At 34.4% G+C, this 72,089-nt stretch overlaps 2 protein-coding genes, 1 long non-coding RNA gene and 1 other non-coding gene across 17 annotated transcripts in view; 3 read left to right on the top strand and 1 right to left on the bottom strand.

Annotated features, from left to right (window-relative positions):
* LOC113720825 (uncharacterized) overlaps nt 1-4,966 on the bottom strand; it is an 8,319-nt gene extending 3,353 nt beyond the window's left edge. For 4 of the 14 annotated variants that reach the window (XM_027245489.2, XM_027245487.2, XM_072070424.1 and 1 more), the window contains exons 1-2: nt 4,823-4,966; nt 4,625-4,725 (exon numbers count right to left, since the gene is read on the bottom strand). The gene's annotated coding sequence lies outside the window, so the exon portion shown is untranslated. Of the gene's footprint in view, nt 1,404-4,624; nt 4,729-4,822 lie in introns of those variants that run through there. The other 10 variants (XM_072070434.1, XM_072070426.1, XM_072070430.1 and 7 more) reach the window with 5 other exon arrangements.
* Nucleotides 4,967-9,287: 4,321 nt separating this feature from the next.
* On the top strand, nt 9,288-13,371 carry LOC113720824 (receptor-like protein 14). Its single transcript, XM_072070007.1, has 5 exons — nt 9,288-9,715; nt 11,045-11,203; nt 11,689-11,763; nt 12,303-12,440; nt 12,662-13,371. The coding sequence occupies exons 1-5, from the start codon at nt 9,328-9,330 to the stop codon at nt 13,369-13,371; spliced, it is 1,470 nt and encodes a 489-aa protein (XP_071926108.1). The 5' UTR covers nt 9,288-9,327.
* Nucleotides 13,372-37,244: 23,873 nt separating this feature from the next.
* On the top strand, nt 37,245-37,351 carry LOC140020789 (small nucleolar RNA R71). Its single transcript, XR_011824759.1, has one exon. It is a non-coding gene; the product is annotated as a small nucleolar RNA R71 (small nucleolar RNA).
* Nucleotides 37,352-39,720: 2,369 nt separating this feature from the next.
* Nucleotides 39,721-41,156, top strand: LOC140016960 (uncharacterized). Its single transcript, XR_011823245.1, has 2 exons — nt 39,721-40,276; nt 40,793-41,156. It is a non-coding gene; the product is annotated as an uncharacterized lncRNA (long non-coding RNA).
* The last annotated feature ends 30,933 nt before the right edge of the window (nt 41,157-72,089 follow it).

Here is a 72,089-nt window from a genome sequence, read left to right on the forward strand (position 1 = left end):
TGCTAAACAGAAGAAAAAGCCAGGAGTGAATTTATTAAAACAGCCCCAGGATATGATATGAAAGGTCATAACCTACACTTTTCTTTCTTTAAGATTGCTTTTAACAGAATATATGATACTTTCTGATCACAGTGCTGCTTTTGCACATGGATGATTAGGAATACAAAGTACAAACTTCGCAACACAGATAGAACATTCCACCTCTAAGCCATTAAGCAGCAAGGTTAATTTTGATTACCAAAAGAAGAGAGATTCAATAAATTTTTTTCTTTTTTTTTAAAAAAAAGAAAGATCATAATATAGTTATTAGCTTGACCCAAAGAGACTAGAAGTTATGAAATTTGCCTTGGATGTTCAATTTGCGTTCTGGCATAGCAAACTCAAATGGGTCTTTACCTATTAATCCACTCAAACATGCACAATCCCACCTCATTAAACAATTAGAAACACATTAATTTAATTTCTATCATCTCTAACTGCAATCCGTTTACCAATTGATAAACTTTCAAACTTTCCCAATAACAGAAAACCAACTAAAGCAAACCTTATAAACTTGGAAAAAATGTTTTGATTGAAGTAAGCTACTAATTGTCTCCACTAACTCCTGTTGCTTACTCTCTAGCAACTCATTTTCACTCTCTAGCAGTGGAGGCTTGAAGTTGGCATCCAAAAATTACACCAAAGGAGCAGGGCAATCAGAGATGGTGAAGTCCGGAGGAGGTGCACAAGCCTGGTGGTAGCGGCGCTACGGCGGCGGTGGACTGGTAGAGGAGCTAGGGTTACGAAAACAAACGGGAAGACAGAATATATCGTTTGGTCGAGTTTGCTATTTTCCCAGATTTTTTTTTTGCCTCTTTTTCGCTTATTTAGTTGGTCAAATGGAAGACAAAGTCAAGGAAGCTGTAAAAAAAAATTAGGCAAAAATAGAAAAATCGGGTTTAATAAATTATACCGGTTCACCTGTCAGACCTTAGTTTTGACTGGATTTTACCGAATATATTCCTTTCGTGTTTTTAATCTGAATTGGACCGGCTATCTGGCCAGTTCCCAGTTCGATCGATCCGTCCGGTCCAAGTCTAAAACACAGCCTACTTCACCAACTCCCGTGTCGACTGTGGTCCTAGGTGGTTGTCATTTGTATTCTGTTTCCATTTCTTATTGGGATAATTTCACAAACCTCCCGTGAGGTTTTAACAATTACATTAAGCTCCTCTTAGATTTTAAAGATTACACAAACCTCTCTTATTTTTACTATTTAGTAACAACGAAGGTCCAACAAGATAGATTTTCTCACAAAATTCCTAAATTGCCATTTGTTCAAAACTAAGAAATAACAATATAGTATACTCAATCATTGTCTTTCACACTTTGCATAAATTAACAAATATAATCCTTAACAACCATCAAAACATAAACTCTAAAATCAAGTAGCCATTCAAAAAATTTCAAATTGCATATACAGTATCAATACTTGCTATGCAAAAAAGAAAAAAACACACACACAAACCCCATTGACAACCAATTATACTCCAAAATTAAATATCAATGCTCAAATACCTTTTTAACACAAGCTAATCTGGCTTAGAACCGCGATTACAACCCTCCTATGGTGTTAAAAATATTAATATCTCAAAAGTAGAAAATAAATTCTACTTTCATAGTAAAATCATAATAAAAATTTCTAATCAATGAAAGAAATCCTCATGTAATTATTGGCATTTTATTAAAGTTTTTCTTGACAATAAACAAAATATGACAAATTCCACAATTTTAGTTCTTCTTCATATTTCAATCATCTATTTTATTATTTATTTCTCTATCATTATGGGTCTCTTCATTTCCTTCTGATTTCATACATAATCTGCTCTCTCTGTTGATTTTGTAATTTCAATTCACTAATATCTACAAAATTGAAGATAATAAAAAGAGGTTATATTAATTAGAAACGAGAGGAGCGAAATAGACAAGAGACAAAAGAATAGATTTTCTTGTGGATTTTGTAAATTTATTGCCTTATTGTTTGCTAAGTGGAGGGCATTATAGGTATTTTACTATACCAAGAGAGGCAAGTGTAATTTTTTAAACCTAAGGGGAGCCGAGTGAAATTGTTCAAAACCTCAAGGGAGGTTTCTGAAATTATCCCTTTTTCATTTTGGAATAATTTCACAAAGCTACCCTGCTGTTTGGCTTAATATCACTTAGCATCGCTATAGGTTACTAACTTGATAGAGCTAACACAAGTGCAGTCCCACCCCCACCTGTCTTATGTTTACCATAGACAAATTATCCACTTCTTTTCTTCACTTTTGCTTTGCTTTTTCTTTATTTAAAGCAAAGCCAGACTAACCAGCCATGCACTTTGTTACTAACTTGATAGAGTTGCTGGCTATCAACTCCCGAACTCAAGTAAGTTTTCAAGTTGTAATTTCTGTCAATTATTTTGGTTATATGCAACACTAACAACTTATAATTCAACATGTTTTTTTGCTTTGCTTTAAGTTAAAGAAAAAAGAAGACAAAAATGGAGGGAGAAGTGATACATAAAAAGAATTTGAAGGTGGAAATTCCAGGAGAAAGTGAAATGGCTTTTCCGGCGGTGGACAAGCTATGGAATCTTCCAGTAGTTTAAAGATACATCATGTACCCATAACAGAATATTTGTCACTTTCTACCACTTTCATTCCCTTATTTTGTATGCACACAAGGCTTAAATCACCTCATTCATGCCAATCTTCTACAAATATTTCTGTTTTTTGGTTCACAAGTAATGCCATGAACTAATAGTCACTCTCCCGTAAGAGAGTCAGACAATATCAGTACTCCTTCCATGATGTAAGAATATTAGCTATCTAACTGGGCAAAGAGACCATGGTGTACTTTTCTGATACCTTGTACTTCAATATTTTCGACAGGTGTCAGGCATAAAAATAAATGATTTTGAAGAAGATTTTGAAGAAGAGGGAGTACAGAATGTGACAATAAAAAGTGTTACATTCAGGAATACACAGAATGGTGCAAGGATTAAATCATGGGGTAGGCGGTTTTGTTAAGGATGTTTTGTTCCAGCATGCCACTATGATTAATGTCCAAAACCCCATCATTATTGACCAGAACTATTGCCCAGATAACATCAACTGTCCTGGTCAGGTAAACTTCTACATATATAAATTATTTACTAGGCATTATTGATATTGAATGTATTTGACATTTCTATCCAAGGAATAATTATTGATATTGAATGTATTTGACATTGCCCAGATAACATCAACTATCCTGGTCAGGTAAACTTCTGCATTTATAAATTATTTACCAAGCATTATTGATATTGAATGTATTTGACATTTCTATCCAAGGAATAATTAAAGTAAACATAGAAAGCTTGAAAGTCTGTCTAGTTTTATTTCCTAGCTAAAGATAATGAAGAATTTGTGTTAACATTTTTTCCATTTGAACAAAAGAAAGCAAAGCATGAAGATGGACAATTAAGTAAAAATCCCTTTCTGCATATTTCAAAATACACAAAATTTTCTGATAACTTGTACTTCAATATATTTGACAGGTGTCTAAGTCTGTATTGAAGATTCGACTTGCATTTTGGAGGATTTGGTGGTGACGTTAAGTTTAGGGTCTGGATTTGATTTGGTCTTAAGTGCAGGTTGATGAAATTGGAACTTGAAATCATGGAATTCCATTATTTGCACACATATGCAACTAATAATCAGGGCCTAATCAGTCGAAGCCTCATAATATGTTCTCCTCTATATCTTGCTGTAGATTCTCACACACACACACAAAGAAAACAGCTATGATCTAAAGCCCCAATCTATTGCCAACTCTCAGTTTCTTTAGTGTGTGGAATCTTACTCTAGGAAGCAACAGGCAACTGCATGGCACTAAATACTAGTTACAGCAGCAACTACACCTACAGTTGAGGTTTCAGATGCTGAAAAATACACTTGTTCCTTGCCTGCCAAAGAAAGTAGATTGTTATAGGAAAAGCAAGCCTTTTAACTATGTGACCAAAGGAGTTTGTGCTGCAATGTTTGCACCACCACTGAACCTCCTCTGTCCAAGTGATTGTGCCTAAATAAAGTAAACAAAGATTCTGAACCTTATCCAACACTGCTCTAGAAAATTTGCAGTCTAAAAACCTCAAGGAACCTCTAGGAATCCGAAAAATAGAACAAAGGTCGCTTCTTAACTCCTCATAGACACAGCAAGAAACACATTATATTCTTGAAAATTAGGTCAAATACCAAATAAACTTTTAAACTCTAAGATAGTGTCCTTAAGTACCCCAAAAGAATGTGAAGTTGACATACAAAAATCAACCAGCCAAATCATCTTGTACCAATGCTGCTGGAACTACATCAGAATCCATCCCTCGCAGCTTGCGCATATTAATTTGTCAGTCAAGAATGGTAAAACCCCCAAAACTCAGCAGCCAAATTAATTCATTAGCGTCAATCAAATCAAATGTAACCCTAATCAGGTAAGAACAAACTAAAACAAAAGCAACTCACAAAAATTCATTCCAACCCAACTTCAAGAATCTACACCAGTAATTCTAGACAATTTTTCAAAGGAAAAGGGAGGGAAAAAAACTAATAAGTGACCATCATACCTCTGGAAATACTTAAGGAGTTTTCGACCTTGTTGGAGATGCTGTTGCAGGAATGGGGACGAGATGTCACTGCCAGAGTGGGGAAGAGCCGTTGATATTGGCTGCTTTTAAAGGAAAAAAAATTAGAGAGAGAGAGAGGGAGATGATAATTTAGATGATTTTTAAAAAGAGAATAACCTAATTGAAAGAGTAGCCTACCTCTGAAAGTGAGTCTTCGCCGGAGTTGGATATGCTGCCGGTGATGAAGGGCTCGGTTTGCCAATGGATCTTCAACCGTTTGAAGGCCGTGAAAAGAAGAGGCCGTGATTTTAAGAAAGGTAAATAACTTCAGAATGATAGAATATTATTCCAAATACTCTAGCACTTTTTCCCTGTAGCATTTTATTTTGAAATAATTACTGTAACACTTTTTATGATGCATTATATATGAGATAAAAGAATAATTAAAAATATTTAAAAATAGATTGAAAATATGTTTATGATATAAATTAAAAATTATTTTGAAAAAATTTTCTATCCAAACTTCTCGTGTAAGTTATTTTCCGTTAGAAATTATTTTTTCAAATTAAATTGTGTCCAAACAGTAGAATAGAAAAACATTTAATGTTTTCCGTCCAACCAAACAGACTTAAAAAAATATTGGATTTTTTTTTTGACAAACAAAAGGACCTGACCCTACTTCAGGCCTAACCCTTATTCGAGTTGTTGGGTTAAAAAAATGTTGGATTTGGTTCGATAACAATTGTAACAATTATACAAATAATGAATGTAATTCAATAATAGAGAAAATGCACAATACACAAAATGCCAAAAACAAAACCAAAACTACAAAAATGAGAGCTCTAAGTGTGCTTGAAAAAATAACCACATCAAAGGAAAAAAATTATTCAGATCCCACGTGAATGCACACTAAATTGGAAGAAGAATAGGGTGAGCATGCAAGGGCATAATAGAAATTTCACCATGATTATAAGCTTCTTCTACTAGTAGCTGTTACCAAACAATGATTATCTTCATTTAAAGCAAATAGAGTGATTAAGCTGTAACAAAATCTTCCACCGCATAAAAGTATAAAGTTGTCGATTCATTCACATTTATAACTTCACCTGCTTGTGCAACTTGCACAAATATATCCACCCACAAATCAAAATACCTATATAGCCCCAAAGACACTTGCCCCAAAACAAAGACAGAATAAGTCCACACAGCAGAGCAAATAAGTAAATTTATCCCAACCCTCAAAATTAACAACTTGCACCACATGCAACGTTTATTTCCTGCCAAAATTTCAAAGACAAATAACTCCAAAATCAAGCAGTCGAAAGAGCCTAAATTCACAACACAAATGACCCCAAACTCAATCTTATATGAGCATGTGATATTCACACGAAGCTGACCAACTGGTTCCAAGAAATCGATTTCATTTTGGCATACTGTCAAAGACTCAAGCAATTCGCCATATGAGATCTGATCATCTAGTGAAACATAAGTTGCAAGTTTGACTACAAGTCCGAGATTCAAACCTATATACTTGTAGTAAAATTCAAAGGGTGTGTAATAGTACACCCCTTTAGTCAATAGATGGGATCCTCTACCTCTAGCCTCCCATGGCCAAGCTGAGTCGTTTTCAAGCGTTAGTTAGATTAGGAATAATAATGTAGAATAAAATCCAAGTATGTAATAATGCACTCCTTCGATCAAAAGATGGAATTCTCTACCTCTAACCACCCCTCATTGCCTGGTTGAGTCCCCCCTTAGTGTCTGTTATAGTAGGAATAATGTAGCTATTGCCTATTATAAAAATATAAAAATAAAAATTTATATAGTCAAGACGAACTCAAATTCTTAGTCAAATGTTGCCAAAAAATCATTAATTGGGAAAAAGGGTAAATTTGGATTTAAGAAGCCTAAAACAGTTACCTGTCGGCTGCTATGTTATAGTAGTTAGCTGTTTTTGTGTTTGGGGGTTGTGCCCCCACTCCCCTTGGGGGAAGGGGAGGCGAGATTCAAATTCTAATGGCATTTGATAGGAAAATTAGACAAATTCTCAAGGGTTTGGGTAACAAAAATGTACCTCAATTATAGTGCGTAATTTTATTGTAAACTTGAAAATAACCTTTGGTTTTTCATGAGCAAAACTTGAAACACACACACACACACACATCTGATGACCCAAAACTTTAGAAATGCTTCAACCTGCTATCACCATTGTTTTCCCCATTCTCTCATTTTTCTAAAATACTACCAAGACTATCAACAAATACGTGCATGGTGCAATATCTGTCAAAGATGCCAAATCAAAAATTGTTCACGAAAATCCTCTAGAGACAGAGGTTGGATTACACAGATAAATGCATGTATAGTAAGTCATGATTGTTTCCACCACCATTTCCGTTAAATTTAACGGTTCCGTCACCTTTATAATTTAGTTCAAAGCATGAGGTGTCATGTTGTATATTTTGAAACCATAAGGGGCTTTTCTGTGTATTAGGCTTATCACAGGGGGTTTTTTTGTTTTTTACCCTTTTAGTAATAAGCAAAAAGAAATTTTTTGCTTCACTTTTAGAAAATAATTAAACAAGATTAGGAAATAAGGGGGAGGGTTGGGTGGTAAGACAAATGGATTGTAAGTAGGAGGTTCTGAATTCAAACTTTTGCATTTCCAAAAGACAAAAAAAGATTTGGAAATGAAATTCTCAATTCAAGGGTGAAAGGTAATTTTCTTGGAAAACTAAATAAATAATGCTTTGTTAACAATGCCTGATGAATCTTGATTCTATACCATTATGAATAGATTTTGAGTATTTCGTATTTGAGATTAGACAAATCAATCATTCTATTTTTTTGCTTGTGCATATTCCTAAAACTAAAGTCGAAAAGCCCTAAATCGGTGGCAAACTTTCACTTAATCTATTGGGGTGTTTGTAGCTTCTTAATTAGGACGTTCGATTCCATGTTTGTTTTTTTTCCCCTAATGATCAATTCTCAAAATATTAGGAACGCATTCAACAATAGAACTTTTCGTTATATAAAAACGTAAATTAATTTACATTTGTGTCAGAAATTATAGTTGTTTAGAAATTTTCGTGTTATGTGTTCTTACCTCTCTAACTTTTGGATTTTACTTGTGTTCTTCTATTTGTTGTATTTAATTATTGTTCACTTTGTGCTTTGTTTTTTCAAGCAGGAGAGGGGCAGGACTTAAAAAAGCAAGAGGAAAAAAGAGAGAATGGAACCCCTCCCAAAATCTTTAAATCTTGAAATCTCAACCTTAACTAGTAGATCAAAATCTATAATTCATTTTGTGCTTACAGTCATAAATCACATAATTAATTTTAGAGTAAAATTTCACTTAGCCTATTGAACTATTTTTGTTCTCATTAACCCACTAGACTCTTTATGATTAATTATGAGGCTAACTCCGTCAACTTCAACTGTTAACATTATTACATAAATATGGTCACTTACCTTGATCAGATAAGGTATATATCAATTTGAGTTAGTTATTGAACTTAATATATTATTGCTTACCGGAGGCTGATTTTACAGGTTGGAACAACTTGGTCAGGATCAGCAAAGGTGTACAATAATTTAGTGGCTGATTTTGCAGCTTCCAGTTCCACAAGAGGAAGAACCAATAAAAAGACCAACAAGCTTCCAGTTCCATTAGTCAAGCATTTCCTTCTAAGGTAGGGTTGGTAGATGTTTACGCGTTCTTCAGTCCTCTGAAAGACCAACAAGACTTTCGAGTCATAATTTCTTCCAAAATAGGGAGTACAATACATTACTGTGCTACCAACATTCTTTTGATTCTTGGTCCCCGTAATCTGCACTCCAATTTTGAGAACTTTGCACTTCATTTCATTTTCTGCCCGCCAGATTGACGGACCGAAGTAGAAATTTCTTATCAAAAACATGAAAAACAACAACAATAAATGCGCTCAAAATAATAACTCAATTATGGGCTTTGATAATATAACGAGTTGCTTAGAAGAATGTAAGAAACCTCTAATATAATGAGTTTAACTAGGCTTGATCGCATACTTGACGTTTTGCACCAGTGGTGGAGCCAGAAAAAATTTTTCAGTGGGGGCAAAAGCAACTCTAAAATTTTTTACCTACTCTTTTTTCAGTTTTTTAAGGAAAAAAATATTCATCAACAAGTACAAATGATACATATATTTCATGAAAAAATCAAAAGACAAACTCAAAATTATTAATGTAATAATAATTTTATTTCAAAACAAACTAAACCATTTATAATTGCTCATAGCGAGTTTTCATATTTTAATAACAGTTTATAACCTTTTTATTTTGAACTTCACGAAGTATATTTTTCTCAATAAAAGTAACTAATAGATACACAAAACTCCAGGGGGCACACTTGAAATTACATCAAATTTTTATAGGTATTATAGAAATTTAAAAGGGGCAGTGGGAGCCTATAAACCAATAGATACACAAAACTCTAAGAGACACAGTTGAAATTACACCAAATTATTATAAGTATCATAGAAATTTAAGGGGATGAGTGGGGCCGTGCCCCCAGTGTCCCAGTGTGAATCCGCCACTGTTTTACACCTGAGTTGACTTGTCTCCGGTCTCCGGCCCTGCGTTCCAGTACATTGATAAGCGATTATAAATTATCCTGCCTTCCATTTTCATTACAACACTTTCCTTCACTAATTCTCCATACTGAAATCATGCGCGGTCATTCCATTCTGATTGCCTCATGGGCTCTCGTTGTATCAATAATACTCAATGGAGGACTACTTTGCTCAGGTTGCTTTTTAGAAGAAAAACATGCTCTCTTGGACTTCAAAGCTTCCTTAAATGTGACTACAAATGCTCATCTTATCCTTTCTTCGTGGACTGGAAAAGAAGGTGACGGAGCAAATGCTGATTGCTGCACCTGGGAAGGGGTCAAGTGTAGTAATATTACTGGGAGAATTGTTGAAGCCGACCTTAGTTTTTTGCGAGAGAATATGGATGAGGATTGGTATGTAAATATAAACATTAGCACTTTCATACCTCTGAAGGACCTGCGAACTCTAGACCTGAGTAATAATTACTTCAATAGTGAAGTGACAGGTAACTACCCTTCCATCTTTTTCTCAAATCGTTGGTTTATATTGTATAATTTGAAGTTTCTTGTTCTTGGTTACACAGGCAAGTAATTCATCTTTCTTCATCATCTTTTCTTTTTTCGTTCTAGCCTTACTTTTGGTATTCTTGTCCGCAGCTTGAGGCAAGTTTTTCATATTTCTTCATCTTTTTTTCTCGGCCTTATTTCTTTTAATTTCTCATGTATTATAATTGTAGAAGACTCAAAATCCCATAAAAACTGACGATAGTTTAATTAAGCAGGAAACTATTTTGCATTAAATTTTAGCTGTGAGTTAGTCATTTGCACCCCTTCAAAACAACAAGAATTAATATATCATAAATTGAAAGAAGTCAAGAAAAAATAGCAATTAAAAAAATAGATCGTACAGGCATAAAACATCAACCTATCGTGATGGATTAGGAGCAATAATTAAGGAATGTATACATGAGTAAAATTGATGACTCTAAGAAAAAAAACAGGCAATTTATGTGGAAAAAAGTGAATGGATCGAGAGAGAAAAAAAAAAAAGATATTGCATTACAAAGTATACTTTTTTTTTTAATTTGAATTACTCTCGCTTCTTACCATCATTTTCTTTTAGTCAATTAGCAACCAAGTTTTACTTCCACGTTTTTTGATAGTGTGTCTTATTTATTTATCAAATAGTTTTCAATTCAATGGGTGACCGGTTACAAATTAGTTTGTGTAATGTACAACAATTTTACCACTTACATCAAGTTTTATGCATAGTCGTTAACTTTGAAAACAAAACCGAAAAGCAAACATTTATATCTTTGCCGACGTGGAAAGTATAAAAGTGTGATAAATTTTAAATCTTACATCATTTTATTTAGAGTCAAATATCGAAAACCTCTTTTGGTAGAAGGAAAAGATCAGCTCCCTTTGGATGATGCTGCCGGCAAGAACCATGGTGGACCGCTGCAAAGCTCTAATAAGTGTTTCTTTTGCCAGAAATCAGTAGGGAAGAAGAAGCTTTATTATGAAATTTAATTTTTGCGATGATGTCATTTTGGAATTATATTTGACACCAAATTTTGTCTACAATTTATATATGACTTGGTTCAAAGGTCGATTTGATTATTTCATCATTGTTTTTCTATTAAAAACTTTAATCATGCTCGATTATTAAATTTAATAAAAAAAAAAAAGCTAACAGTTTCACTTTAATCCAAAACCATGCGGGTTAAATGGTACGTTTTCAAATTATTGGGAGGAAATGTGTATATTGGATTAGCCAAAGGGGTTTCTTTGGCATTTAGTCCGTTTATTAGAATCTGACTCGTGCTTTGCAGGCTGCAGGAATTGGGCTAAGTTGCAAAATCTCAAGTCCTTATACCTCGATTGGAACAATTTCAACAACAGTAGTATAATTCCATGTATAACTGCAATTACTGAACTTAAAAGGCTGTCTCTCCGTGATTTGGATTTAAAGGGATCGTTTCCTATAGAAGGTATATTCACTTGCTATCTATAATTCTTATAGGAGACTTTCTTTAACCTTTTTACACAATTTTCTTGGACTTTACGTCTGTTCTATTTTTTGCTTTTCTACTTCGTTTGTTCAGCACATAGAAATAAATGAATATCTAAACTTAGAATGATTCAGCATTATTTATTTGTAATCTATTTCAATTAATAGCTCTTAAATGTGAAAATTACAAAGTATCTTATTTGTTTTTCCTTTTACCGTCACAAGTATGGGATTAGACGGTAACTTAATTTACATATCCAAGTATGGGTAGTTGTTTGAAAGATGCTAATTAGTTAATCTTTTTTTTTTTTTTTTTTTTGTAGTTGTGAGAGATGTTGCATATGCCAAAATTATAAAGCATAGATATACAGAAAAGATAAAATTGTAGAATCCATTAGCATGAGAGTTGTTGGACCGCAATCTGCCCATTCAAGGAGTTCTAATTGGATCATCTTCTTGCTGCAGAATTCAAGCGTCTGGAAAAATTGGAGTTTCTTGACTTAAGCGGTAATCAGCTTTCTGGTTCCTTGTCCTTTAAAGGTACGCATATCCAGTTTGAGATAAAAGTGTATATAGGACAAAGCTGTTACATGATTTGGAGTATAACCATTAAGGATGGGACAGAACTATCTGTATACTTTTCCCTATTTCTATAATTTGATGTTATATTTTGTCCAAATTCCAATAAGAAAATAAATTCCTAAAAATTAACAAATTTGCCTAAATTTCTAGATTAGCTGTACATACAACTTTGTCTACCACGTGATAAACGTCCCCTTTGTCTACCATACAACTTTTTACTACCAAATGACAAAGCTTCCCCTGCAGAGTGTGCAGCTCACATGCAATGAATTTTGTCTATTTTAATCGAGCAAATGGATAGAATAGCCCAATTTGATCCTTTTTAGCTGTTCAATGGATCAATTGACGTGAAAAAAATAGTATAGTTGACCTGTGGCCTAATTTACCTTGTTTGAAATATACAAATTCTTATAGAATAGGGGATGGAGATGCAACAATAGTTATGTAATTTTGATATATCCAAAACTATAATACTAACATAAAGTTTTGAACTGCAGAATTGAAGCTGGAGAGCTTGAAGGTACTCAATCTTGAATATACAAATTTTAACAAACTCTCAGACGTTGAGGCTTTAACTTCTCTCAAAGCCTTATCTTTGAACGATATTGGTATTAATGATTCCTCCGTCCTTCAAGGTAATAAGATAGGCTGTGAAAGGCTCGGTTGCTTGCATGAAGTTGCTATTTACTTTTCAAATGTTGAGCTAGACCGGATGAAATTTGAAAACCAACATTTCAATTTTTTTGCGTGTAACATATGATTTCACGGTTTCTGAATTGGCTATGTATTGACAATTCATACCTAGCATCAACTATTACTGTATGAAAACCTTACAATGAACTTGGTTTTTGGACAGGAATTTGCAGTTTGAAGAATCTCCATGAACTTGACCTGAGTCGGAATAATTTTTACGGGCCTGTTCCCATGTGCTTCAGAAACTTGACATCTCTTCGACTTCTTGATCTCTCCAACAATATTCTCAGCGGAAACATCCCTGCAGCTCTCATTACTCCTCTCGTACACCTTGAGTATCTATCTCTCTCTGGCAACCTTTTTGGAGGTTCTTTTTCTTTCAGTTCTTTGGGCAACCATTCAAAGCTTCAGGGGTTCAAACTTGGACCTTTGAACAATGATTCACATGTCGACACTGAGGATCTTGCTCTGCCCCCACCATTTCAGCTAAAGGCTCTCTATTTATCTGGCTGCAACTTGAATAATCAGACTCGAAAAATCCCAAGTTTCCTGCTCTATCAGAAAGAAATGCAAAATCTTGATCTGTCTTCCAATAAGTTAGTGGGCCAGATTCCTACTTGGCTTCTGCAAAATAATACAAACTTGGAAGTTCTTGTTCTAAAGGATAACTCTTTTACGGGTCCGTTTCTTGTAGATGATTCTCTGGGAAAATATCTAAGTCAATTAGACATCTCAAACAATGACGTCAGTGGTAAGGTTCCCCAAAATATCGGTTTATCTTTTCCATTTCTGCAGCGGTTGAATTTGTCAGGAAATTCATTTCTGCAGTGGGGAACCTTACCACTGACGTCATTGTTTGAGATGTCTAATTGACTTAGATATTTTCCCAGAGAATCATCTACAAGAAACGGACCGTAAAAGAGTTATCCTTTAGAACAAGAACTTCCAAGTTTGTATTATTTTGCAGAAGCCAAGTAGGAATCTGGCCCACTAACTTATTGGAAGACAGATCAAGATTTTGCATTTCTTTCTGATAGAGCAGGAAACTTGGGATTTTTCGAGTCTGATTATTCAAGTTGCAGCCAGATAAATAGAGAGCCTTTAGCTGAAATGGTGGGGGCAGAGGAAATTCATCTCAAACGAGAAAAATGACGTCATTTGAAGTCATTGGGAAACTTGACATGGGCAGAATCAATTGATTTGTCCCACATCATGTTTTCAGGGGAGGTGCCAGGTCAAATTGGAACTGGATGTTTAGCCCTTACTATGTTGGTATTGTCTTATAATAATTTGCATGGCAATTTTCCTTCTGGGTCCACGAACTTAACAAGCCTAGAATTCCTTCACTTGGATAATAACCATTTTATTGGGAGCATTTCACATGGATTATCTCGTTCTCCAAGTTTATCTTTGCTGGATATTTCAAACAATTCTTTTCAAGGCAAAATTCCAAGTTGGATTGGAAATTTTTCATATTTGAATGGTCTTGACATGTCAGCCAACTTGCTAGAAGGTAGCTTACCAGATGCTATATGCAAACTTTCAGATCTTGAATTTTTAGACCTCTCCAAAAATCAGTTGATCGGACCTTTACCAGCTTGCTCCGAGCTTACGTCATTGAAGTTCATCCACCTGCATCACAACATGATCTCAGGGCCCATCTCAAACATGCTGTCTGGGAGCTTCAATTTGATGACACTCGATTTGGGTTACAACAAGCTGTCTGGCGGTATACCACGCTATATTGGTAAACTTAAAGAGCTCAGGGTCCTTCTATTGGGGGGAAATGAATTGCTTGGTCATATTCCTTTGCACTTATGTCAGCTGCAGAATGTGACAATTATGGATCTTTCTCAGAATAAGTTTTCTGGGCCACTGCCTACATGCTTCAACAAAATTTCTTTTGGCAGCGGGCAGTTCTCCAACGATGCATTTTTTACCTATGACCCGTCTTTTGGTGAGAGTGAAAGCTTCCCAGGGTACCCTGGATCTCATTTTCTGGCTATGGAGATAAGGTGGAGTGAGTATTATAAAATTTTTTCCGACCAAGAAAATGTGATATTCACAACAAAAAGTAGAAGCGAACGCTATGCAGGGAATTTATTAAATTTCATGTCTGGACTTGATTTGTCGTGTAACCAATTGATTGGAGCGATTCCTCCTGAATTTGGTGATCTCAGACATATCCGGGCATTAAATTTATCCCACAACTACTTGCAAGGATCCATTCCCTCAAGACTTTCCATGTTGAACCTAGTAGAGAGCTTGGATCTTTCTTACAACAATTTCAGTGGCGAAATACCTTCAGAGCTGGCATCCTTGAACTTCTTGTCCATCTTCAATGTGTCATACAATAACTTGTCTGGCAGGGTACCTGATACAGGGGAGTTTGCAACCTTTGACGACAGCAATTATAGAGGAAATCCAGGTCTCTGCGGACCATTGCTCAAGAGAAGTTGTAACCCCTTTGCTCCACACCCTGAAAATGTTGGTGATCAAGACATAGAAGTTGATGGTGCAATTGATGTGGCAACATTCTATTGGAGCTTTTTTGCTTCATATATGGTGATCGTGATTTCATTTGTGGTAATTCTTTGTGTTAGCCCTTATTATAGAAGAGCATGGTCTTTTTATATTGATTATTGGATCCTGTCGAGATTCTACGAGTATTGCGGGTCTCGTTCCTCAGAGAAAAAGCAAACATGGAAAGTGTTTAATTGGAACATGAGAAGGAGATGAATTGGTCCTAGTTACTCTATTGGGATTCTCAAAATTGGAACTATATGAGCTGAAATTCTGATGTCCAATATATTTTGCACTACAGTTTTTTTTTTCTCATATTTGCGGTTTAATTTTCTTTATTTGCACAATTACCATTTCTTTTCCGAATAGCCATAATTTTTTTGCCTAATTAATGTATGAAGATGAAAGCTTTGGAAAATTTTTAATTGGTCAAAAGAAAATGTATGATCAAGCTGCGATTTTGCAATACAAATAGCCAAATTGTACAGTCGCTCAACTTTTTGTTTGTCTTTTTCTAGCAGCGTAGGGAGAGGAGAGGTCAGAGGAGGATTAAAACTCAAAATCTTTATATTTTGAGGTTTTAAACTTAGCCACTAGATGATTAACGAAAATGTGGCACAGCAAGTAAAAAAAATTTATTTCTTAATTTATTAGTTTAATTAACTTGTAAAATTTGTGTATTTTTCACTAATTATTTCTTTTACAAAAAAAAATCGTATCAATATGAAAATTACAGCAGTTCAAACTATTTCTACCTATTCCCTTGACAATGATACAATTTAGACCCACATATTCTCTTGGTCCCAAAACCCGCCTCAGCTTCACGTTTGGGTTTCGAGTAGCGATGCCAACATTGGGCCGCAAAATGGCATCACAGCTCAGTTGGTGCCCAAAAGAAATAGCAGAAAATTCTTGTAACATGGCCACGAGAAATTGTACAAGCAAAACTCTAAATGAAAATCAGAAAGAAGCAAAATCACACTGGGTCAGGTGATAGATGAAAATAATCAATCAAAATACTGCTTAGGAGCTACTAGGGGTGGGCAAAATTATCCGCTAATCCGAAAATTCGTCATATCCGATCCGATCTGATCCAAAAATTAGGATATCCGATTTTTATTATTTGATCGGGTCAAAAGAGGGTTGGGTACCCGCTAAGATGCGGGGCGGATTAGGGTCACATAATTGAAAATCCGCGGGTACCCGATCCGCCCCGCATATATATATATATTTTTATTTTATTTTTATACACACACTATAAAATAATAAGTTAGAACTAAATAAGTAATTTTATTGAACAAATTGCATTACAAATATGAGAGACTATAGTTTATTTACAAGATTCATTTGTAGAGGCCATGATCTTATATTTTATAAAAAAAAGTTTAATTAATGTGGAACATATATATTAAAAATTGTGCTCCTTATTTCAAAATTTTATTGATTTTGAATTCTTTTAATTTTTTTTCTTTATCTTATATTCCCTTCACATGCTTGTTTCTTGGTGGGAAGCCCTTTTTTAGAAAAAAAAATTATTAAATCTTAGATGAATGTGTAAAATATAAAATTAAATTGGTATAAATCATTTTTTTAAAAAAATTAATGATAAATGAGGCGGGGCGAGTACCCGCTGACCCGACCCTATCTCAGCGGGTACCCGATTATCGGGTACCCGCTGATATGCGGGGCGGGTAAGGGTCAGAAAATGGCTAACCTGCAAGGTGCGGGTTGGGTCAGTCAAATGGTGAATGGGGCGGGTACTCAACCCGCGCCCACCCCTAGGAGCTACCCCAAGAAGCAAGTTTACTCGGCAATAACCACCTCATTCGGCACCGAAGTTGCCTGGCCAGAACATCCGCCTCGGTTAAACAGTCAATCTTTCTTTGCTGCCTGTTGACCATACTTTTTTGTTTTTCCTTGAATTATACTGAAGTTCAATCCATAATATACCCTGACGAAAATGAACCACCCAAATCTTGAAATAATTTGTTTAAATTTGACTCACAAATATGCTTGCCATAAATTGCCCTGAAGAAAATGATTATTCTAGTCTTGAAACTTTGTTTTTGGTGGGTTCGGTTTCTGTCATCTTCACGATTTAAAATATGCCTTCGGAATCATGACAGTGGAATTTGAACACACGATTTTTTGTAAAAAAGTAACACGTTTTTGTCAACTGAGCCAACTTATTATTCTTGAAACTAACATGTTGAGTTTGAGCTTTTAAATTAGACTCGTTGATGTATCAAGAGATGGTTTTGAATAAACAGGGGTAGAAATTTTGTTTGAAACGGTTGTGCACTTTCCACTTTTTGATGAGAAATTTTCTTCCCAACTAAAATGATCCTTATAAAGGTAGTGGCTTAACTCAACTCGAGTATGAGTAACTTGATTAAAGGCTCTAACAGAGCTCGGGCCAAAGTTATTTGTGAATATAGTTTTGTACCTTCATTAGTCATTATCCCCAAGTGCAATTAAATTCATTTTCAAAAAAGATCATAGTTATATAGACAAGGTCAATTAGAGAACATGAGATGTACTATAGGTGCTCAATTGATTTTCAATTTAACTTCGAGCCAAAAATATAAGTCTAGCTTCACTTGATCAAGTCTAAGCTCGACTCGCGGATTTGCAACCTTACATTTGAGTTGACTTGTACAGTAGTCTTCACTACATCATTTGGTACGCAACTAGGATCGGGTTTGTCCTAATACTTGCCTTCCAAAGGGGAAGGCAACATCTTTGTCCAGTTCGTTTGTCTTTGCACCCCAATTTGGACAGTTTGGCACTAAATTAAGGAGTCATTTTCCGTAGGCCAGATTTACTCAGCAAGAAATTTCTTGTCAAAGACACGTAAACGGCAACAATAATGAATAAACTATTCCAATGTAAAGTAGAGGGGAAGGCAACATCTTTGTCCAGTTCATTTGTTCCCTCGTACTTTGCACTCCAATTTGGGCAATATAGCACTAAATTAAGGAGTCATTTAAAACAAAAAAAAGGATTCATTTTTAGTAGACCAGATTGACTCAACAAGAAATTTCTCATCAACGACACGGAAACAGCAACAATAATAAATACACTCGAAATTATTGATGCAATATAAGGACTTTGATAAGTATAATCATGTAAAAACCTCAATAGCTGCTTCTCAATGCACCAAAAATTGTACCAAAAAAATAAAAGAAATTAGCCGTGCAACAAAAAAAGTAGGAGAAGACGAGCATTTTCCATGTACATGTGGAATAATCCACATTTTGGCGCATGGAAAATGCAATGACTGAACAAAATATAACACCGTTTTAACCACAATGTAATTTACAACAAAAGACGTATATAATTTTGTAAAAAGATGTTGTACATGTGGGTTCATACATATTTATTGTGTCAGTAACCTTTTTTTAGCCTCTACATTTTGAATTTGTATTTTGTTGGCATATTTTGGACCGCAAATAGGTGGATATCATAATTCAAGTTGTAAGACTTGTGGAGGAGTGGTTGCAGAGTGTAGCCCCACTAGTAATAACCCCAACTTGAAGAAAAGTAATATAGGATGAATTAGTCAAATGAGACTTATTCAACTAGCTAGTAAATAATGGCTCCGTTTGGATTGTAAGTTATTTGAGATATTTTTTAAGTTACTTTTTAAGATTGCGTAAATATGAAATAAGCGTTTGGATAGTAAGTAAATCGTGTAAATTAGCGTTTGGACAGGTGCTCATTATTGAATTTAAGCAGGTGACTTTGACTTTGAAAATTTTGACTTTGACTTCGAAAATTTTGACTTTATACTACGTTTACGCTAAACCAATTGCATACTTAATACACAAACGGTACAGATTAATTTAGAAGTTGGAAATCGAGGGCATTTGTAGTACACTCTACACATGGGAAAATAAATTGCCTGGACAATTACAATCCTTTGTAATGCGATGAACACCTAACGGCGGCGTCGCCCCCTGCTGCGTACATTTGAGTCGCTATGTAGTCTCGTTTAGCTTTCCATTCCGCCAGCTCTGCAGGAGATGCGTTTAATGCGAACGGCTGAGGTACTAGCCCGCCTATTTCTGGCTCTTCATTTAAGTGCACGTCTTCTGATTCAAACCGTTGACAATGGGCATCTTCTGGTTGGTGCATCCTTAAAAAGTTGTGCAACGCACAACAAGCAATGACAACAAGCATCCCATTAAACAACTTATACTACGTTAAAATATGAGTTTATTATTTAATAATAAACATGATCAATGCCATGGACAAGTAACTTGCTGCTAACTTCAAAGTATTAATCCCGGGACTCGTTGGCTCATTATCAGTAATATTTTGCATATTACTGCCTTGGGCATCCAGACGCTTAAACATTTAACTTTAAATACTTTAATGTAATATTTCTAATCAGATATAGTATTAAATTGTTACATCCATGATTGTGTCACATTTTATCACAGAGGATGGAAAATTCTTTGTCTCCGGCCAATATCTCTTCTAAGTTTGGTCCATGAGGATAATGGATTATTCTCAGTCATTTACTTATTTTAGGTTCCGTTTAATAAAACTGAATCTGAATTCTGAAGTCTAAATTCTAAATTCTGAATACTGAAACAATTAATTTGCTGAAATTTAAGCACTGAAAAAAATATGAATATCTGAATTTAAATGCTAAACCTATTTATACGGTTTGATAAATATTTATAGCTGAATGCTTAATAAGTTTAATTTGATAATTTTGCCCTTATATCCTTTCATTCAAAAAAGAAATAGAATCTATAATTTAATTAGTTTAAAGTTGTAAGGTATGAAAATGACAATATTTATTTTTAAATCAAATTAATATAAAAGATGAAATATATTATATGAGTATGGAGAAGATGTGAAAGTCATTAAAAAGGAAGAAAAGAGAAACTAAAAATCATTAGATAGAGAATATTAGGTTATTTAATTAAATAAGAATTTTGAACATAATTAACAAACAATGGTAGATTTGGTAGATATGATAAGGTAGTTGAAGTAATTCTATTGATTCTTATCAGAATTAAGCATTCAGTTAGGATTCTTATACTGAAAAAAAATACACACAAGTTTAGCAAATAGATTTTCATTTATCAAACACTCAAAACATCTGAATATTTGAAAAAATTCAGATTCAACACTTTTTTATGTTATCAAACAAACCTTAATATTTTAATTGTAAAAAAATTATAAGGTAAATTCTCATGAGTCTTTATTTATCTCTTACTCTCGTAACGATACAATTTAGTCTCTTACTTTTATCTCAAAATGTATGTCACATCAACTTTTGGCATCTTGTGCTCGTGATACTAATTTCGAGGGACAGAAAAGGTATCACATCTCATTCTTGCTGATTTGACTCATTAAACTTACAGAATTTGGTATTTGAAAATTAATTTTTTTTTCTTAGCATGTATTGGCCTGATGAAAATCAGTAGATCTCTAGCCTCGAAACGTACTTATGTTTGAGATCGTAAAGCTACCGATTTTTGTACCCCAAAAAAAAAAGGCTACCGATTTGCCCTATAAATCAGAATCACTAATCTATGAACAGATGCTTGAGGATTTGAAGAAAAGTTTTGTTTGAATCACTAATCCATTTTAGAATGAGGATTTCTCTTCCCAACTTAATATTGAGCCTATTTTTAGTAGTGACTTAGCACGACCAAGCTCAAGCAACTTGAAAACACTCCAACCAAGCATGTTCCAAGAAATTCGATCCTGGGCTCGTCTAAGATAATAATATATACACATTCATTTTGTTTACCATATTCACAATGGGGAAATGACAATTAAATTCATTTTTCTAAAACTTTATAGGAGTAGATATTATCTCTCTTTATTTGAGCACGATTGCGCTCCTACTCTTATTTTTTCTTTATTTTTAGTTAGGATTGAAAGATTAACCAAATTACTTGATATTCGAATCGAGTTCGATTTGGTAAAAATTTGTTCAAGTTTGGTTTGCCAACTAATCAAACTAAACTTGGACAGTATTTTATATTCGATAGCTTTCAAACTCGATAAAATACTTGTTTAAACTCAATTTGATGAATAAACAAACCAAACTTGAATAAAATTTCAAACTTATTAAAATAATCAAACAAGTTTGAACAATATAGTGTTCAACTTGATTAATTTCGTTTACACCTCTATTGGTGATATGCTAGGTGGGGTTTGAACTCCACGGACCTAGTATTGGACCAAGTCCCAACGATTGGATAGGCTTCTACTATTTTTTTTTTCTACCGCAATGATAATATTCCTACATCCTAATCTATTATATTTTACAGGGAGGAAAAGGCTAAAGAGACGATATAAGGGGCTAGGATGCGTACAAATTTGACTAGACTAGATGAATGTTCTGTGACCTTATTTGAATTTGTGTCGCTACAGGTCGAGTTAGGCTTCTGCTCAAGCCTCAAGTTCTAAGAAAAGCTATAAGGTAGGGGGCACGAAACCTATGTTTTCAGAATCGGACCGGATAGTGACTCGGCCGAGGTCAGGGGTCAGGGGTCAATGGGTTCGACCGGGGGTCGATAGGGGTCGAACTGGATGACGTCATAAATAAAAATTATTTAAAAATTAAAATATTATATATATAATATCTAATAATATATTGATATTAATAAAGGTATATTCATATATATTTGATGTTTCAAATATATTTAACAAAAAAATACAAAGAAATTAGAACAATCAAGTAGCAATTTATATTATTTAATAAATATTAACAAGTTTAGAATTAAAATTATGAATTAAATTGAAAAATAACATCAAATTTTAGGACAATACTTATAAAGTATCAAATATTTGAGGTATATCAATAAGTTTTAACAATTTAGGGGGTCAAAACATAATATTAAAAAGTTTGAATTTTTTTTAAAAAAATTACTGTTGAACTGGAAAAACCGATTTTTTCCCGGTCAAACCCGATTTTTGACCGGCTTTAACCGGGTTTTAAATTTCCGGTTTTTTAATATGACTCGGACCGGCTACCTGGCCGGTTCCCAGTTCGACCGCCGGTCCGGTCCGAGTTTTAAACAGAGCATAAGCTGCTCTCAAATCTCATCCAGGTTATACATTTTCCCCTCCCAAATGAAACTGTGCCTTGTCAACCAGATGAGAGCAGGCTAAATCCTAGCAGCAGCAGTGTTGTTTTTCCCCTCCCAGGCTAAATCCTTTTCAAGTTTCAACATACACATTATAAAGATCTTTAAAGAAAAAGTCCTAGCAGGCTAAATCCAACCTTCTCAAACAGCACTTATTATTATTATTATTTTGTCAAAATCAAACAGCACTCATTTAACAGCAGCAGCAGCATAACTTCAAAGGTTACGTTCATTATGCTCTTACTGTCACATATTCACATCTCACAAATCCCATCAAAATATGACGGAAACCCCCAGGGGGCGGGGTTGCTAAAACGGAACAAGAAAGCATAACAAAGATCCACCTGATCATCATTAACAATAAAACCTGAAATTCAAATGGGGCAACGCCAAATGAGTATGGAATGAGTCATAAAACAATCTTACAGCCATTTAACCTCAAAATTCTTGAACATCAGAAAATGCCAAACCAGTGAGTGACAATAGCATTCCTGGGCATCTAAAGGTAAAGCAAATAAAAGTAGGTAGCCATGTAAACATGTCAAAGTAGTTAAGATGAATGTGCATAAAAGAGATAAACGTACCAGCTAAAAGTCTAATTCCTGAAGAATATGGGGCATCTTTTACAAGTGTCCTTTTCTTAATTATGAGCTAAGGATAAGGATAGAGATTACGAAGAGAAAAAGGGTGGAGGTATTATTGTGTTAAATGATGCAAACTGGGGATGCATTAGAGATTAAGAAGAGAAAGGGTGGAGGTATTATTGTGCTAAACGAAGCAATCATACAGCTGAGATGCGATAGTACTGAAGATTTATTACTTTTAATAACAAACACTCAGACACATTACCTGACCTCTCTTGCGGAATCTGATGTCCATCTACATCACCATTTCTCGTTAACTTTTTATCTGGCTGTAGAAGTTAACCTAGAATAGCTTTTCACCATCTTAGAATGCTATCTTATCTTTTTCCATTGTGCTCCAATTCATAATGATGGAAAGGTTTTGTTTGAAAGTAGCCTACATTCTTCTCACATGCTACCTCCAACCAAATGTAACAAAACATTGCCACTGAGTTGATTTTTCAGTTTCGTTGTCTTCCATTCCATTTTGTTCCATCCATCGTTCTAGGTCAAAGCAGTGGTTTTCCTCTGAACCACTTTGGATGCCTTTTTTCCGAACTGCATTCTTGCTTCTCTCTTTACTCGATAGAATATTTTTTCCTCCTTGAATGTTTCCCAGGGTTTCTTCTGCATCTTTTGTTTATTAAGATCCTATTATTAAGCAACGATCAGAAACCTGGCTTTTCCTTTTTGAGATGATCATCCAGTAAAACTCCTCTTTCGTCTAACATATTAAGGTTAATATCCTGACTAACCATGCTCTGTACTTTTTTGGACTACACGTCTCTGAAGACTTTTACATCCATCACTTCATATCTAGAAATTGGAGGACATGTTCTAGCAAAATGTGACGTTCTTGGTAAAAGAACTTGACTCATGCTTCTGTTCTGGTTCTGGCTGCAAAGTTGACCTCTCTGGAGATGAATTATTGGCATGCTTACTAACTTTTCAATGATTACTCCTCTTATGAGGTATTCCAAGAGAATTTCCATCTTTATTCATCTCAGCGTGTTCACAACTGTCCTTCAGTTTTATCAGATAATTTGGTTTTCTTACCCTTCTACTTGGTACTGCTCCTACAAGGCTACAATTGCTTTTGCACGCAATTCTCCTCTACTTTGTAAAGCTTCAGGCGCAACAGATATTTTAGCCATGCTCTTCAGCTGCTCAATTTGGTCATGGCTCTGTTATATCTTTGAAGAATCCCTATCCTCGGATACGTTCTCATGTCTATCACTTCACCCATTTAAAACTCCTTGGGGCCACTGGATTGTAGTTTCCCGCCTTAAACATGCCTGTGCCTGCAAAGTTCCTATTACCCATCATCCAGAATTGACTTGCAACGCTGAGCCTAAGCTTCCACAGGATGCCATTGCAAGGCATTTATTTCTTCCTTTACCATCACCTCATCAATTCAAGATATAAACTACATCCAATCTTGTCTATGTATTGCAAATTTCAGAGGTCAATAAGAATAACGAGAAAGAACAAGACAGAGATTTTGTACCACCTTAAATTAGCAAGTCCAACAGGATAATATCGACCATTGATTTGCCTGATCTGCTAGTTTTTCTTCATCAAACCAATTTGTAGAAGTCCAAATAATACCAACCAACCTTATGCGTCAGAAGCAACAGACTTATCAACACATTATTTAGCATGATTTTCAAGAAAACAACTAGTAATTGTGGCAATCATTCGTTTTAATGTAGCCTTGATGATTTCTACCTTAATAACTTAATTATCGCTTAGTTACAGGAAAATGAGGTTCCTAACATGTTATAGAGAAAGTGGAGGGGTAAAACAATAAGTTTTAAGGAAGTCCAAACATATATCCATCGTACTTACATACAATGAGCAAGTTGAGATTACGATAGGAGTCAACTATGAATATTTGGAGACAGCACGTAAACTTATCTGCCTTCTGCAAAATAACAAGCCAATTGAAGGAAAGAAAAATGTCGCATCCGGTGTTGAGACTATTTGTGGACTTGATTTGGCTCAGACATTTTGTTTTACTGCAGAACGAGCAACATTCTTCTTAATTGATTTGCGTAAGATAATTTCAAAAGCTAGGTTTGAACCTTCATAATAGAAAAGCTGATGAAATGGAGCATAGTAAAGGAGAGAAGCAGTAGCAAGAGTAGTCACAAGTCTACTGCATGACACTTGCTGGTTCACCTAGGGTGATGCCATGGTCTGGCAGAATCTAAGTTGAATACTTGTGCAACTGTTTTGCATAGTTACCATTTGGTAAAATGACCAACTTAGAATATTTCTGTGGGACCTTGAACAAAAATAGGATTACAAATCATCCAACTGCCAAAAGTCAGCATTTAATTCTTAGAATCCAAAGCGAAAGAAATAGCAGTTGAATTTTCCAAAGAGCTAAAAAATCATACTGCCCCAGCACTGTCTGAAGAGTAACTCAGGAAAGTTCTGGACGGCAATGAGCTGGACTGGTTCTCGTCAGACTGGAGGAGAATTCAAAAGGATGTGCTGATTATAGCTTTCCCATACCTTCTTTAGGTTTGATTACAAAATCAGCAAGTAGCAAAGTGATTCTGTTTTAATTGTTGTTGTCCTGTTGTCCCAAACTTCTGTGCTGATAACATCTTCCATTTGCTGAACCAAGTAGCAAAAGTGTCTTGCTAAAAGATGCTCCACCTAGCTTCTGGAGATGAGTGTACACACTATCCTTGATACTTTGCTTCTGTATGATCCATGTTCTCTATATAGATAATTAGGAGAGCTTCACTGCTGGGTGGATATGCATAATTCTGAAAAGGGCAAATTATCCATTTGACCCTTGAACTTTTAGTTTAGGTAAAATTAAGCCCCTTAACTATTTTTAGTCAACTTTTAGCCCTCAAACTTGTAAAATTGGGCACCCGTGACCCTTTTGGCCAGTTTATTCGGTTTTGCAACCGGAAAGCCAAATCACATGAATGGCAGTATGCTTTGAAGAAGGGCATTTTTGTCCGCTTTTTCTAAGCAAAAAGGGAACAGCTCCTCCTTCTTCCCTCCCTTTTCCTAACCCAACCGCTAACTTATTCAACAAACAAATCAAGCTTCAAGTTCCTTATTTAGCTAATTAGCAATAAGTTAGCGGTTGGGTTAGGAAAAGGGAAGGAAGGAGGAGTTGTTGTTCCCTTTTTGCTTAGAAAAATGCGGACAAAAATGCCCTTCTTCAAAGCATACTGTCATTCGTGTGATTTGGCTTTCCGGTTGCAAAACCGGATAAACTGGCCAAAAGGGTCACGGGTGCCCAATTTTACAAGTTTGAGGGCTAAAAGTTGACTAAAAATAGTTAAGGGGCTTAATTTTACCTAAACTAAAAGTTCAAGGGTCAAATGGATAATTTGCCCTTCTGAAAATGATCCTGACTACGAACTGCTCTAGGAGATTTTTTGATGACCCATAGAGTGAGCAAACTGAAACTTTGATGACATTATGAGCCTTTGAGTCATGGCATTCAGGCCTACTCTCGAATACAAGGAGATGAGAGGTAGAGAGAAGTGATATCTTAGAAGTAGCTACTCCTTGATTGTATTTGACGGGTATTTTACATATGTACAAGTTAAAAAACCGATTTTACACCCGTTGGACTGCAAGTATACAGGTCGCAATTGTAGTGCAAGATGTGTATCGGGTCGATCCCACGAGAAGCAAATTAAACAATTACTAAGCCCTTGTTTTCTCTATTATTTAGACTTACAAATAAATTGAGCAGAGAAAGTATAATGCTGTAATCTACAAATCTGATATACAAATCTAGTTTAACAAATGCTTAATGCAAATAGAGAAATTTCACTTAAGGAAGATTCTAGGGATGTAGATTCCACTTATGGCATAAACAACACAAATGAATGGATTTACTTCTTGCTATTATTCTTGCTTAACCAGAGATTCATTTCCAAAGTTTCCAAGTCTCATTTTCATGATGAAATGGCCTAAAGCAATATAGATTTCCCTATTTTCATGGTGAAATACTACTACTACTCTGTTTTATTTCATGAAATGCTAAGTAATCCACCTAAGTGTATCTCTATTTTCATGAACATACAACTCAAGCTCTACTCATGTGTTTCCATTGTTATTACTAATTCTCATTGAACAATAACAACTATAACCAAACTATTGGTGATCAATCAATAGCAAGTAATCACAGCTACACAAGTAGACAAGTTAATACAAGATATAACAAGTGTAAATCACATTCAATTTATACTATTTAGCCATAAGTTTCATCTACTCCCTAGATAAAGGAGTTTAGCTACTCATGAATGATTTAACAATCCAACTCACAAGTTTATTAATGCAAAACCTCATAAAGTACAAGTATAAGAAAGATAAAAGAAAGCTTAGCCAATTGAAGGTGAAGCTCTCCAATTTCTGCTATGTTCTTGCACAATATGATTATAAGTGAAAAACTCCAAAGACAAAGTGCTTCTCCAAGAACTCCTAACTAGAGAGAAACTTGTTACAAAATGAAAAACTAGCTACGTATGGTAATACTAGGCTTCTCCCCTGCTTTCTGCATAAAATGTGGTCAAAATTCCATTCCTCTCACTTCATAATTTCCTCCACTCAGATTTTGTAAAAGAAGTCAAAGATATGATGTTTCCTTTTTGCCCACACTCATTTGGTCTTCTCTTTTGTTGCAGAAGCATGTGCCACCGATTTCTGTCCCTCAAAATAGCTGGAAAAGTTGTGAGAAAGGTAAAAAAAAACGGCTGTTGCACTTGCTGAGGAGAGAGACAGATCCGAGCCTCGGATCCGAGGGCTGAAAATGGATCCGAGCTCGGATCATGGGATCCGAGGACTTCCCATGATGGATCCGAGGTCGGATCGTCCTGACCTCGGATACACTCCGCCAGAAGTACAGACGAGGGGTCGGATCCCTCTTGTACACACGGATCCGAGGTCGGATCCGTGTTGAGCATTTTTCCAGTTTTTCACTTCTTCCCTTTTTCTATATTTTTGCTCCCAATTTCTTGTGTACTTTGTCCTCTGGATGACCCTGACATTTCTTTCAACTTGTGCATGAATTTCATACATCAATTACCTTCACAATTTCACAAAATTAACGCATTAATCCACTCATTTATCAATTTCTGAACCCTTAAACAATATTTAAGCAATTATCACCAAAAGAGTTCAAATATGGCTTTAATCTTCTCAAAACATACCAAAAATTCATGCCAAATTCGTACAAAATGTACGTTAAATATTCACTTATCAAATTCCCCCACACTTGAATCATTGCTTGTCCTCAAGCAATTTTACACAAAACTTACTTCAAATATTCAATAGAGATAGATAAAACAATATGCGTACTCTTGTCAAATTTAATTCCTCAAAAACCTAGAAACCAATTATTATGCCATTTCTCAGATTACACTAAATACTCATAATATTCAATTAAATAAAAATAATTATGCCTATATTTTGACAAATTCAAATCAATTTCTCATTCTATCCTAATTCCACAAATAAGTAAATCACATAGTCAAATTTATGGCCTTCCTCATCCCAAAACTTAACAATTTAGAGGGATTTATTCACATTTCATCTTATTTAAATAGTGAAAACGTCTTTTTACGCGAAAATCAACACTTTTAGGTGAAAATTTCCGGTTACTCAACATATCACTTATTTAAATTGCTAAGCATACTCTTAATTCCAATACCTTTTTACGCGAATGTCGACATTTGTAAATGCCGACCCCCGGTTACTCAGTATGTGAATCATTGGAGTAGAAAAATAATAATATTATTCTTCTTTTTTTTTTTTTTTAACAATCATATAATTTCTTTTTCCCTCTAAGTATAATTAAAGGAAGAATTTGGCCTTGTCTTTGACTATATCAATCACTTACTTATAAAATTAAGTAAAAATGATAAATCTCATTAATTTTGCAAAATTCTAAGCATAATTTTTCTTATTTAACCAAATATACTTTCTAAAATGTAAATATCCTAATTGCATAATAATTCATTCCAGGCCAAATAAGAACTAAACTTTTCCAACATACACATAGCATTTTATCCAATGGAAGAATTAGACACTTAAAATTTTAACATTTTGGCCATTTTTATGGAAGAATTGCAATGAAATATTGGAAAATATTTTAGAAAAATTTTGACAGAGTTTCCCCATAAAAATGGATGAAACTCCCTGCCAACAACCTCAATTTTCACAAAAATTATCCTCATGACAATATCTCCAAATATAATTCAAAATCATGCATTTCAAGACACAATCACCCATAAGATAAAGTAATCCCTCCCCCACACTTAAAATCTACAATGTCCTCATTGTAGAGGAAGGTAAAAAGAACTGAAACTTCCCTCAAATAGGTGGTGATGCAATTTGAAGCCTTTAATCATCACGATCATCCATTTTCTGTCCAAAATGAGACAACAAGGGTACCAAATACCATAAGTAGCACAAGATGATTCAACTAAAAGAAAAATAAAATCTACAAGGTTGTCTTAACAAAAGAAAAGAAAAATAAATAAAGACATAAAAGATCAAATCCGCTAAGTAGCGTCATGGCTGCTCGGAACGAGGGTCTACTGCCTCCTCGGCTCCATGAGGACCCTGTGAGGTACCAATATGGCCCTCCTCCTGATGAGGTGTCGGTGTAGGGGACCGTCGGATATGAAAATGATCCTCGATCGCACGAAGACGGCGATCATGTCGGTCGAGTCGCTCAGTCATCATCCGTTCCGTCTGGTCAATGCGCTCGACGACTCGCGTCTCCATACAGCAAATAGCATTGAGAAGCTCTTGCCACTTGGAGCGCGGTTGAGGAGGTGGTCGTGGAACCGGAGGAGGAAGAGTCTGCTGTGCCTCCGTCTCTTGAGTTTCTGCTTGTGGTTCAGTGTGAGGCGGAGGCTGAGTGGAAGTCGATGCTTCTCCTGTGTCCCGGACCAAAGTAGCTCCAAAATCAGTAGAAATACCCAAAGATTTGAGTAACGAATCATTTACCTCCTCGGCCGACCTAGTTACCACAGCTCTCTCGGTTCCAATGGGAATCTTGAGCTTCTCAAAGATGAGGGATAGCAGCCGAGGAAATCCAAAACAAGTCTCGCCGGCCCTCATACGAGCTGTGGTTCGCATATAGCTGATGATAATGCTGGGTAGAGGAATACCAGTCAACTGCCTACCCACTCCATGTATCATTTTATCCAGAAAATAGAGATCGCTATTTCGGATCTCCCGCTTGCCACTCTTTTTCGGCACCACATTGAAGGCAAAAAGGTAGAAAATCAGGTGGTACCGATGCTCGAAGGAGTCGGCATATACCGTGAGTTTTTTCGAACTTCCTCGCTCACGGTATTGACCCTTTAGCCGTCCCACGGCCTCTCCCACTTCCCAAGGGTCTCGAGCTTTGAACTCCTTGGTCAATTTGACATCTTCGCCTTCATCTCTGAGTTTGACGAATTGTCTCAGTGTATCGCGATTGAGAGCCACTCTTCTTCCTCGAACCCACGAGACGATGAGGTTGCCACTGTGACTTTGTTTATTTTCTACATTGGCGTAGAATTCCCGGACCAGATTGGGATAGTAATGTTTTGGCAAATTTAGTATAGTCTCCCATCCGAGTCGCTTAAATGCCGTGGAGATGTGGTAGTGTGCATCCACCTCCGGTGCCAAATGTTTTTCAACGATAATCTCTTTGTCCAAACCAGCCTCGTACCACTGTTGATTCTCGAGCGAGGTGAAACGAGTGGTATCATAGTCAGGAAGTGGCTCGTCACGGCTAGTGGATGCGGTCTTCCGGCGAGAGCGAGGTGGCGGCTCTGGCGAAGGAGATTCTTCTTCAGGCGACTCCTCTTGCAAGGAAGGGGTGTGTTCCTCACTTGAAGAAGGAGTAGGAGTAGGAATGCGAGCCCTCCTTGTACGAGTCATAGTACCTATAAGCAAGATGAGTATGTATTAGAAATGATAGAAACTTGCTCATACATGTTAAATAGGAATTTAAGAAAATTTCGGCAGAGTTTCCCCTTGAAAAAGGGCTAAACTCCCTGCAAAACTGTACCAAAATTTAAACAAATAAACTTCCTAACACTTCTCAAATCCAATTCCCACATGTAAAGAGGATATTACCAATAAGGAAATCATTTCATGCATATTAAGTGCAAACAATTGAAAATTATATCCATAAACACACAAACACTTGAGAATATCTCCATTCCCATTTATACACTCAATGTACATACATATGAGTTCCAATTCATCCAAACAAATGCTAATTATCTTAAGTAAAAATGGTTCAATGTGGTCAACTTGATCAGGGACACACTCTTTTATCCCATAGGCTATTGTTCTAATGAGAGCATATCATGTTCAATTGGTATGTTAGTGACTTATACCTCTCGAAACAAGTTCATATAGTCTATGAAAGTAAAATTCACAATTCTAAGTCAATAAAATACTCAAACCCAAAAATTGAGAAAGAAATCTCAAAAATTATCACCAAATCCACAAAAATAAACATAAAACTAGTTGTAACAATCTATTTAAGTGCAATGTAGCACAATTTTGTCAAGAAGTTCTAACAAATACAAATTTAACACAATAAACCCAAGAAATAGAAAAATGCAAAATTAGAGATTATGGAAACTCAAAGAAAATTGCAAATTGTTACCTCAAATGTGTAGAGTGATGATGGAGGATGATAATGATGCAAAAATGGAAGACAAACAAGCCCAAATTTGACCTCAAATTGCAAGATTTCAGTTTAGCCCTATTTCACGTCTTGAAGATCAAAACCCCTAAATTTGATGTTTTTGATTCCAAATTGTTGAGGGTTAAAGCTCACAAAAGGTTAGGGAAGGTTTTTATTGTGAAAAATTGGGAATTTTATGGATGAAATGGAAGATTGGAGGAAAGGGTATAGGGTTTCGGAGAGAGAGAGAAAAGGAATCTGGAAAATGAGGAACCGAGGCCTCGTTTCCATTCTTATCGCGAACGGATCCGAGGTCGGATCCGTTCTGGAAGGCCTCGGATCCGTCAGGGCTCGGATCAGCCTCAACAGAAACACAGACGAGCCCTCGGATCTATCTGGGTTGGAAACGATCCGAGCTCGGATATATGGATCCGCGGTCGGATCTGTCTGGGATTTTAGGATCCGAGCTCGGATCCTGACTTCTCTGCACTTAATTGCAGAAACTGCAATTTTTCAAACTTTTTCTCCCTTTTCCGGCCAATTCCAAAACACACATTGGACAAACTTTTTCTCAATTCCAATGTCCCATGCACATGTAATATACCATAAACATAATATCCAGCCTCTCAAAACACAACAAACACATCTACATTGAAAATCGAGGGGTGAGGTTCTTTGATCATTTTTACATTTTGACACTAACATGGCATTTTTGGGCATTAAATGTATATCAAATGAGTCCATGAGCCTTTATAACCATGATATCACCAAAACTCACTTAAATATACTTGAAATGCACAATGTATGTATATGCATGGGAATTTTAAGCACTTAAAACACAATTTGATAAGAAAAACTCCCTTTTACGCATATTCTTCAAGTGCACCTCCGAAATGGATGATAAAACTCCCGTACCTCCTACAAACAAGTGAAATACATCTAATTAGTCAATTAAATCACACCAAAATGTAAGAAACACCTAAAAACACACAAATACACTATTATTATTGGGTTGCCTCCCAACAAGCGCTTTTGTTTATAGTCGTTGGCTCGACTCTCCTATAACTTCTTTAATTCTCCATTGCATTTCCTAAGGAGTAAATTACTCCTTTAGGAACTTTTTCTCCGGCCAAATAGAGCTTCAATCTTTGGCCATTTACTTTGAATGGAGCACCATTTTCTCCTTTTATTTCCACTGCTCCATAAGGAAACATGCGAACCACTTCAAATGGACCGGACCATCGAGACTTAAGCTTTCCAGGAAATAATTTAAGCCTTGAGTTAAACAACAAAACCTTTTGCCCTTCTTCAAAATGCTTAGGGAGGATGTGTTTATCATGCCAAAATTTCACTTTTTCTTTGTAAATCTTGACATTCTCATACGAAGTCAACCTCAATTCCTCCAATTCGCTTAATTCAAGCATTCTCTTTTCACCTGCAGATTTAAAATCAAAGTTAATTGCTTTAACGGCCCAATAAGCTCTATGTTCTATTTCCACAGGTAAATGACATGCTTTCCCATAAACAAGCTTATATGGAGACATTTCCAATGGCGTTTTAAATGCCGTTCTATACGCCCATAAAGCATCTTCAAGCTTGTTTGACCAATCCTTTCTTGATCGGTTTACTGTTTTCTCCAAAATGATTTTAATTTTCCGGCTGGCCAACTCCGCTTGTCCATTAGCTTGAGGATGATAGGGGAGTGACTTTTTATGCCTGCACCCATATTTAAACAACAAAGTGTCAATAGCTTTATTACAAAAATGCTTACCTTCGTCGCTTATTATTGCCTTTGGGACTCCAAACCTACAAAATATGTTCCGTTTCAGGAACTTAAGCACAACTTTAGCATCATTAGTTTGTGAAGGAATGGCCTCCACCCATTTAGAGACATAATCAACTGCTAAAAGGATGTACTTGTTATTATATGAGCTAGGAAATGGTCCCATAAAATCAATGCCCCAAACATCAAATAACTCAACTTCCAAATATGTAGTCAAAGGCATTTCATTCCTTCTTGAGATATTACCGGTTCTTTGGCATTGATCACAACTTTTCACCCAATTTCTAGTATCTTGGTGCATAGTAGGCCAATAAAATCCAGATTGCCATATCTTTGCTACAGTCTTAGTAGTACTAAAATGACCTCCCGTTTCAAGAGTATGACAATGCATTAAAATGCTATGTACCTCCTCCTCCGGAACACATTTTCTAATTATTCCATCTGCACAATGTTTGTAAAAGAATGGTTCCTCCCAAAAGTAATGTTTAGCATCATTTAAGAATTTTTTTCTTTGATGAGAATTCAAATCATTTGGTATCACTCCACTAGCTATAAAGTTAACTAGATCAGCATACCATGGTGACTTATAAATTGCCATTAAAAACTCATCTGGAAATTCTTCTTTAATGGACAAATGGTCATCTTGCTGCATGTTCTCCAGTCTAGAAAGATGATCTGCAACTAAATTCTCGGATCCTTTTTTATCTTTGATCTCCAAGTCAAATTCCTGCAACAATAAAATCCATCGAATTAATCGCGGTTTTGCATCTTTCTTATTTAACAAATACTTGAGTGCTGCATGGTCAGTATAAACGATAACTTTAGATCCTACTAAGTACGATCTAAATTTATCCAATGCAAAAATCACTGCTAGCAACTCCTTCTCTGTTGTTGCATAGTTAACTTGAGCTTCATTTAACATTTTACTTGCATAATAAATGACATGAAGTCGCTTATTATGTTTTTGCCCAAGAACAGCCCCAACTGCAAAATCACTTGCGTCACACATTAATTCGAATGGCAAGCTCCAATCCGGTGATGCTATGATGGGTGCGGAGACAAGTTGCTTCTTCAACCTATTAAAAGCAAGTAGACACTCATCATTAAAGTGAAAAGGAACATCTTTTGCAAGTAATTCACATAAAGGTTTAGCAATCTTGGAAAAATCCTTAATAAACCACCGATAGAATCCCACATGTCCAAGAAAGCTACGAATGCCTTTCACATTGGTTGGTGGAGGCATTCTCTCAATAACCTCTATTTTGGCTTGATCAACCTCAATACCTTCTGAGAAAATTTTGTGGCCTAACACAATACCTTCACAAACCATGAAGTGACATTTTTCCCAATTGAGTACAAGGTTTGTTTCTTCACATCTCTGCAAAATTAGATCTAAATTGTTAAGACAATCATCATAAGTAGATCTAAATACAGAAAAATCATCCATGAAGATTTCCATAATTTTCTCATTAAAATCAGAGAAAATTGCCATCATGCATCGTTGGAAAGTGGCCGGTGCATTGCACAGTCCAAAAGGCATCCTTCGAAATGCAAAAGTACCGTAAGGACAAGTGAATATAGTTTTCTCTTGATCTTCTGGTGCAATGACTATTTGATTGTATCCTGAAAAATCATCCAAGAAACAATAAAATTCATATCCGGCCAATCTTTCTACCATTTGATCAAGAAAAGGAAGAGGGAAATGATCCTTCCTAGTAGCTGCATTCAATTTTCTGTAATCAATACAGACTCGCCAACCAACCACAACTCTAGAGGGAATCATTTCATCATTTTTACCATGTACTATGGTTATCCCCCCTTTCTTTGGTACTACATGAATAGGAGAAATCCACACACTATCAGAAATTGGAAAAATTATACCTGCATCCAACCATTTAAGGATTTCTACTCTTACCACTTCCTTCATGTTTGGATTTAACCTTCTTTGAGTCTCAACCACTGGTTTAGAATTTTCTTCCAATAAAATCCTGTGCATACAAATAGTTGGACTAATTCCTTTGATATCAGAAATTGTCCATCCTATAGCCTTTAAATGCTTCCTTAAAACACGTAAGAGCTTGTCTAATTGTTCCTCATTTAATGCTGAATTTACAATCACAGGCAATGTCTCTTTTTCTCCAAGAAATGCATATTTGAGGTGCTTAGGCAGCGGCTTAAGCTCAAGCTGCGGTGCTTTCTCACATGATGGTGGAGGTAGCCCTTTGCTCAGTCCTAACGCCTCGTATGCATTTCTCCTTTTATAAGGAATTTGTGCCTGCAAAAATTCAGTCATTTCTTCAATCTGTTCCTCTTGTATACCTATACCATTAAGACAAAGTTCAAGAGAATCATTATCAAGATTTACTTGACTCATTTCTAATGCCAATTCATCACATATGTCAACCGAATAAACATGGTCGGTAAAAGAGGGATATTTCTCTACTTTACTCAAATCAAATTCTACTTCCTCTTCACCGATTTGAAACTTAAACTTACCTCGTTTGACGTCTATTATTGTACCTGCAGTGGCCAGAAATGGTTTACCAAGTATAATAGGTACATTTACATCTTCCTCCATATCTAAAACAACAAAATCGACAGGAATAATAAATTTCTGCACTTTAATGAGCACATTCTCCAATATGCCCATTGGATGTCTAATAGACCTGTCAGCCAATTGTAAAGAAATGTTAGTACGCTTCAACTCTTTCAACCCCAATTGCCTAGCCACAGTTAAAGGGATCAATGACACACTTGCACCAAGGTCACAAAGTGCTTTAGAAAATTCTACATTACCGATAGTGCAAGGAACTGTAAAACTCCCTGGATCTTTCAACTTGGGTGGCAATTTATTTTGTATGATTGCACTACATTCTTCTGTTAATGCAATTGTCTCACTGTCTACCAACTTCCTTTTTTTGGTCATTATCTCCTTGAGAAACTTCGCGTACGAAGGAATCTGCAAAATAGCATCCACAAAAGGAATGTTAATATGTAATTGTTTAAAAATGTTGACAAATTTCTCAAATTCTTTGTCATTTCTTGAAGGTTTCAGTCTTTGAGGAAATGGCACCGGTGGTGGAATTGGTGTTGCATCTTCCATTTGCAGTTCATTTTCCTCTATCTTTTCTTTCCCTTTTTCTTCCTTGCTTCCCTCTTTTAACTCACTCAATTTCTTATTCTCTCTTTTTTCAAACTCTCTTCCACTTCCAACTACTGGCGGCTCAACTAATTCCTTACCACTACGGAGGGTTATGGCCTTCACATGCTCCCTTGGGTTCACTTCAGTTTTGCTAGGTAAATCCCCTTGATTGCGATTATTAACCGCATTGGCAATTTGGCCTAATTGGACCTCAACATTCCTGTACATATTAGTGAGTTGGTCCATTCTTCCCTCAATTCTTTCAAACCGTTGAGTAGTGGCACTAGCTAACTTTTCAATTTTATCATTTGATGCATTGGCTAGCTTTTCGATTGCCAATTCCCAAGCTGGTTTGGACTCATGCAGTGGTTGCTTTTGTTGAAAACCTGGTGGATTAACTGGTCTTTGTTGGTTCCCTTGATCTTTCCATCCAAAATTCGGGTGATTACGCCATCCTGGATTATAAGTATTGGAGTATGGATTGTTTTGGGGTGGACGGTTGTAATTGTTGAGATATTGAACCTGTTCACTGCTAGAACACATAAAATCATCATGATCTCCGCCACAAATGGTACAACTTGCAACAACTACTCCTTGATTAGAACTAGATCCAACTTGCCTATTAAGCATCTTAACCACATTATCCATTTTTGCACTTAACATATTCAAGGTATCTACTTCAAGCATACCTGCGGTTCTCCTTGAATTACCTCGTTCGTTTGCCCATTGGTAGTTGTTAGCAGCCATTTCTTCGATCAATTGCTGAGCTTCCTCAGCTGTCTTTCCCATTAAAGCTCCTCCCGCTGCTGCATCTACATGTGTCTTTGTTGGATAGGTGAGACCATTGTAAAATGTTTGGACTACTAGCCAATCGGGTAGACCATGATGAGGGCATCTTCTTTGCAATTCCCGATAACGCTCCCAAGCTTCATACAATGTCTCTCCTTCCTGTTGAGAGAAACTTGTGATATCCATTCTCAATTTAGCAGTTTTTCCAGGTGGAAAGAATTTATTAAGAAAAGCCTTAGCTAATTCATCCCAAGTAGTAAAAGTATTTGGAGGATGAGATTGTAGCCAAACCTTAGCCTTGTCCCTTAGTGAAAATGGAAACAATCGAAGTTTAATCGCATCTTCACTAACACCATTAAACTTAATTGTATCACAAATTTCAAGAAATGTTGACAAGTGAGAATTTGGATCCTCAGTAGCATTACCTCCATATTGAGATTGTTGTACCATTTGAATCAGTGATGGTTTTATCTCAAAGTTATTAGCGTTTACCGTTGGTCTTACAATGCTAGTTTGAGATCCTTGTGCTCCCGGTAAAGCAAAATCTCGCAGAATTCTCCTATTCGATTCATTTTCTGCCATTTCTTCCTCAAATTGTAATTCTATCAAGATATCTTCTATTGGTTGCCAAACCTCTTGTTCCTCTTGATGTGATGTATTCCTCCTTTGTCTGCGTAATGTTCTTTCAATTTTCGGATCGAAATGTACGACTCCTCGATTTGATCGGTGCATACACTACAAACAAAAACAAGAGAAAATTTTTATACTTTTAATTCAACAACTTGAATAAAGATAATGAAATTTATCTAAATTAATAGAGATGATGAGGCCCTAATATTGCCGCTCCCCGGCAACGGCGCCAAAAACTTGACGGGTATTTTACATACGTACAAGTTAAAAAACCGATTTTACACCCGTTGGACTGCAAGTATACAGGTCGCAATTGTAGTGCAAGATGTGTATCGGGTCGATCCCACGAGGAGCAAATTAAACAATTACTAAGCCCTTGTTTTCTCTATTATTTAGACTTACAAATAAATTGAGCAGAGAAAGTATAATGCTGTAATCTACAAATCTGATATACAAATCTAGTTTAACAAATGCTTAATGCAAATAGAGAAATTTCACTTAAGGAAGATTCTAGGGATGTAGATTCCACTTATGGCATAAACAACACAAATGAATGGATTTACTTCTTGCTATTATTCTTGCTTAACCAGAGATTCATTTCCAAAGTTTCCAAGTCTCATTTTCATGATGAAATGGCCTAAAGCAATATAGATTTCCCTATTTTCATGGTGAAATACTACTACTACTCTGTTTTATTTCATGAAATGCTAAGTAATCCACCTAAGTGTATCTCTATTTTCATGAACATACAACTCAAGCTCTACTCATGTGTTTCCATTGTTATTACCAATTCTCATTGAACAATAACAACTATAACCAAACTATTGGTGATCAATCAATAGCAAGTAATCACAGCTACACAAGTAGACAAGTTAATACAAGATATAACAAGTGTAAATCACATTCAATTTATACTATTTAGCCATAAGTTTCATCTACTCCCTAGATAAAGGAGTTTAGCTACTCATGAATGATTTAACAATCCAACTCACAAGTTTATTAATGCAAAACCTCATAAAGTACAAGTATAAGAAAGATAAAAGAAAGCTTAGCCAATTGAAGGTGAAGCTCTCCAATTTCTGCTATGTTCTTGCACAATATGATTATAAGTGAAAAACTCCAAAGACAAAGTGCTTCTCCAAGAACTCCTAACTAGAGAGAAACTTGTTACAAAATGAAAAACTAGCTACGTATGGTAATACTAGGCTTCTCCCCTGCTTTCTGCATAAAATGTGGTCAAAATTCCATTCCTCTCACTTCATAATTTCCTCCACTCAGATTTTGTAAAAGAAGTCAAAGATATGATGTTTCCTTTTTGCCCACACTCATTTGGTCTTCTCTTTTGTTGCAGAAGCATGTGCCACCGATTTCTGTCCCTCAAAATAGCTGGAAAAGTTGTGAGAAAGGTAAAAAAAAACGGCTGTTGCACTTGCTGAGGAGAGAGACAGATCCGAGCCTCGGATCCGAGGGCTGAAAATGGATCCGAGCTCGGATCATGGGATCCGAGGACTTCCCATGATGGATCCGAGGTCGGATCGTCCTGACCTCGGATACACTCCGCCAGAAGTACAGACGAGGGGTCGGATCCCTCTTGTACACACGGATCCGAGGTCGGATCCGTGTTGAGCATTTTTCCAGTTTTTCACTTCTTCCCTTTTTCTATATTTTTGCTCCCAATTTCTTGTGTACTTTGTCCTCTGGATGACCCTGACATTTCTTTCAACTTGTGCATGAATTTCATACATCAATTACCTTCACAATTTCACAAAATTAACGCATTAATCCACTCATTTATCAATTTCTGAACCCTTAAACAATATTTAAGCAATTATCACCAAAAGAGTTCAAATATGGCTTTAATCTTCTCAAAACATACCAAAAATTCATGCCAAATTCGTACAAAATGTACGTTAAATATTCACTTATCAGTATTTTCTGGAAAACAGAAAACAAAGTGTAAGCTAGTAAAGATAGAATTTCATCATTCTGTGCTGCATGATGGAGATTCTGAATGCAGTTTTGGAGATATGGATTTCAGTTCTTTTGGTATGAATTGGTGCCTGAAAAGAAAGTTCTTGACATTTTGTAAAATAGCTCAGTTCACCGCACGGTCATGCTTTGTCTATAATATATATTTTTTAAGGAAGTGAGTTTGCAGTAAACGATTGGTAGACATTGGGTTTCAGAGTGCAAAAGTATATATATATTTGTTTCATCTCGTTTTGTGTTTTATAATTTCAAAGGACATCTTATCACCAACACAGTTTTTGAGAAAGATAGGAACACATTATTTGTTTTGTTTGGACACTGACCAAGCTCACATCTTGTGTTTCTTTGCAATCTTCCTTCTGTACTTTTTCCCACTATTGTATCTCTCTTGTGAATTAGTTTTTGTCCGCTTCTCTCCTATCATGAAGAGGAAGAGGATGATCAGATCTTGTGGTCCAGATAGGTTGAGGATTCTAAAATATGTACTCGATATAGTTTTGGGTATTTATCTTCTTAGCTCTTGTAACACTTCTTTTCTTTAAATTGCTTTGAGCAAAAATGTGAAAATCAATGACTTGCGCACCTGGTTTATTGCCAAAATCTTGAAATATAGCCATTTTAGTTTAGAAAGGCAATGGTGTAATTGAGGTAAAGCAGAAAATGCGATGGCAGTGAACGCTAGAAGGAAACAAATTTAGATCCTTGTGTTCCATTTATTACTTTTGTGGTTAATAGTTAGTTTACTTCCAGGACTCAAGTATGGTAGGGACTAAAATTAAAAGTACAAGATTCTTTTTGGCAGTTATGTGAGATTTCCTTCTCTAAAATGTTTCGCATGTTTTTATAAATTTTATGTATTCTATAATTTCCAGTACAGCCACTTTGGTGATTTTAAGAGTCTTCTCTTTTGAAGCAAAAAATACAGCTTTTTCATTTATCTCTGGTGGTGAATGTTTTTTATCTCTTACCCCTCCGACTGCGAAAGCTGGCTGCTGATTGCTTTTGTTTTCATGACAGGGTGATGTTGAACAGCTGCAACACAAGCTACAACTAATGGGATCCTCACAATAAGAACTTGAGTTTCTCCTGTTGCAAAAGGCTCTCTCGAGAAAATCTGCTCAAGAGTAAAACAAGCAAATTGTTCCGTTGAGCTGTCTTGATGGCTCACTGGAACTCTCTAGTAACGAATTGCGATTCTTGTTTGTATGCTTGGATAGTATTTATTTGCTTTTAGTTTGCATATTCTTGTTATAAACAAGAAATTCAGGTGAATGCGTTGGCTAGGAGTAAATTAACTCGTGGTTCTATGTTTTTTATTTCTTGGGTTAAAAACAAAAAAGTCTCCTGCAGTATATCTAATATATAAAAAAGCCTTCTGTGATTTCAAAACATGTAAAACGATACCTCATGTTTTGAACTAAATTGTAGACTAACAAAATTCATTAAATTTAACGGAATTTGATAAATTTAATGAAAATTTTAACGGAATTCAGTAAATTTAACAGAATAGGGTAAGTTTAATAGTTGAGATCGTTATTTTAGTTAAGTTTAATAAATTATGTTAATTTATAATTTAGTTCAAAATACGAGATATTATTTTGTATGCTTTGAAATTATCGTAAATATTTCTGTGTATTAAGTGTATCATGGGGTTTTTTTGTTTTTAATCCTTATTTCTTCTGTTTCTCGAGAAGCAAAATGATGCATGGGTCTTCATGTAATTTTCTTTTGTTTGTACATTCAAAACTATCTACCAACCTACCTACCTATCTACTTTATAACTAAAAGAGACCCCAAGAAAGAACTGCAATTTATGCAAAGATATGATACAAGAACTGCTGGAATGATGCAGTTTCCCTCTTCTGCGTTATGAATATGGAACGTTACAATAAGTCGAGATCCAAGTTTCGGCATTACTAAGCCATTTTGTGACGCGATAATGAAACTAATTCATTGTTTGGAATCCAAGTTTTTTGCCAAGTTTGTCTGCTACAAGTTTTTTAAAAATTTTATCTATAGTAATCTCAAAAACTTTCTCAAAGTTTTTAAACTATACACTTCAAAATATTCAAAAATCTATATATTTCAAAATTTTTTTAAAAAACTTCCACAGTAAGTTTCAGTAAAGTTTTAGACAAACGCCCAAAAAACTCACCTTCCAAACAGGCTTTAAATTTTATTGGAAACTAGTTTCATGGTTTCATAAGGACGTGGACAATTTATTTGTCTATAAATTCTCACTGAGTTTTTGCTAGCAATAGACACATAAATTATCTTGTGAGACTTTTTGAGAAAAATATTGGGAGGAAAACACCCAAAAATTTGAACAAGTAAATAATAAAAAAATCTCTTATTTCTCTTATTTAGGCGGGTTTTTCATAGTGAAAAATTAGAATTTTTTAAACCTATTTTTGTGAGGTGTGTTGGCAATAATTAGTACTAATATAATGAAGTTAATTCGACCTTAGAGGTTTTAATTAAGGGGGTTCACGTGGATCACTATTAGAAATCGATCGCTTGAGGGGTCTCTATAAGAAACGCTCCAACTTGTTCGTATGTTTTTTCAACATTTGAGGTAACATACATGAACACCCTCATAGTTACATGTGATTTATCAAGATGAAAATCTTCTGAGAAATAAAAAATTTTAATTTTGTACTGCTTTTATCTCTATGATTCCTTCCAAGTAAATGAATATATGTTGCAAGTGGTAATTAAGTAAGAGTAAATCTTATATACACGGACAGTGTATACACTATCACCATTTGATTCATGACATGTGTATAAAAATTGAATTTCAAATTCAAATTTTGCATAGTTGTCATTCATTCAACGCTGACAGTGTGTTGGGCTAAAATAATCACAAAGTAATAATAATTTCTCCAATTAATTCAACATGAAGATAACAAGAAACCTTGTTACCTCAATATTACATATATATAATGCGGTCTATTACAAATTTTCATTATATTGGCATAGAAGACAAAATCTTCAAATCTACAAAGTGTTTTTTTTTTTTTTTTGTAAGTCCGAAGTTATGAATCCATGACCTCCTATTTACAATCACTCATATTTTACTACCTAATCCAACCCTCCAATCTCGACAAATCTTCAAAGTTGACAATCGTGAAATTGGCAGCAACAAAAAAATAAGGTTGGATTGAGGCGTGCAATGACATTCTTTTAAAATGATTCGTGCCCTTGCAAGATTTTTTAATTCCAATGCAGAAAGTCCCAGCGCATCATCTCCAATATATAATAATCCAACTCAAGGTTGTTGCTTCTCTTTAATTCGCATAATCAAGAGGGATAGAACTTTCTCTCAACATTTTACATCGACCAACTGACTATTTCCTTCTAATACTGGAATTATGTAGAAGTAGAGAATATAATATAAGAATCCCATAAAAAAATGGAGTTAGAAAGATAGTTACAATATTATATACTTGAAACGTACTTTTTTCAGCCTCTATTTATGGGTAGAAGAAGATAGGAGTTATAAATCTAGAATTTATGTCTAAGTCATTAGTGAAAATAAGTTATAAATATAATGGTCAAATTAATTTTTATGGCTGTCATATTAATACAAATATATAGCCATTATGATCTTTACATGCCCAAATACACTGTAGAACGGTTCTTGCAAATTGTAACGTGTGTAATTTAGTACAATATTTATAATTATGAATTTAAATTCCATAATTGTAAAGATATATAACTCCTTCGTTAAAAGGATTAGAACTCTTAAAATGTAACTCCCATAATTTCCAAAATAAATTTTAGACAAGTTATAACCCATTCAAAATTTGGTTAATACCATTTATATTTTATTTAAATACACAAGTGTTTTGAAATTTTAATGCACAATAATTTAAGTTAGATTTTTTTAATGTAATAAGTTACCTTACGTTTTTGAATTTTATGATTTAAGGACATGGCATGTAATGTCTTTAGCCATAGCGGGTTGCAGCACGACAAGTGACTACATCAAATGTTCTCGATAATGTTGTCTATTCTCTCAAGCAACTAAAACGTTGTCTCAGTCCACCTGCACACAAACCCAAACCATTGAGTGAAAGATGAGAATAGTAATTAGGATTTGTAATTTTACCAATTCTTGTTTTCCTTTTTCTCCTCATCCAAAAATGGACTTCAGAAAGAAAGATTGGAGAAAAATTCGCAACGAAATCCCATCTTATTGAAAAGAGTAGACATCTTAAAACTTGCAACTTTTTTGACGCTTGAAAACATGATAATTCTTGTACTTGCAGGGCGAGCATGTGTGCATTTTTTTTTTTTTTTTTTTTTTTTTACTAGTCAGAGAAGGTGAGATTTAAGAATTTGGGCTGGGGGAGGCGAATTATGTGCTGTTACATTTCTACTCTAAATATATTTATATTAGCAGAGCAATTACATACACATTTGCCGCGCAAGCTTATTCAGAAAATAGATATAGGATCTTCTCTCAAAAGGGAACCAAGGATGACAATGTGAGAAGCCTTCGAACAAGACCCGAACTGAATCATCCTAGATCTTGAGAAAACTCAAGAAAACTTTGTAAAAATAAAACGGAATTTGATTAATAATGAGCATAGACTAAGATAAAAAGGAAAAAGAATACCCCTAAAATCACAAAACGAGTGAAAAAGTCAGCAATGGAACTGCCTTGGATCTGGTGTCGAATTGGAGTTCCGTCGAACTAGATGCAAAGCTGGATTGAGGGAGAGTTCCAAAAGTTTGCCACATCGATCGGGCCCTAGTCTGTGTTTTTAAATTCGGACCAGATCGATCGGCCTGATCGATTGAACCTGAAATCGGTCAAGTGTCCGATCCGAATTGTTCATCAGAACTGGGAGATCAAAAACCCGGTCAACTCCGGTCAAAAATCGGGTTTGACCGGGAAAAACCGGAAAACCGGTCCAACCCAGAACCTTTTGTAAAAAAAGTCTAAACTTTTTCAATATTATGTTTTGACCCCCTAAATTGTTAAAACTTATTAATATACCTCAAATATTTCATACTTTACAAATATTGTTCTAAAATTTGATGTTATTTTTCAATTAAATCCATAATTTTAATTCTAAACTTATTAATGTTTATTAAATAATATAAATTGTTACTTGATTGTTCTAATTTCTTTGTATTTTCTTGTTAAATATATTTGAAACATCAAATATATATGAATATACCTATATTAATATCAAAATGTTATTGGATATTTTACATATAATATTTTAATTTTTAAATAATTTTTATTTATGACATCACCCGGTTCAACCCCTATCGAACTCGATTGAATCCATTGACCCCTGATCCCTGAACTCGACCGAGTCAATACTTGGTCCGGTTCGTCCGGTTCTGAAAACATAGCCCTAGTAAGCTCAGTGGCCACCAAGATGGGTCTTAAGACCCTGCTTGGACTGTAGGTAGGGGTTCAAATCCCACCGGTAACAAAAAAAATCTTAGGGTTGTGCCAAAGCACTCCCTTGGTCTAGTAAGATTTGTGTACCTACTAGTCCCTAATACAAAGTCTCTTTAGACTTCCCTCTCCAGTAGTCTAGGATAGATAAGTTATACAATTGTCGTCTCGAAAAAAAAAAAAAAAAAAGAAGATCAGGCCCTAGTGGCTACGAATCAGGAGCTGGTTCATTACAGAAGAAAATTGAGCGAAAGTCCTTCATACGCCTTAGGACAAGATTGGTCCAAAAAACATTATGACATTCTTGATCTAAACGTCGTACATGTTTGAAGTATTTTAGGAAGATAACCAATAATCACATGATCGTTCTGATTGTGGAAGATCTCTCCATCTCTCTTAAACCTCAATATTCTGCTAAAGAGATACTTTCATATAAAACACTGCATAAGCTCTCTGTTTTAAAACTCGGACCGGACCGGCCGGTCGAACCGGGAACCGGCCAGGTAGCCGGTCCGAGTCATATTAAAAAACCGGAAATTTAAAACCCGGTCAAAGCCGGTCAAAAACCGGGTTTGACCGGGAAAAAATCGGTTTTTCCAGTTCAACAGTAATTTTTAAAAAAAAAATTCAAACTTTTTAATATTATGTTTTGACCCCCTAAATTGTTAAAACTTATTGATGTACCTCAAATATTTGATACTTTATAAGTATTGTCCTAAAATTTGATGTTATTTTTCAATTTAATTCATAATTTTAATTCTAAACTTGTTAATATTTATTAAATAATATAAATTGCTACTTGATTGTTCTAATTTCTTTGTATTTTCTTGTTAAATATATTTGAAACATCAAATATATATGAATATACCTTTATTAATATCAATATATTATTAGATATTATATATATAATATTTTAATTTTTAAATAATTTTTATTTATGACGTCATCCAGTTCGACCCCTATCGACCCCCGGTCGAACCCATTGACCCCTGACCCCTGACCTCGGCCGAGTCACTATCCGGTCCGATTCTGAAAACATAGGCCTCAAGAGTCAAGAGTCAAGGCAGATGGGGAAGTGGGGCCCAGGCAAAGTTGCTACCAGCGAATGCCGCCAACCGACTACCCCCTGAAAAGGTAACGTCCTTCTCGAAAAAAACCGCGGCCATCTAATCGAATAAAACCGTTATTTGAACGCAGTTATTGAACGAAACTCATGGTCTGCCTTCTTTTTTTCCTTTTTCTGTCATAAGGGAAATTTCATTTTCCCTTATGCTTCTCCAAATCTATATAAGTGTGCAGTGTTTCCATTTGATCCAATGATGACTCAATTTCGATTGATTCCCATAGTCCAATTGGGCTACCTCCCCTTAAAATTGACTGGAGTAGAAGTTGGAGTAAAGTAAATATAGATGTTGTTGATTGACCGAAAAAAAGGATAAAATATCAAAAAACTCAATATAGTTTGTTAAATGTTTAATTTAACTCCTTCTTATTTAAAAATCTATATTATAAGTCCCTGTAGTTTCAACTAAATTAAAAATTGGACGGAAAGCATCCAATCTAATGGTTATACGTGAAATGTCAATATTGTCTCTATATAAATGAACTCCCTATGGTTTGTTGAATGTTCAATTTAATTCTCTCTCGTTTAAAAAATTACACTATGACTCCCTACGGTTTCGACTAAATTGAAAATTAAATAGAAAGCATCTCACACATAGTAGGGGCAATATTGACATTTCACACACAACCATTAGATTTGATGCTTCTGTCCAATTTTCAATTTAGTCGAAACCATAGGGAGCTATAGTGTAGGTTTCCAAACCAAAGGGAGTTAAATTGAACATTTGTCAAATCATAGAGAGTTTTTTGATATTTTACCCAGAAAAAAGATATAAGAGAAATTTCATTTTCATGATTATCGGAATTTAATTCATGTAATGCACAAATAATCTCAACAGGAAGTATCAATTTATTTCTCAAAACATAAAGCCTACTTCACATGTCTCAGGAGATTGCAAAAAAAAAAAAGCAGTAAACTTAAATTAGATAAGAAACAAAAAAAAAATAATTAGTATCCCTACTCTACGCTGCAGTTTATAATGTTCGTTTGAGCTCAACTAACTATATTTGGTCGAGTTTGAGTCAACTAACATAACCATATATATATATATATATATATATAATAGGAAAATGGTGGGGTTTAAGAAGCGAGGAGGGGACAAATTTATAGAAATAATTTAAGAACTTAAGAAGAACTAAAAGGAGTATTTTTAGTAAGGGTAAAAAATAAAAAATCCCCTGTGATAAATCTAATACACAGAAAAGCCCCCCATGATTTTAAAATATACAACACGACCCCTCATGCTTTGAACTAAATTGTAAAGGTGACGGAATCCGTTAAACTTAACGGAAATGAACAAAATGACCAAAATGCCCTGATATAATAAAACAAAAGACAACTCAAAAAAATCATTTGTTTTATTCTCTAAATAGAGAGAATTGAGGGTTAAGGGGTAGAATAGGTATATTAGATAAAAATTAGGTATAAATTTTTTTTTTTTAGGTTCCAATAAGTCATTTCCGTTAAATTTAACGGGTTCCGTCACCTTTACAATTTAGTTCAAAGCATGAGGTGCCATGTTGTATATTTTGAAACCATAAGGGGCTTTTCTGTGTATTAGGCTTACCACAGGGGGTTTTTTTGTTTTTTACCCTTTTAGTAATAAGCAAAAAGAAATTTTTTGCTTCACTTTTAGAAAATAATTAAACGAGATTAGGAAATAAGGGGGAGGGTTGGGTGGTAAGACAAATGGATTGTAAGTAGGAGGTTCTGAATTCAAACTTTTGCATTTCCAAAAGACAAAAAAAGATTTGGAAATGAAATTCTCAATTCAAGGGTGAAAGGTAATTTTCTTGGAAAACTAAATAAATAATGCTTTGTTAACAATGCCTGATGAATCTTGATTCTATACCATTATGAATAGATTTTGAGTATTTCGTATTTGAGATTAGACAAATCAATCATTCTATTTTTTTGCTTGTGCATATTCCTAAAACTAAAGTCGAAAAGCCCTAAATCGGTGGCAAACTTTCACTTAATCTATTGGGGTGTTTGTAGCTTCTTAATTAGGACGTTCGATTCCATGTTTGTTTTTTTTCCCCTAATGATCAATTCTCAAAATATTAGGAACGCATTCAACAATAGAACTTTTCGTTATATAAAAACGTAAATTAATTTACATTTGTGTCAGAAATTATAGTTGTTTAGAAATTTTCGTGTTATGTGTTCTTACCTCTCTAACTTTTGGATTTTACTTGTGTTCTTCTATTTGTTGTATTTAATTATTGTTCACTTTGTGCTTTGTTTTTTCAAGCAGGAGAGGGGCAGGACTTAAAAAAGCAAGAGGAAAAAAGAGAGAATGGAACCCCTCCCAAAATCTTTAAATCTTGAAATCTCAACCTTAACTAGTAGATCAAAATCTATAATTCATTTTGTGCTTACAGTCATAAATCACATAATTAATTTTAGAGTAAAATTTCACTTAGCCTATTGAACTATTTTTGTTCTCATTAACCCACTAGACTCTTTATGATTAATTATGAGGCTAACTCCGTCAACTTCAACTGTTAACATTATTACATAAATATGGTCACTTACCTTGATCAGATAAGGTATATATCAATTTGAGTTAGTTATTGAACTTAATATATTATTGCTTACCGGAGGCTGATTTTACAGGTTGGAACAACTTGGTCAGGATCAGCAAAGGTGTACAATAATTTAGTGGCTGATTTTGCAGCTTCCAGTTCCACAAGAGGAAGAACCAATAAAAAGACCAACAAGCTTCCAGTTCCATTAGTCAAGCATTTCCTTCTAAGGTAGGGTTGGTAGATGTTTACGCGTTCTTCAGTCCTCTGAAAGACCAACAAGACTTTCGAGTCATAATTTCTTCCAAAATAGGGAGTACAATACATTACTGTGCTACCAACATTCTTTTGATTCTTGGTCCCCGTAATCTGCACTCCAATTTTGAGAACTTTGCACTTCATTTCATTTTCTGCCCGCCAGATTGACGGACCGAAGTAGAAATTTCTTATCAAAAACATGAAAAACAACAACAATAAATGCGCTCAAAATAATAACTCAATTATGGGCTTTGATAATATAACGAAAGCGAGGAGGGGACAAATTTATAGAAATAATTTAAGAACTTAAGAAGAACTAAAAGGAGTATTTTTAGTAAGGGTAAAAAATAAAAAATCCCCTGTGATAAATCTAATACACAGAAAAGCCCCCCATGATTTTAAAATATACAACACGACCCCTCATGCTTTGAACTAAATTGTAAAGGTGACGGAATCCGTTAAACTTAACGGAAATGAACAAAATGACCAAAATGCCCTGATATAATAAAACAAAAGACAACTCAAAAAAATCATTTGTTTTATTCTCTAAATAGAGAGAATTGAGGGTTAAGGGGTAGAATAGGTATATTAGATAAAAATTAGGTATAAATTTTTTTTTTTTAGGTTCCAATAAGTCATTTCCGTTAAATTTAACGGGTTCCGTCACCTTTACAATTTAGTTCAAAGCATGAGGTGCCATGTTGTATATTTTGAAACCATAAGGGGCTTTTCTGTGTATTAGGCTTACCACAGGGGGTTTTTTTGTTTTTTACCCTTTTAGTAATAAGCAAAAAGAAATTTTTTGCTTCACTTTTAGAAAATAATTAAACGAGATTAGGAAATAAGGGGGAGGGTTGGGTGGTAAGACAAATGGATTGTAAGTAGGAGGTTCTGAATTCAAACTTTTGCATTTCCAAAAGACAAAAAAAGATTTGGAAATGAAATTCTCAATTCAAGGGTGAAAGGTAATTTTCTTGGAAAACTAAATAAATAATGCTTTGTTAACAATGCCTGATGAATCTTGATTCTATACCATTATGAATAGATTTTGAGTATTTCGTATTTGAGATTAGACAAATCAATCATTCTATTTTTTTGCTTGTGCATATTCCTAAAACTAAAGTCGAAAAGCCCTAAATCGGTGGCAAACTTTCACTTAATCTATTGGGGTGTTTGTAGCTTCTTAATTAGGACGTTCGATTCCATGTTTGTTTTTTTTCCCCTAATGATCAATTCTCAAAATATTAGGAACGCATTCAACAATAGAACTTTTCGTTATATAAAAACGTAAATTAATTTACATTTGTGTCACTTCCAGTTCCACAAGAGGAAGAACCAATAAAAAGACCAACAAGCTTCCAGTTCCATTAGTCAAGCATTTCCTTCTAAAGGTTGGGTTGGTAGATGTTTACGCGTTCTTCACTCCTCTGAAAGACCAACAAGACTTTCGAGTCATAATTTCTTCCAAAATAGGGAGTGCAATACATTACTGTGCTACCAACATTCTTTTGATTCTTGGTCCCCGTAATCTGCACTCCAATTTTGAGAACTTTGCACTTCATTTCATTTTCTGCCCGCCAGATTGACGGACCGAAGTAGAAATTTCTTATCAAAAACATGAAAAACAACAACAATAAATGCGCTCAAAATAATAACTCAATTATGGGCTTGATAATATAACGAGTTGCTTAGAAGAATGTAAGAAACCTCTAATATAATGAGTTTAACTAGGCTTGATCGCATACTTGACGTTTTGCACCAGTGGTGGAGCCAGAAAAAATTTTTCAGTGGGGGCAAAAGCAACTCTAAAATTTTTTACCTACTCTTTTTTCAGTTTTTTAAGGAAAAAAATATTCATCAACAAGTACAAATGATACATATATTTCATGAAAAAATCAAAAGACAAACTCAAAATTATTAATGTAATAATAATTTTATTTCAAAACAAACTAAACCATTTATAATTGCTCATAGCGAGTTTTCATATTTTAATAACAGTTTATAACCTTTTTATTTTGAACTTCACGAAGTATATTTTTCTCAATAAAAGTAACTAATAGATACACAAAACTCCAGGGGGCACACTTGAAATTACATCAAATTTTTATAGGTATTATAGAAATTTAAAAGGGGCAGTGGGAGCCTATAAACCAATAGATACACAAAACTCTAAGAGACACAGTTGAAATTACACCAAATTATTATAAGTATCATAGAAATTTAAGGGGATGAGTGGGCCCGTGCCCCCAGTGTCCCAGTGTGAATCCGCCACTGTTTTACACCTGAGTTGACTTGTCTCCGGTCTCCGGCCCTGCGTTCCAGTACATTGATAAGCGATTATAAATTATCCTGCCTTCCATTTTCATTACAACACTTTCCTTCACTAATTCTCCATACTGAAATCATGCGCGGTCATTCCATTCTGATTGCCTCATGGGCTGTCGTTGTATCAATAATACTCAATGGAGGACTACTTTGCTCAGGTTGCTTTTTAGAAGAAAAACATGCTCTCTTGGACTTCAAAGCTTCCTTAAAGGTGACTACAAATGCTCATCTTATCCTTTCTTCGTGGACTGGAAAAGAAGGTGATGGAGCAAATGCTGATTGCTGCACCTGGGAACGGGTCAAGTGTAGTAATATTACTGGGAGAATTGTTGAAGTCGACCTTAGTTATTTGCCAAAGGCGTATGATGATTGGTATGATGATGGGGTGGGAGATCAAGAGATTAAATATTACCTCTTATTAATTGTCACAATATGTGATTTTTTCAAAAAATTCATACGGGTGTGGTTTAGTCCTCCGTAGGCCAGTTGAACCTTCCTCCTTAGATTATGATGTGATTTAGTCCCCATTAATCCCTCATTAATTACCATATGGCTATTTGTACAACAATCTTCATGGCTAGTTCCAATTATTTTTGTCATTTATTGATTTTAGTCATTTTCAACACCTAAAATTTACAAGTACATAAAAAAGTATCTTCATATTACAAGAAATGGTAATACAAAAAAAAAAAGTAATCAAAATATTTAAATGGATTATAAATGAATAATTGGTTTTTATTTAATCCATTTAGATCCATCCATTTAATAAATGGATCTAAACCATCCATTAAGTCAAAATCAATTATAAATCATTTATCCATATTGTCACCTCTAGCTCAAATATTCGAAACTAATGAACGCACGGTTTGACGTATGGGGAAATGTTTTAATTGGTTATGTTTTATCTAGTTATGCTTTATCATGTCATGTTACTTCGACTACAAGTTTTTTCAAGTTCATGTTATGTGCCACTTAGCCATATACACATGTAACATGCGAGGTATGTTTGACAAGATTGATGCATGCATGTGTATATGTTTGACAAGATTGCGCAAAGAATTTTTTAAATGTATGTGTATATGTGTAATTCATAAGGTCCAAAAAAGGAAAGATGAATTGTTTGTTGAGCACGTATAGATCACTACACGGCAACTTAACATTTGTGGCAGCTATTGAAAAATATTAGCAAGTGTTTGACCTACTTATAAATGACTGAAACTACCATTCAGAGTGATGATCAAGCTTCAGGGATATTGATCAATTTATTTATAGTCTTTGTATGGACTTTTATTTGGCATTTTGTACCTCGTCGTGGGCATGAGGTAACTTTATCGTGGTATTATTGCATATTTCATTAAGTTTTTTGTTGTGTTGGGCTAAAATAATCACAAAGTAATAATAATTTCTCCAATTAATTCAACATGAAGATAACAAGAAACCTTGTTACCTCAATATTACATATATATAATGCGGTCTATTACAAATTTTCATTATATTGGCATAGAAGACAAAATCTTCAAATCTACAAAGTGTTTTTTTTTTTTTTTTGTAAGTCCGAAGTTATGAATCCATGACCTCCTATTTACAATCACTCATATTTTACTACCTAATCCAACCCTCCAATCTCGACAAATCTTCAAAGTTGACAATCGTGAAATTGGCAGCAACAAAAAAATACGGTTGGATTGAGGCGTGCAATGACATTCTTTTAAAATGATTCGTGCTCTTGCAAGATTTTTTAATTCCAATGCAGAAAGTCCCAGCGCATCATCTCCAATATATAATAGTCCAACTCAAGGTTGTTGCTTCTCTTTAATTCGCATAATCAAGAGGGATAGAACTTTCTCTCAACATTTTACATCGACCAACTGACTATTTCCTTCTAATACTGGAATTATGTAGAAGTAGAGAATATAATATAAGAATCCCATAAAAAAATGGAGTTAGAAAGATAGTTACAATATTATATACTTGAAACGTACTTTTTTCAGCCTCTATTTATGGGTAGAAGAAGATAGGAGTTATAAATCTAGAATTTATGTCTAAGTCATTAGTGAAAATAAGTTATAAATATAATGGTCAAATTAATTTTTATGGCTGTCATATTAATACAAATATATAGCCATTATGATCTTTACATGCCCAAATACACTGTAGAACGGTTCTTGCAAATTGTAACGTGTGTAATTTAGTACAATATTTATAATTATGAATTTAAATTCCATAATTGTAAAGATATATAACTCCTTCGTTAAAAGGATTAGAACTCTTAAAATGTAACTCCCATAATTTCCAAAATAAATTTTAGACAAGTTATAACCCATTCAAAATTTGGTTAATACCATTTATATTTTATTTAAATACACAAGTGTTTTGAAATTTTAATGTACAATAATTTAAGTTAGATTTTTTTAATGTAATAAGTTACCTTACGTTTTTGAATTTTATGATTTAAGGACATGGCATGTAATGTCTTTAGCCATAGCGGGTTGCAGCTCGACAAGTGACTACATCAAATGTTCTCGATAATGTTGTCTATTCTCTCAAGCAACTAAAACGTTGTCTCAGTCCACCTGTACACAAACCCAAACCATTGAGTGAAAGATGAGAATAGTAATTAGGATTTGTAATTTTACCAATTCTTGTTTTCCTTTATCTCCTCATCCAAAAATGGACTTCAGAAAGAAAGATTGGAGAAAAATTCGCAACGAAATCCCATCTTATTGAAAAGAGTAGACATCTTAAAACTTGCAACTTTTTTGACGCTTGAAAACATGATAATGCTTGTACTTGCAGGGCGAGCATGTGTGCATTTTTTTTTTTATTTTTTTATTTTTTTACTAGTCAGAGAAGGTGAGATTTAAGAATTTGGGCTGGGGGAGGCGAATTATGTGCTGTTACATTTCTACTCTAAATATATTTATATTAGCAGAGCAATTACATACACATTTGCCGCGCAAGCTTATTCAGAAAATAGATATAGGATCTTCTCTCAAAAGGGAACCAAGGATGACAATGTGAGAAGCCTTCGAACAAGACCCGAACTGAATCATCCTAGATCTTGAGAAAACTCAAGAAAACTTTGTAAAAATAAAACGGAATTTGATTAATAATGAGCATAGACTAAGATAAAAAGGAAAAAGAATACCCCTAGAATCACAAAACGAGTGAAAAAGTCAGCAATGGAACTGCCTTGGATCTGGTGTCGAATTGGAGTTCCGTCGAACCAGATGCAAAGCTGGATTGAGGGAGAGTTCCAAAAGTTTGCCACATCGATCGGGCCCTAGTCTGTGTTTTTAAATTCGGACCAGATCGATCGGCCTGATCGATTGAACCTGAAATCGGTCAAGTGTCCGATCCGAATTGTTCATCAGAACTGGGAGATCAAAAACCCGGTCAACTCTGGTCAAAAATCGGGTTTGACCGGGAAAAACCGGAAAACCGGTCCAACCAGAACCTTTTGTAAAAAAAGTTCAAACTTTTTCAATATTATGTTTTGACCCCCTAAATTGTTAAAACTTATTAATATACCTCAAATATTTCATACTTTACAAATATTGTTCTAAAATTTGATGTTATTTTTCAATTAAATCCATAATTTTAATTCTAAACTTATTAATGTTTATTAAATAATATAAATTGTTACTTGATTGTTCTAATTTCTTTGTATTTTTTTGTTAAATATATTTGAAACATCAAATATATATGAATATACCTATATTAATATCAAAATGTTATTGGATATTTTACATATAATATTTTAATTTTTAAATAATTTTTATTTATGACATCACCCGGTTCAACCCCTATCGAACTCGATTGAATCCATTGACCCCTGATCCCTGAACTCGACCGAGTCAATACTTGGTCCGGTTCGTCCGGTTCTGAAAACATAGCCCTAGTAAGCTCAGTGGCCACCAAGATGGGTCTTAAGACCCTGCTTGGACTGTAGGTAGGGGTTCAAATCCCACCGGTAACAAAAAAAATCTTAGGGTTGTGCCAAAGCACTCCCTTGGTCTAGTAAGATTTGTGTACCTACTAGTCCCTAATACAAAGTCTCTTTAGACTTCCCTCTCCAGTAGTCTAGGATAGATAAGTTATACAATTGTCGTCTCGAAAAAAAAAAAAAAAAAATCAGGCCTTAGTGGCTACGGATCAGGAGCTGGTTCATTACAGAAGAAAATTGAGCGAAAGTCCTTCATACGCCTTAGGACAAGATTGGTCCAAAAAACATTATGACATTCTTGATCTAAACGTCGTACATGTTTGAAGTATTTTAGGAAGATAACCAATAATCACATGATCGTTCTGATTGTGGAAGATCTCTCCATCTCTCTTAAACCTCAATATTCTGCTAAAGAGATACTTTCATATAAAACACTGCATAAGCTCTCTGTTTTAAAACTCGGACCGGACCGGCCGGTCGAACCGGGAACCGGCCAGGTAGCCGGTCCGAGTCATATTAAAAAACCGGAAATTTAAAACCCGGTCAAAGCCGGTCAAAAACCGGGTTTGACCGGGAAAAAATCGGTTTTTCCAGTTCAACAGTAATTTTTTTAAAAAAAATTCAAACTTTTTAATATTATGTTTTGACCCCCTAAATTGTTAAAACTTATTGATATACCTCAAATATTTGATACTTTATAAGTATTGTCCTAAAATTTGATGTTATTTTTCAATTTAATTCATAATTTTAATTCTAAACTTGTTAATATTTATTAAATAATATAAATTGCTACTTGATTGTTCTAATTTCTTTGTATTTTCTTGTTAAATATATTTGAAACATCAAATATATATGAATATACCTTTATTAATATCAATATATTATTAGATATTATATATATAATATTTTAATTTTTAAATAATTTTTATTTATGACGTCATCCAGTTCGACCCCCTATCGACCCCCGGTCGAACCCATTGACCCCTGACCCCTGACCTCGGCCGAGTCACTATCCGGTTCGATTATGAAAACATAGGCCTCAAGAGTCAAGAGTCAAGGCAGATGGGGAAGTGGGGCCCAGGCAAAGTTGCTACCAGCGAATGCCGCCAACCGACTACCCCCTGAAAAGGTAACGTCCTTCTCGAAAAAAACCGCGGCCATCTAATCGAATAAAACCGTTATTTGAACGCAGTTATTGAACGAAACTCATGGTCTGCCTTCTTTTTTTCCTTTTTCTGTCATAAGGGAAATTTCATTTTCCCTTATGCTTCTCCAAATCTATATAAGTGTGCAGTGTTTCCATTTGATCCAATGATGACTCAATTTCGATTGATTCCCATAGTCCAATTGGGCTACCTCCCCTTAAAATTGACTGGAGTAGAAGTTGGAGTAAAGTAAATATAGATGTTGTTGATTGACCGAAAAAAAGGATAAAATATCAAAAAACTCAATATAGTTTGTTAAATGTTTAATTTAACTCCTTCTTATTTAAAAATCTATATTATAAGTCCCTGTAGTTTCAACTAAATTAAAAATTGGACGGAAAGCATCCGATCTAATGGTTATACGTGAAATGTCAATATTGTCTCTATATAAATGAACTCCCTATGGTTTGTTGAATGTTCAATTTAATTCTCTCTCGTTTTAAAAATTACACTATGACTCCCTACGGTTTCGACTAAATTGAAAATTAAATAGAAAGCATCTCACACATAGTAGGGGCAATATTGACATTTCACACACAACCATTAGATTTGATGCTTTCTGTCCAATTTTCAATTTAGTCGAAACCATAGGGAGCTATAGTGTAGGTTTCCAAACCAAAGGGAGTTAAATTGAACATTTGTCAAATCATAGAGAGTTTTTTGGTATTTTACCCAGAAAAAAGATATAAGAGAAATTTCATTTTCATGATTGTCGGAATTTAATTCATGTAATGCACAAATAATCTCAACAGGAAGTATCAATTTATTTCTCAAAACATAAAGCCTACTTCACATGTCTCAGGAGATTGCAAAAAAAAAAAAGTAGTAAACTTAAATTGGATAAGAAACAAAAAAAGATAATTAGTATCCCTACTCTACGCTGCAGTTTATAATGTTCGTTTGAGCTCAACTAACTATATTTGGTCGAGTTTGAGTAAACTAACATAACCATATATATATATATATATATATAAAATAGGAAAATGGTGGGGTTTAAGAAGCGAGGAGGGGACAAATTTATAGAAATAATTTAAGAACTTAAGAAGAACTAAAAGGAGTATTTTTAGTAAGGGTAAAAAATAAAAAAATCCCCTGTGATAAATCTAATACACAGAAAAGCCCCCCATGATTTTAAAATATACAACACGACCCCCCATACTTTGAACTAAATTGTAAAGGTGACGGAATCCGTTAAACTTAACGGAAATGAACAAAATGACCAAAATGCCCTGATATAATAAAGCAAAAGACAACTCAAAAAAATCATTTGTTTTATTCTCTAAATAGAGAGAATTGAGGGTTAAGGGGTAGAATAGGTATATTTGATAAAAATTAGGTATAAAAATTTTTTTTAGGTTCCAATAAGTCATTTCCGTTAAATTTAACAGGTTCCGTCACCTTTACAATTTAGTTTAAAGCATGAGGTGCCATGTTGTATATTTTGAAACCATAAGGGGCTTTTCTGTGTATTAGGCTTACCACAGGGGTTTTTTTGTTTTTTACCCTTTTAGTAATAAGCAAAAAGAAATTTTTTGCTTCACTTTTAGAAAATAATTAAACAAGATTAGGAAATAAGGGGGAGGGTTGGGTGGTAAGACAAATGGATTGTAAGTAGGAGGTTCTGAATTCAAACTTTTGCATTTCCAAAAGACAAAAAAAGATTTGGAAATGAAATTCTCAATTCAAGGGTGAAAGGTAATTTTCTTGGAAAACTAAATAAATAATGCTTTGTTAACAATGCCGGATGAATCTTGATTCTATACCATTATGAATAGATTTTGAGTATTTCGTATTTGAGATTAGACAAATCAATCATTCTATTTTTTTGCTTGTGCATATTCCTAAAACTAAAGTCGAAAAGCCCTAAATCGGTGGCAAACTTTCACTTAATCTATTGGGGTGTTTGTAGCTTCTTAATTAGGACGTTCGATTCCATGTTTGTTTTTTTTCCCCTAATGATCAATTCTCAAAATATTAGGAACGCATTCAACAATAGAACTTTTCGTTATATAAAAACGTAAATTAATTTACATTTGTGTCAGAAATTATAGTTGTTTAGAAATTTTCGTGTTATGTGTTCTTACCTCTCTAACTTTTGGATTTTACTTGTGTTCTTCTATTTGTTGTATTTAATTATTGTTCACTTTGTGCTTTGTTTTTTCAAGCAGGAGAGGGGCAGGACTTAAAAAAGCAAGAGGAAAAAAGAGAGAATGGAACCCCTCCCAAAATCTTTAAATCTTGAAATCTCAACCTTAACTAGTAGATCAAAATCTATAATTCATTTTGTGCTTACAGTCATAAATCACATAATTAATTTTAGAGTAAAATTTCACTTAGCCTATTGAACTATTTTTGTTCTCATTAACCCACTAGACTCTTTATGATTAATTATGAGGCTAACTCCGTCAACTTCAACTGTTAACATTATTACATAAATATGGTCACTTACCTTGATCAGATAAGGTATATATCAATTTGAGTTAGTTATTGAACTTAATATATTATTGCTTACCGGAGGCTGATTTTACAGGTTGGAACAACTTGGTCAGGATCAGCAAAGGTGTACAATAATTTAGTGGCTGATTTTGCAGCTTCCAGTTCCACAAGAGGAAGAACCAATAAAAAGACCAACAAGCTTCCAGTTCCATTAGTCAAGCATTTCCTTCTAAAGTTGGGTTGGTAGATGTTTACGCGTTCTTCACTCCTCTGAAAGACCAACAAGACTTTCGAGTCATAATTTCTTCCAGTTCCACAAGAGGAAGAACCAATAAAAAGACCAACAAGCTTCCAGTTCCATTAGTCAAGCATTTCCTTCTAAAGTTGGGTTGGTAGATGTTTACGCGTTCTTCACTCCTCTGAAAGACCAACAAGACTTTCGAGTCATAATTTCTTCCAAAATAGGGAGTGCAATACATTACTGTGCTACCAACATTCTTTTGATTCTTGGTCCCCGTAATCTGCACTCCAATTTTGAGAACTTTGCACTTCATTTCATTTTCTGCCCGCCAGATTGACGGACCGAAGTAGAAATTTCTTATCAAAAACATGAAAAACAACAACAATAAATGCGCTCAAAATAATAACTCAATTATGGGCTTGATAATATAACGAGTTGCTTAGAAGAATGTAAGAAACCTCTAATATAATGAGTTTAACTAGGCTTGATCGCATACTTGACGTTTTGCACCAGTGGTGGAGCCAGAAAAAATTTTTCAGTGGGGGCAAAAGCAACTCTAAAATTTTTTACCTACTCTTTTTTCAGTTTTTTAAGGAAAAAAATATTCATCAACAAGTACAAATGATACATATATTTCATGAAAAAATCAAAAGACAAACTCAAAATTATTAATGTAATAATAATTTTATTTCAAAACAAACTAAACCATTTATAATTGCTCATAGCGAGTTTTCATATTTTAATAACAGTTTATAACCTTTTTATTTTGAACTTCACGAAGTATATTTTTCTCAATAAAAGTAACTAATAGATACACAAAACTCCAGGGGGCACACTTGAAATTACATCAAATTTTTATAGGTATTATAGAAATTTAAAAGGGGCAGTGGGAGCCTATAAACCAATAGATACACAAAACTCTAAGAGACACAGTTGAAATTACACCAAATTATTATAAGTATCATAGAAATTTAAGGGGATGAGTGGGCCGTGCCCCCAGTGTCCCAGTGTGAATCCGCCACTGTTTTACACCTGAGTTGACTTGTCTCCGGTCTCCGGCCCTGCGTTCCAGTACATTGATAAGCGATTATAAATTATCCTGCCTTCCATTTTCATTACAACACTTTCCTTCACTAATTCTCCATACTGAAATCATGCGCGGTCATTCCATTCTGATTGCCTCATGGGCTGTCGTTGTATCAATAATACTCAATGGAGGACTACTTTGCTCAGGTTGCTTTTTAGAAGAAAAACATGCTCTCTTGGACTTCAAAGCTTCCTTAAAGGTGACTACAAATGCTCATCTTATCCTTTCTTCGTGGACTGGAAAAGAAGGTGATGGAGCAAATGCTGATTGCTGCACCTGGGAACGGGTCAAGTGTAGTAATATTACTGGGAGAATTGTTGAAGTCGACCTTAGTTATTTGCCAAAGGCGTATGATGATTGGTATGATGATGGGGTGGGAGATCAAGAGATTAAATATTACCTCTTATTAATTGTCACAATATGTGATTTTTTCAAAAAATTCATACGGGTGTGGTTTAGTCCTCCGTAGGCCAGTTGAACCTTCCTCCTTAGATTATGATGTGATTTAGTCCCCATTAATCCCTCATTAATTACCATATGGCTATTTGTACAACAATCTTCATGGCTAGTTCCAATTATTTTTGTCATTTATTGATTTTAGTCATTTTCAACACCTAAAATTTACAAGTACATAAAAAAGTATCTTCATATTACAAGAAATGGTAATACAAAAAAAAAAAGTAATCAAAATATTTAAATGGATTATAAATGAATAATTGGTTTTTATTTAATCCATTTAGATCCATCCATTTAATAAATGGATCTAAACCATCCATTAAGTCAAAATCAATTATAAATCATTTATCCATATTGTCACCTCTAGCTCAAATATTCGAAACTAATGAACGCACGGTTTGACGTATGGGGAAATGTTTTAATTGGTTATGTTTTATCTAGTTATGCTTTATCATGTCATGTTACTTCGACTACAAGTTTTTTCAAGTTCATGTTATGTGCCACTTAGCCATATACACATGTAACATGCGAGGTATGTTTGACAAGATTGATGCATGCATGTGTATATGTTTGACAAGATTGCGCAAAGAATTTTTTAAATGTATGTGTATATGTGTAATTCATAAGGTCCAAAAAAGGAAAGATGAATTGTTTGTTGAGCACGTATAGATCACTACACGGCAACTTAACATTTGTGGCAGCTATTGAAAAATATTAGCAAGTGTTTGACCTACTTATAAATGACTGAAACTACCATTCAGAGTGATGATCAAGCTTCAGGGATATTGATCAATTTATTTATAGTCTTTGTATGGACTTTTATTTGGCATTTTGTACCTCGTCGTGGGCATGAGGTAACTTTATCGTGGTATTATTGCATATTTCATTAAGTTTTTTGTTGTGTTGGGCTAAAATAATCACAAAGTAATAATAATTTCTCCAATTAATTCAACATGAAGATAACAAGAAACCTTGTTACCTCAATATTACATATATATAATGCGGTCTATTACAAATTTTCATTATATTGGCATAGAAGACAAAATCTTCAAATCTACAAAGTGTTTTTTTTTTTTTTTTGTAAGTCCGAAGTTATGAATCCATGACCTCCTATTTACAATCACTCATATTTTACTACCTAATCCAACCCTCCAATCTCGACAAATCTTCAAAGTTGACAATCGTGAAATTGGCAGCAACAAAAAAATACGGTTGGATTGAGGCGTGCAATGACATTCTTTTAAAATGATTCGTGCTCTTGCAAGATTTTTTAATTCCAATGCAGAAAGTCCCAGCGCATCATCTCCAATATATAATAGTCCAACTCAAGGTTGTTGCTTCTCTTTAATTCGCATAATCAAGAGGGATAGAACTTTCTCTCAACATTTTACATCGACCAACTGACTATTTCCTTCTAATACTGGAATTATGTAGAAGTAGAGAATATAATATAAGAATCCCATAAAAAAATGGAGTTAGAAAGATAGTTACAATATTATATACTTGAAACGTACTTTTTTCAGCCTCTATTTATGGGTAGAAGAAGATAGGAGTTATAAATCTAGAATTTATGTCTAAGTCATTAGTGAAAATAAGTTATAAATATAATGGTCAAATTAATTTTTATGGCTGTCATATTAATACAAATATATAGCCATTATGATCTTTACATGCCCAAATACACTGTAGAACGGTTCTTGCAAATTGTAACGTGTGTAATTTAGTACAATATTTATAATTATGAATTTAAATTCCATAATTGTAAAGATATATAACTCCTTCGTTAAAAGGATTAGAACTCTTAAAATGTAACTCCCATAATTTCCAAAATAAATTTTAGACAAGTTATAACCCATTCAAAATTTGGTTAATACCATTTATATTTTATTTAAATACACAAGTGTTTTGAAATTTTAATGTACAATAATTTAAGTTAGATTTTTTTAATGTAATAAGTTACCTTACGTTTTTGAATTTTATGATTTAAGGACATGGCATGTAATGTCTTTAGCCATAGCGGGTTGCAGCTCGACAAGTGACTACATCAAATGTTCTCGATAATGTTGTCTATTCTCTCAAGCAACTAAAACGTTGTCTCAGTCCACCTGTACACAAACCCAAACCATTGAGTGAAAGATGAGAATAGTAATTAGGATTTGTAATTTTACCAATTCTTGTTTTCCTTTATCTCCTCATCCAAAAATGGACTTCAGAAAGAAAGATTGGAGAAAAATTCGCAACGAAATCCCATCTTATTGAAAAGAGTAGACATCTTAAAACTTGCAACTTTTTTGACGCTTGAAAACATGATAATGCTTGTACTTGCAGGGCGAGCATGTGTGCATTTTTTTTTTTATTTTTTTATTTTTTTACTAGTCAGAGAAGGTGAGATTTAAGAATTTGGGCTGGGGGAGGCGAATTATGTGCTGTTACATTTCTACTCTAAATATATTTATATTAGCAGAGCAATTACATACACATTTGCCGCGCAAGCTTATTCAGAAAATAGATATAGGATCTTCTCTCAAAAGGGAACCAAGGATGACAATGTGAGAAGCCTTCGAACAAGACCCGAACTGAATCATCCTAGATCTTGAGAAAACTCAAGAAAACTTTGTAAAAATAAAACGGAATTTGATTAATAATGAGCATAGACTAAGATAAAAAGGAAAAAGAATACCCCTAGAATCACAAAACGAGTGAAAAAGTCAGCAATGGAACTGCCTTGGATCTGGTGTCGAATTGGAGTTCCGTCGAACCAGATGCAAAGCTGGATTGAGGGAGAGTTCCAAAAGTTTGCCACATCGATCGGGCCCTAGTCTGTGTTTTTAAATTCGGACCAGATCGATCGGCCTGATCGATTGAACCTGAAATCGGTCAAGTGTCCGATCCGAATTGTTCATCAGAACTGGGAGATCAAAAACCCGGTCAACTCTGGTAAAAAATCGGGTTTGACCGGGAAAAACCGGAAAACCGGTCCAACCAGAACCTTTTGTAAAAAAAGTTCAAACTTTTTCAATATTATGTTTTGACCCCCTAAATTGTTAAAACTTATTAATATACCTCAAATATTTCATACTTTACAAATATTGTTCTAAAATTTGATGTTATTTTTCAATTAAATCCATAATTTTAATTCTAAACTTATTAATGTTTATTAAATAATATAAATTGTTACTTGATTGTTCTAATTTCTTTGTATTTTTTTGTTAAATATATTTGAAACATCAAATATATATGAATATACCTATATTAATATCAAAATGTTATTGGATATTTTACATATAATATTTTAATTTTTAAATAATTTTTATTTATGACATCACCCGGTTCAACCCCTATCGAACTCGATTGAATCCATTGACCCCTGATCCCTGAACTCGACCGAGTCAATACTTGGTCCGGTTCGTCCGGTTCTGAAAACATAGCCCTAGTAAGCTCAGTGGCCACCAAGATGGGTCTTAAGACCCTGCTTGGACTGTAGGTAGGGGTTCAAATCCCACCGGTAACAAAAAAAATCTTAGGGTTGTGCCAAAGCACTCCCTTGGTCTAGTAAGATTTGTGTACCTACTAGTCCCTAATACAAAGTCTCTTTAGACTTCCCTCTCCAGTAGTCTAGGATAGATAAGTTATACAATTGTCGTCTCGAAAAAAAAAAAAAAAAAGATCAGGCCCTAGTGGCTACGGATCAGGAGCTGGTTCATTACAGAAGAAAATTGAGCGAAAGTCCTTCATACGCCTTAGGACAAGATTGGTCCAAAAAACATTATGACATTCTTGATCTAAACGTCGTACATGTTTGAAGTATTTTAGGAAGATAACCAATAATCACATGATCGTTCTGATTGTGGAAGATCTCTCCATCTCTCTTAAACCTCAATATTCTGCTAAAGAGATACTTTCATATAAAACACTGCATAAGCTCTCTGTTTTAAAACTCGGACCGGACCGGCCGGTCGAACCGGGAACCGGCCAGGTAGCCGGTCCGAGTCATATTAAAAAACCGGAAATTTAAAACCCGGTCAAAGCCGGTCAAAAACCGGGTTTGACCGGGAAAAAATCGGTTTTTCCAGTTCAACAGTAATTTTTTTAAAAAAAATTCAAACTTTTTAATATTATGTTTTGACCCCCTAAATTGTTAAAACTTATTGATATACCTCAAATATTTGATACTTTATAAGTATTGTCCTAAAATTTGATGTTATTTTTCAATTTAATTCATAATTTTAATTCTAAACTTGTTAATATTTATTAAATAATATAAATTGCTACTTGATTGTTCTAATTTCTTTGTATTTTCTTGTTAAATATATTTGAAACATCAAATATATATGAATATACCTTTATTAATATCAATATATTATTAGATATTATATATATAATATTTTAATTTTTAAATAATTTTTATTTATGACGTCATCCAGTTCGACCCCTATCGACCCCCGGTCGAACCCATTGACCCCTGACCCCTGACCTCGGCCGAGTCACTATCCGGTCCGATTCTGAAAACATAGGCCTCAAGAGTCAAGAGTCAAGGCAGATGGGGAAGTGGGGCCCAGGCAAAGTTGCTACCAGCGAATGCCGCCAACCGACTACCCCCTGAAAAGGTAACGTCCTTCTCGAAAAAAACCGCGGCCATCTAATCGAATAAAACCGTTATTTGAACGCAGTTATTGAACGAAACTCATGGTCTGCCTTCTTTTTTTCCTTTTTCTGTCATAAGGGAAATTTCATTTTCCCTTATGCTTCTCCAAATCTATATAAGTGTGCAGTGTTTCCATTTGATCCAATGATGACTCAATTTCGATTGATTCCCATAGTCCAATTGGGCTACCTCCCCTTAAAATTGACTGGAGTAGAAGTTGGAGTAAAGTAAATATAGATGTTGTTGATTGACCGAAAAAAAGGATAAAATATCAAAAAACTCAATATAGTTTGTTAAATGTTTAATTTAACTCCTTCTTATTTAAAAATCTATATTATAAGTCCCTGTAGTTTCAACTAAATTAAAAATTGGACGGAAAGCATCCGATCTAATGGTTATACGTGAAATGTCAATATTGTCTCTATATAAATGAACTCCCTATGGTTTGTTGAATGTTCAATTTAATTCTCTCTCGTTTTAAAAATTACACTATGACTCCCTACGGTTTCGACTAAATTGAAAATTAAATAGAAAGCATCTCACACATAGTAGGGGCAATATTGACATTTCACACACAACCATTAGATTTGATGCTTTCTGTCCAATTTTCAATTTAGTCGAAACCATAGGGAGCTATAGTGTAGGTTTCCAAACCAAAGGGAGTTAAATTGAACATTTGTCAAATCATAGAGAGTTTTTTGGTATTTTACCCAGAAAAAAGATATAAGAGAAATTTCATTTTCATGATTGTCGGAATTTAATTCATGTAATGCACAAATAATCTCAACAGGAAGTATCAATTTATTTCTCAAAACATAAAGCCTACTTCACATGTCTCAGGAGATTGCAAAAAAAAAAAAGTAGTAAACTTAAATTGGATAAGAAACAAAAAAAGATAATTAGTATCCCTACTCTACGCTGCAGTTTATAATGTTCGTTTGAGCTCAACTAACTATATTTGGTCGAGTTTGAGTAAACTAACATAACCATATATATATATATATATATAAAATAGGAAAATGGTGGGGTTTAAGAAGCGAGGAGGGGACAAATTTATAGAAATAATTTAAGAACTTAAGAAGAACTAAAAGGAGTATTTTTAGTAAGGGTAAAAAATAAAAAAATCCCCTGTGATAAATCTAATACACAGAAAAGCCCCCCATGATTTTAAAATATACAACACGACCCCCCATACTTTGAACTAAATTGTAAAGGTGACGGAATCCGTTAAACTTAACGGAAATGAACAAAATGACCAAAATGCCCTGATATAATAAAGCAAAAGACAACTCAAAAAAATCATTTGTTTTATTCTCTAAATAGAGAGAATTGAGGGTTAAGGGGTAGAATAGGTATATTTGATAAAAATTAGGTATAAAAATTTTTTTTAGGTTCCAATAAGTCATTTCCGTTAAATTTAACAGGTTCCGTCACCTTTACAATTTAGTTTAAAGCATGAGGTGCCATGTTGTATATTTTGAAACCATAAGGGGCTTTTCTGTGTATTAGGCTTACCACAGGGGTTTTTTTGTTTTTTACCCTTTTAGTAATAAGCAAAAAGAAATTTTTTGCTTCACTTTTAGAAAATAATTAAACAAGATTAGGAAATAAGGGGGAGGGTTGGGTGGTAAGACAAATGGATTGTAAGTAGGAGGTTCTGAATTCAAACTTTTGCATTTCCAAAAGACAAAAAAAGATTTGGAAATGAAATTCTCAATTCAAGGGTGAAAGGTAATTTTCTTGGAAAACTAAATAAATAATGCTTTGTTAACAATGCCGGATGAATCTTGATTCTATACCATTATGAATAGATTTTGAGTATTTCGTATTTGAGATTAGACAAATCAATCATTCTATTTTTTTGCTTGTGCATATTCCTAAAACTAAAGTCGAAAAGCCCTAAATCGGTGGCAAACTTTCACTTAATCTATTGGGGTGTTTGTAGCTTCTTAATTAGGACGTTCGATTCCATGTTTGTTTTTTTTCCCCTAATGATCAATTCTCAAAATATTAGGAACGCATTCAACAATAGAACTTTTCGTTATATAAAAACGTAAATTAATTTACATTTGTGTCAGAAATTATAGTTGTTTAGAAATTTTCGTGTTATGTGTTCTTACCTCTCTAACTTTTGGATTTTACTTGTGTTCTTCTATTTGTTGTATTTAATTATTGTTCACTTTGTGCTTTGTTTTTTCAAGCAGGAGAGGGGCAGGACTTAAAAAAGCAAGAGGAAAAAAGAGAGAATGGAACCCCTCCCAAAATCTTTAAATCTTGAAATCTCAACCTTAACTAGTAGATCAAAATCTATAATTCATTTTGTGCTTACAGTCATAAATCACATAATTAATTTTAGAGTAAAATTTCACTTAGCCTATTGAACTATTTTTGTTCTCATTAACCCACTAGACTCTTTATGATTAATTATGAGGCTAACTCCGTCAACTTCAACTGTTAACATTATTACATAAATATGGTCACTTACCTTGATCAGATAAGGTATATATCAATTTGAGTTAGTTATTGAACTTAATATATTATTGCTTACCGGAGGCTGATTTTACAGGTTGGAACAACTTGGTCAGGATCAGCAAAGGTGTACAATAATTTAGTGGCTGATTTTGCAGCTTCCAGTTCCACAAGAGGAAGAACCAATAAAAAGACCAACAAGCTTCCAGTTCCATTAGTCAAGCATTTCCTTCTAAAGTTGGGTTGGTAGATGTTTACGCGTTCTTCACTCCTCTGAAAGACCAACAAGACTTTCGAGTCATAATTTCTTCCAGTTCCACAAGAGGAAGAACCAATAAAAAGACCAACAAGCTTCCAGTTCCATTAGTCAAGCATTTCCTTCTAAAGTTGGGTTGGTAGATGTTTACGCGTTCTTCACTCCTCTGAAAGACCAACAAGACTTTCGAGTCATAATTTCTTCCAAAATAGGGAGTGCAATACATTACTGTGCTACCAACATTCTTTTGATTCTTGGTCCCCGTAATCTGCACTCCAATTTTGAGAACTTTGCACTTCATTTCATTTTCTGCCCGCCAGATTGACGGACCGAAGTAGAAATTTCTTATCAAAAACATGAAAAACAACAACAATAAATGCGCTCAAAATAATAACTCAATTATGGGCTTGATAATATAACGAGTTGCTTAGAAGAATGTAAGAAACCTCTAATATAATGAGTTTAACTAGGCTTGATCGCATACTTGACGTTTTGCACCAGTGGTGGAGCCAGAAAAAATTTTTCAGTGGGGGCAAAAGCAACTCTAAAATTTTTTACCTACTCTTTTTTCAGTTTTTTAAGGAAAAAAATATTCATCAACAAGTACAAATGATACATATATTTCATGAAAAAATCAAAAGACAAACTCAAAATTATTAATGTAATAATAATTTTATTTCAAAACAAACTAAACCATTTATAATTGCTCATAGCGAGTTTTCATATTTTAATAACAGTTTATAACCTTTTTATTTTGAACTTCACGAAGTATATTTTTCTCAATAAAAGTAACTAATAGATACACAAAACTCCAGGGGGCACACTTGAAATTACATCAAATTTTTATAGGTATTATAGAAATTTAAAAGGGGCAGTGGGAGCCTATAAACCAATAGATACACAAAACTCTAAGAGACACAGTTGAAATTACACCAAATTATTATAAGTATCATAGAAATTTAAGGGGATGAGTGGGCCGTGCCCCCAGTGTCCCAGTGTGAATCCGCCACTGTTTTACACCTGAGTTGACTTGTCTCCGGTCTCCGGCCCTGCGTTCCAGTACATTGATAAGCGATTATAAATTATCCTGCCTTCCATTTTCATTACAACACTTTCCTTCACTAATTCTCCATACTGAAATCATGCGCGGTCATTCCATTCTGATTGCCTCATGGGCTGTCGTTGTATCAATAATACTCAATGGAGGACTACTTTGCTCAGGTTGCTTTTTAGAAGAAAAACATGCTCTCTTGGACTTCAAAGCTTCCTTAAAGGTGACTACAAATGCTCATCTTATCCTTTCTTCGTGGACTGGAAAAGAAGGTGATGGAGCAAATGCTGATTGCTGCACCTGGGAACGGGTCAAGTGTAGTAATATTACTGGGAGAATTGTTGAAGTCGACCTTAGTTATTTGCCAAAGGCGTATGATGATTGGTATGATGATGGGGTGGGAGATCAAGAGATTAAATATTACCTCTTATTAATTGTCACAATATGTGATTTTTTCAAAAAATTCATACGGGTGTGGTTTAGTCCTCCGTAGGCCAGTTGAACCTTCCTCCTTAGATTATGATGTGATTTAGTCCCCATTAATCCCTCATTAATTACCATATGGCTATTTGTACAACAATCTTCATGGCTAGTTCCAATTATTTTTGTCATTTATTGATTTTAGTCATTTTCAACACCTAAAATTTACAAGTACATAAAAAAGTATCTTCATATTACAAGAAATGGTAATACAAAAAAAAAAAGTAATCAAAATATTTAAATGGATTATAAATGAATAATTGGTTTTTATTTAATCCATTTAGATCCATCCATTTAATAAATGGATCTAAACCATCCATTAAGTCAAAATCAATTATAAATCATTTATCCATATTGTCACCTCTAGCTCAAATATTCGAAACTAATGAACGCACGGTTTGACGTATGGGGAAATGTTTTAATTGGTTATGTTTTATCTAGTTATGCTTTATCATGTCATGTTACTTCGACTACAAGTTTTTTCAAGTTCATGTTATGTGCCACTTAGCCATATACACATGTAACATGCGAGGTATGTTTGACAAGATTGATGCATGCATGTGTATATGTTTGACAAGATTGCGCAAAGAATTTTTTAAATGTATGTGTATATGTGTAATTCATAAGGTCCAAAAAAGGAAAGATGAATTGTTTGTTGAGCACGTATAGATCACTACACGGCAACTTAACATTTGTGGCAGCTATTGAAAAATATTAGCAAGTGTTTGACCTACTTATAAATGACTGAAACTACCATTCAGAGTGATGATCAAGCTTCAGGGATATTGATCAATTTATTTATAGTCTTTGTATGGACTTTTATTTGGCATTTTGTACCTCGTCGTGGGCATGAGGTAACTTTATCGTGGTATTATTGCATATTTCATTAAGTTTTTTGTTGTGTTGGGCTAAAATAATCACAAAGTAATAATAATTTCTCCAATTAATTCAACATGAAGATAACAAGAAACCTTGTTACCTCAATATTACATATATATAATGCGGTCTATTACAAATTTTCATTATATTGGCATAGAAGACAAAATCTTCAAATCTACAAAGTGTTTTTTTTTTTTTTTTTTGTAAGTCCGAAGTTATGAATCCATGACCTCCTATTTACAATCACTCATATTTTACTACCTAATCCAACCCTCCAATCTCGACAAATCTTCAAAGTTGACAATCGTGAAATTGGCAGCAACAAAAAAATACGGTTGGATTGAGGCGTGCAATGACATTCTTTTAAAATGATTCGTGCTCTTGCAAGATTTTTTAATTCCAATGCAGAAAGTCCCAGCGCATCATCTCCAATATATAATAGTCCAACTCAAGGTTGTTGCTTCTCTTTAATTCGCATAATCAAGAGGGATAGAACTTTCTCTCAACATTTTACATCGACCAACTGACTATTTCCTTCTAATACTGGAATTATGTAGAAGTAGAGAATATAATATAAGAATCCCATAAAAAAATGGAGTTAGAAAGATAGTTACAATATTATATACTTGAAACGTACTTTTTTCAGCCTCTATTTATGGGTAGAAGAAGATAGGAGTTATAAATCTAGAATTTATGTCTAAGTCATTAGTGAAAATAAGTTATAAATATAATGGTCAAATTAATTTTTATGGCTGTCATATTAATACAAATATATAGCCATTATGATCTTTACATGCCCAAATACACTGTAGAACGGTTCTTGCAAATTGTAACGTGTGTAATTTAGTACAATATTTATAATTATGAATTTAAATTCCATAATTGTAAAGATATATAACTCCTTCGTTAAAAGGATTAGAACTCTTAAAATGTAACTCCCATAATTTCCAAAATAAATTTTAGACAAGTTATAACCCATTCAAAATTTGGTTAATACCATTTATATTTTATTTAAATACACAAGTGTTTTGAAATTTTAATGTACAATAATTTAAGTTAGATTTTTTTAATGTAATAAGTTACCTTACGTTTTTGAATTTTATGATTTAAGGACATGGCATGTAATGTCTTTAGCCATAGCGGGTTGCAGCTCGACAAGTGACTACATCAAATGTTCTCGATAATGTTGTCTATTCTCTCAAGCAACTAAAACGTTGTCTCAGTCCACCTGTACACAAACCCAAACCATTGAGTGAAAGATGAGAATAGTAATTAGGATTTGTAATTTTACCAATTCTTGTTTTCCTTTATCTCCTCATCCAAAAATGGACTTCAGAAAGAAAGATTGGAGAAAAATTCGCAACGAAATCCCATCTTATTGAAAAGAGTAGACATCTTAAAACTTGCAACTTTTTTGACGCTTGAAAACATGATAATGCTTGTACTTGCAGGGCGAGCATGTGTGCATTTTTTTTTTTATTTTTTTATTTTTTTACTAGTCAGAGAAGGT

This window comes from Coffea arabica, chromosome 11c (genome assembly GCF_036785885.1).
Source record: "Coffea arabica cultivar ET-39 chromosome 11c, Coffea Arabica ET-39 HiFi, whole genome shotgun sequence".
Taxonomy (NCBI): domain Eukaryota; kingdom Viridiplantae; phylum Streptophyta; class Magnoliopsida; order Gentianales; family Rubiaceae; genus Coffea; species Coffea arabica.

What these genes read in the sequence shown, in the direction of transcription:
- LOC113720824 (XM_072070007.1), top strand. Translation starts at nt 9,328, where the DNA reads ATGCGCGGTCATTCCATTCTGATTGCCTCATGGGCTCTCGTTGTATCA. An exon ending in CTTCAATAGTGAAGTGACAG is followed by an intron (nt 9,716 to 11,044) that starts GTAACTACCCTT and finishes CGTGCTTTGCAG; the next exon opens with GCTGCAGGAATTGGGCTAAG. An exon ending in GGGATCGTTTCCTATAGAAG is followed by an intron (nt 11,204 to 11,688) that starts GTATATTCACTT and finishes TTCTTGCTGCAG; the next exon opens with AATTCAAGCGTCTGGAAAAA.